This window comes from Argiope bruennichi, chromosome 7, assembly GCF_947563725.1.
Source record: "Argiope bruennichi chromosome 7, qqArgBrue1.1, whole genome shotgun sequence".
NCBI classification, from domain to species: domain Eukaryota; kingdom Metazoa; phylum Arthropoda; class Arachnida; order Araneae; family Araneidae; genus Argiope; species Argiope bruennichi.
Window position 1 is genome coordinate 70158741 of NC_079157.1, and position 57059 is coordinate 70215799.

Sequence of the window (57059 nt, forward strand, 5' to 3'; positions counted from 1 at the left end):
TTTCACACTGATGTTTCATTGAGCTGACGAGAGTTTTAAGCTCTTCCTTCGTTACTGAATGATGCCAGGAAACAATTATAGCCTCAATGAATCCTCTTTTATTTGATGAAAGCTTCATATATATAAGAGTTTTCAAATGGTGCCATAAGTTGTCAATCATTCTGAGGTCAGGACTATTTCCTGACCTTGATAACAATTTAGTGCTCTTTGTACTAAACCACGGTTTCGATATATTTTCTGTGTGGCAAGGAGCTTAATCATGCTGAAAAATAAATGATGCATTGTTGGGAAAGAGATCACTGATGGAAAGTGTATGTATTAGCTCTACTAATGTGTCAATGCATTTTCTTGCATTTAATGTCTCAGCTATAACATGAAAGAGACCAATACCTTCTGCTGACATGCATGACCAAATCATAATACTAACCGAGTCTTCATAGTTGCCTGAATGCAGTCGGGATGTAGCTCTTCGCTTATTCAATGTCTTACATAATTTCACCATCACTACCAAATAACAATATCTTTGTTTCATCACTCCGCATAACTTGTGAGCACTGATCATCTACCTAATTAATGTGTTCCTTTGTCCTCTGTAACCTTTTTACACACTGTTGTAAATTGATATAAGGATTTTTTTGTTGAATTCTACCTCTTAGTCCAGCATCTCATAATCTTCTCCTGATTGTTCTTGAACTGACATAAATGCCAGCATCATTCCATTGACTTCTGGTGGCCACTGATGACATTCTTCTATCTTGGAGACATAGTCTTTTTATTCTTCTGTCATAAACAGATTTGGCGCACCTTTTTCAGCCATTTCCTGCTTTGATTTTATTGAATATGTTTCCTGATATCGTAAACAAAACTTTCAGATTCCAGATGTAGTTACTGAACCACCCACCTGTCTTGAAATTTCAGCATAGGAAAACCATATTTTTATAACACAGTAATCTTAGTTCTCTTTCTAGATGTCTAATCTATTCTTTTATTAGATATTGCTTCTTGACTAAATATTAGAAATATTTTCAAAAATTACAACTATATATTAAAATGTTTAATAAAATTTCTAACTTGCAATTTGATTACATAAAAAACAACCTTCCTTCTACAGAAAACAATTCAATAATGACTTGTTCCAACTTTAAACATGATGCCATCTTCTGCAAGCAGTTATGAACATTTGATTGCTTCCCAGAACAAAAAGAGTGATTCATTAGGAAAGTTAGGAATTACAGACCACTTCATCACCGTGATTGTTATTCAGATTAGAGTAAGAATAACTTTTTGTATTGTAAATATTCGAATTTTTCTTTTTGTATTGAAATCAGTACTTCTCTTTAAAATGATATGTAAGAGTTTGCATTTTATGAAATGTAACATTTTCTATAAGAATACAAGTTAGAAAACATAACGATTTTCAAAAGTGCCCACAATTTTGGCCACCAATGTAAACCTATCTGGAGATTATTGATACAGTCATGATATCTAATAACGAAAACGAAAAAAATATTCGGAAGAAAAAAACATAACCAAATCTATGGCACTCGATATTTTTTATGCCAAACAAGTTAAATTTTATTTCAATACATGTAAAATTAATGCAATTGAATTCGATGCTGTAAATTTCTGTCTAAGATTTCGAGAACATCCAGTCGTATTCTTTACTGTCTCATATTTACTAACAAATGTAAAAATTATACCCGGAACTAAACTAAAACTTATCGATGCAACAACAATTATATTTCAAATAAAACTCTTATCTTACGACACACTTTGATTTAACTCGACATATTTCATTTTTATAAAGCTGAAATTTGCTATTTTTCGGTTAATTTCTGATCTGCTAAAGCTATGTCATTTTATACATTTTCATGATCTCAGTGATAATATACCTTTTTAATATTTTCATTACTTAATTAGAAATAAATTGATTAATTTAATTCAATCTATATTTCGTTCCATTGATGCCACCTGGTGGTTAATTTTAAAATTAATGGATATGAAGAGTTCGTACTATTTGTAATAACTATCGTATATTAAATACTAAGGACTAGAAAATAGTTAAAATAAGAGATTCTTTCTAATAGGTTAATAAATAGGTTTTAAAAAAAAACTCTTTTCATTAAATAGTTTAAAACCAAACTTACAAATATTCATTACAGAACATTGCCACAACAGAAATTTCAACTAACAATTTCTTTTTCCCCTCTTTTTTTTTCCCAATGCAATCCTATAGAACAGGTGAAGATAAAAGCTCAAATATTAAACGAATGTTCCAGGAAATACCTGGTATCTGGAGTGGAAAATCGTGAAACTGTACTTTTATCAAGATAAAAAATAGATATATATCATCTATTTCTAATAAAACGGTAGATCCAGAAAATATGGCACTAATATTTTCCATATTTATCAGCACAGAACACCTATCCTAAAATCTGACTCAGGTAAAATTCACTATACTACGTTTTGGTAATAATGTGCATATACCATTTCCCCCCCCCCTCCCCCGATAGATGTTTGTAGAGAACATCGAGATGAAAGTCTGACAACATAAAATTCGAATGAAATTTTGTATGAGAAAATTCGAACAACTACATTTTACTTCCTCGTCAGTGGTGGATGCCGGTAATGAAGCCACAAAATTGATTTTTAGACCACTTCTTTCCTAGCCATTATCATAAAATCACAGTCGATTTAGCACTGTGGTGTACATCGAATCGATTTTTGAAGTCCCCGGATTCTCAAATTCGAAAAAAATGCCTCTGTTCGTTTATTCTATATTGTTGTTAAAAAAAAAATTCAAAAAAGAATACAATCAATCCGCTCATTAGTGTATCAAAAAAATAAAATATTAATGTTTGGAATAAAGTTTGTATACTAACATAGATCACAAATGAAGCAAGCTAGTATTAAAAAAGAATAATTAAGAAGTAATCTTAACAATAATAAAGAAGTAAATTTGTATTAGAAAAGAACGGGGTAATACCGCGCAGTGGGCAATTCTGCACACTCCTACTTTAAAATGCTAAAAGCGTGGGAGACGAGTTTGGACTTCCAACTTCCAGTTTCACGTCAGAGTTAAAAAATTCTCGTCATTGAAATTATTTGAATCTATCTTTATTATTTCGGATTTCTGGCTTTTAAGGCAAGCCTTCGTTTGAAAGCAATAATAAAAATTTCCGTTCTGCAAAAATTGTCAGATTTAAAGTGTTACATTAGAACTAGAACTGATTTTTGAATAAATTTAACAATTTTAATGGAAATGAGACAAGTTGAATGAATAAATTCTATGTCTGGTAATTTCGCGGATCATGGCAACTGGTAGATGGTAATATTGGAAGTAGCTTTGAAACAATTTAACAGGATGCAGATCATCAGGAAAATATGGGGATATTTTAAAATCCCTGAATCCCCCTTATAGAAGACAAATATCTACAACTAATCTTTCAAAAAATTACTTTGAATAAAAATTATTTTCTTAATTTCCAAAAGAAAGAGCTCATTGAACACGCTTTGAAACTATCAAACTAACTGGAACATGTTTTATGGAATCAACCCATATGACATCCGAAAGTTGGCGTACAATTTAATTGAACACAACAACCTCAAAGCTGATTTCAATAAATCGGTAAAAATAGCTGATAAAGAATGGCTGGCGTAATTTCTAAAATGTCTCTTCTCCAAACAAACCCAAAAGAAAACCCAAAAAAACATATAAAAAAACTCGAAAATTATTTTAAAAATTTATAAGCAGTTTTTGTAAAGTATAATGACAATGTTGACGAAACCTGAATAACAAAGTGCAAAAGCCTCCTAAAATATAAGAGTAAAAAAGTTCTGCGCCTTAGTATTCTGCAAAAGAGTAAATAACGTCACAGTGGTTTGTACTTTCAATACTACAGGAACCTAAACTTTGAAAATTACAAAGATGATATAGAATTTAATTATTCAATATGTTCAAATGGAACACAAAGATTATTGCGAGTATGAAAGCTATGTGAACTAGTTATCTTCAATTTGTTTAATAATGTTCGTCATTTTTACAATTTGCATTTTTTTTAATTGTATTAATATTTACAACATATATGTTTATAAAGTTTTTAAGAAAAAGATTTCAAACTGCAGAAGAAAAAGAAAAAAAAAAAAGGCCTAGAAATGATTACTTTATTTCATTTAAAATCAAATCAAATAACCACCATCCAGTTTGGAAGATTTTCTTTCCGATTCCTGAGAATGAAACATCTGAAAGTTCCCAGAAATTCAATCCAGTTATATCAGAATATAAGAAAGAAAATTTTAAAAAATGGTTACCTAGGCTAGCCCCTTAAAAATTAACAAGCCCATCTTCTTCAGAAGAATTTTGTAGCAATGCCATTGCAATAAAATGCAAAAGTTAATAAATTAAATGAAATTTTTAAAAAATGGTTATTTAACAAATTACAAAAAAAGAAACATTTTAACTTAAAATATTTTGTTCATAAAATTCTAAACGAAGTACTTACCACAAATTCCATAGCTCCACCATTTAAGAAGCTGATCTGAAGATATAAAATGATAAACTAATGTATACGTATATATATATATGTTTTACCTCAATGAGAATTTGTTACGTTAAGTCAAGGAAATTGATAGATGATGCCAGAAGTACCATTTCCAGTCCTTTCCATGCGCCAGCATGCAAATCATAATGAAATTGTTGATGTACATGTAAGCGTGGTGGATTCCATACTAACTTATTAGTTGTAATCGCCGTTTTTCTCTTCTGGCCTGTGTTGATAAGTTTAAACCTCAAAATAGTTTTTTTCCCTCCCCTATTAACTTTTTCTTGGGGATGAAATGTTATTACATGTATACGCAAAAAGATGTTTTATTATTTTTTTTTAAACTTTATTGACGCTTCTCGTTGAAATGATTAGTTCAGTCACATTTTTTTAAACTACATAATTTAATCGAACTACATCTTAAATACTTATACTTGTGAATGTATTTCTTCCCCCTTAAAATTTGCCCTTTTTGAATTTAATACACAATATTATTTTATTTTTTGTCACTCTCAATACTGCGAGCAGTTGCTTCCATTTCAGATATTTAAATAGATGGAAAAAGAAAAGAAAAAGAAAAAAAAAACTGCAGCGTCTCTCCCCATGCTGAACTTGAACCCCAAAGCGCTGCCTTTTTTTTTTTTTTTTTTTTTTGAGAAATGCTACCTTCTAGCATGATTATGCAATATAAATTAAAAACTTCCGTGTTAAGAGCCATAAACAAAATCACACCATTGCACGGTTTTTGTAGGCGTGTATATCAACCCTTTAAAATTACATGAACAAAAATTTTAACGCTCATTTCCATCCATTTCAAGAATCTGAAACTCTGCAATTGGCGGGAAAAGTCATGTCTGTGAAAAGCAGCAAGTCAACTCATCAAACGCAGGGAAGACAAAACAAATACCTTTAAGCGGACGCTCGTGCCTATCGTCATAACCAATCGAAAGCCTGCTGCATAAATTACGATGTCACGCACAGAATAAAAACAAGAAGTGGAGGAATGTATATTTTAATGCCTGTTTCTGTATGAATGTATATTTCTGAAGTGTTTTTTTTAGATGGTCAAATACAGTTGAATGATGTTTTAATATCTTTGAACAATTGTATCATGCTACGTGGGTTTCACTCAATTAGTGCCTCAACTCAATCGAGAAGTATCGTTAAGATTAAAAGCACCTGCACTTAATATGGTAATTTCTTTGGTATAGATGTTGGTTGTAATCTTCATTTAGATTCCATCCATTTCACCCTTGTTATATTATCTCCAATTCTGTAAATATAGCTTAAATTGTATCTAATGAATCAACAATATAGATGCGAACGATTTTATGATAAACAAACTTCACCTAGTAAAAAAAAATAAAATTGTTTTTTTTTTTTTTTTGACAACCTGAAAGTTTTATTTACAAGTGAAAGTACGCAATTTAGTAATCACCTCCGAGTTCAAATATAGCGTCAAATAGGATTTCATATTGCAAAATACCTGAAATAATATTTTACATATAAAAGTATTTAACAGTTTAAAACTGAATCAAAAAAACCCCAAACAGTCATTTTTACACAATATATTTTTGAACTCTCATTACACTAATAATGTTTATGTAAATGAGATATCAGTTGAATCAGAATTTAATGTTCTTTAATTCAAATATGGCGCAACTTCCACTTAAATTAGTACAAACTTTTAATAATTTCTTTATTTATATGTGTAAAGAGTTAATGCAGTTTTCACAAATCAACCACAAATAAAATTACCTGGTATATTCCATTTAAAACAAACTTACCAATTTTACAAACATATCTACAATTTAAAAATGTATTCTATATTATTGTGCATGAATATGATATACAAGATATTCAAGTAATATCTTAATATATATAAATTACGTGTCACGTTGTTTGTCCGCGATGGACTCCTAAACTACTTAACCCATTTTAATCAAATTTGCACACCGTGTGCAGTTTGATCTAACTTAAAAGATAGGATAGCCCTTTTTTTGAATTTTTAATTAGAATTTTAATTATTAATTAAGACTAACTTTCCCGCCAAAAAAATCTTTTCATTTTCCCCACCGCCAAATAAGTACGGCTTCATTTTTTTCCCAACAGTCATGAGGCTAGGCTTAAGATTTTTCGGCTAATTATTTGAAACGATTCTATTTATTTTCTTAATGTTTGATGCATTTAAAATTAAACATTGTTAATGAATCGATCTTTCAGATTCATTCTGAAGTTTGTTTACATTTCAACGGAAGCGGACTCGATTTAAATTATTTTTAGGTTAGTTGCATGCTTTTGTAATTAAATTGTATTTATGTTAGTTTAAGTTCATCGTTTTTTAAGTAATTTTTTAACTTGTGTTCGACCGATTATTTTAAACGATTCTGTTTATTTTCTTAGTGTTTTCTTTCTTTCTTATACATTTAAAATTAAACATTGTTAATTAATATACCTGCTCAAGATGAATCTGAAAAAATTTTGTTGACAAATTCTTGAGATATTACATAAATTAAGAAAGATATTCTTTAGTGCCCATAAGGTTTAAATGCTCAGTGACTCTGTTTTCAGTAATCATATTTAAAAAAAATGCTTTCCACTTTAATTTATAGTATAAATTCTACGGGAACTAACAGAAAATTAGAGAGATACATATTACGTTATGACTGAAGGCGTTTATAATATTATGAGTGAATTATATTACTATCAAAATGTGAAGTTTTAAAATATTTTGATGAAGAAGCTATTAAAGTATCAATTGCATAAAATATTTAATTATTAAAATTTTAACGAACATTAAGATTGGCGAACCGGCTGGTCGCCAAAGGCGGCTAGTAAATTATATATTTAAGTTAAATTCTGCAATGAAAGTAGCAATTATGTAAAATTTATTTTAACATGCATTCTAAGATATAAAATAGTTAATTTTTTTTAATGCTTCATTTCCTTCTGAATAAATAAAGAATGCATAGTATAAAAGAAAAAGTATATTTAAGATTAAGTACCTTAAAAAAAACTATTTTATACACCAACTTTATTTTAAATTTTGGTTCTTTCATAAGAGTTAGCCACCTTTGACAGCCAGTTTCTTTGCCTAGTAATCAACTTTTTAGGCTATTAAATGATTAAAATTGGATGTTTTAAAAAAATTTCACCATTATTAGATATGATTAAAAACCTGAATCCAAAAACGTGAAATGAAAAAGTTTACTTCAAAGTACACATATGCAAAATAAAAGTGCAATTGAAAAATCCTACTAAGTATTAATGACTAATAAAAGCACAAATTGAATGTCTTTGTAAGTTTAAATTCCATCAGAACATTTGAAAATAGATTTTATATCAAATTGAATTAAAAATATTGATTTTGTGGGTCCAGAAAATACAAAGACCGTTTTTGTAAGATAAAAACATCAGTTTCTATGAGCAAGTTGCAATGATAATACATCTACTGACATTTTAGCCTATCTACTGACATTTTAGCCAATTTCTTTTATATCTTATCAATGAATTTTTAGCAACACAGCAATCTCTTTCCAGAACATTTCTAAGAATATTTTGCAGATCACCATTAATTAGCCAAGCTAAACAATGTGTTAAATGCAGCTGTAAAAATGATGAAATCCAAAGTTCATATGGTAGTATATCTATATTTGGTTGGTTGCATTGTTTTACAATGTAAGAATTATTTTTGGTCATGCAGTGCTATTTGTTATTAAATCGGAATGATTTCTGGTATGTATGCTAGCATTTTAAAGTGCTAACATTTGTTTTAAATACAGATTTTCTTATATACACGAAATATTAAACTGATATATTCACCTCTCCATTTTCTGCTGCTAAAAGAGTTCATTATAAAAAAGCAGTGACATTTCTGTGAGCATAACCTTTATTTTCAAATAACTCAGAATATCTAAAGAACCCAAATCCATGCGAAATTCTTCACTTTTAGAAACAAAGGCATTTCTCTATATCAAGGTTTTCTACTTGTTAAAAAGATACCTCAAATATGCAGGTGTACAAGATTATAGTACACTATACACATTTGCTATTTAAATTTTATTGGCATTCTTAAAAATCTTGATTACACACTACAATTATCAACAAATGTGTAAAAAATTCTTGCACTTGTTCAAGAATATACTAATGAAGAGGAAACTAAAGTAAAATACACCATGTGAAACAAAATTTGTAAAAAAATAATTTATTGCAAATGAATGAATGAAATATTTTGTTTGTCTAAGGCAAAAAAAATACAGTTGAGCAATAAACTGTAAAAAAAAAAAATTTACAACAAATGTGATTTCAATTTTATGATAGTGTTTTCAGTGTAATAAGACATTCCACAATACTGATGAGCTCCTGAAAAAATCAAAAGATTATTTCTCAGTTTTGATAGAATATATTCTGTTATATAAAAAAATATTTAGATAAACAAATAATAGTTAAAATTTTACGAAAGCATGCAATTACATTTGTTGATTAGAATGAAATCACAACTGCCCATCACACAACAAGATTTAAAATACAAAATTAAGGTTATGTTTACGACAAAATGTTAACTCTTCATTTTAACTAACAATTAATCTTTGCTAATTTGCTAAGTTGGAAAAAAGGAATTTTAGTATATCATAGATGGAAGATTTAATAATTTTCTATAAAATTTTAAATAGAATGTATAGCCTGAACCCAAAACTTCATGCCAATTTTTTGTTTACAAAAAATTGGCATGAAGTTTTGGTTATTCATACAGATTATTCATACTTAACAATTTTCATAATTAATCTTAATGTTACCCAATCAAATGGGTCTATGAAAGAAATTAAAACAGATTGATCAAGACTAGGTAGATCATTTTCACATCTTTTAGTTTAAAACCTATAAATTAATATCAGCATATTCTAACCTTGTATAAAAAAAATTAAACAACTATTTGATAATTTCAGATTTCATGGTCTATTAACTTCAAAAATTTAAATTATATTTAACAAATTACATAACAATTTCAAGAAAGTAACAGAAGTAGCTGCTTCAACAAGCAGAATAGGATTCAATCTATTAAATTTGATTAAGATATTTTTTTAAGGATGTCATCAGTTTAATGCATGCTTCTTTGGAATGCATTTTTCACCAAACCCTATCAAAATCCCTAAAAATTAATATATTCATAATTATATTACTAATATAATCTTGATTCCAAATATAAATCTTCAAAATTGACTTCAGCAATGATGTACTTATTCCAAACCTCCAGACTGAATTACACAGTCTTGTTGCCAAGTTGCTGAAATTTTATCAATACCCTTGGATTGGAAGTGAAACTATCTAAATTCGACGAATTCTTTGAAAAAATTATGATTATAACATCTTATAATTTAATCCGACAAAATTTAAGGAAGTTCACGAGCCTCAAAAAATTCAGAAATAATCATCCTTGTTCTACCAGTCCTCACTTTCCCTTAAATGAAATTAAGAATAAATACCCAAGATTATTCAAGAATAAATACCCAAGATTATTCAAAATTCTGGTGAGAATTGGCAATTTATTTGTGAAAAAAGGATATTCTAGATTTTTAGGTCCCCGAGCTCTTAAAAATATTAATAAAAAAATATGCAGAATTTGTTATTTTACACCTTGTTCTTCTTACCTTGTACAACAAAATTGTTTTAAAAAAAGACAGTAAAGAAACTGTATCCTTTTTCCCATATTATCTGCCAGCAAGCTTGATGTTGTCTAAGTTTCTTTAACTGCTTACTGTCAATATGCATATCTGTAAATATAAATGAAACAAATTTTAACAAATAACTAAAATAATTTTTACTTACTTCTAACTTGCATATTACATATGTAAGTAATATGCATTACTTACATATGTAAAATTCTTTGGACATAATATATTTGGTATTCCCCACCCCACTACAATTTAACCATTATTTCCGTCTTTGAGCTCTTTTTATACACACTGTTTCTTACCAACTTAAAACTTAATATTCAAATACCAATTATATTATGATAAAGTTGTTATATTTTTGTCTAATGTTGGAACTCCAGATACTTAAGGAAGTTTTCTTAGTATCTTAGTTTAGTATCTCTAATATCTTAATAGTATGATATTCGTGAAGCAGCAAGGTGAATTAAACTAATCTCAATTCCATTCATGTGGCACCTATAATTATTTTTATTATGATCCAACAAAAGAAACTTAAGAACTATTTTGTAACTGCACTTGTAAGTCAACTAGAAATTTGTAACTCGATATCAACTTGGATAAAACCTTCAAGTGTTTTTAAATAAATGCCAAGAAAAATTGTGCAGCAACTTTTTTTGGAATGTAAACCATATCTCTGAGCATAAATGATACCGAACTGTTTATTAAATAAAGAAATTTAACAAAAAAATTTGAACATACTATTAAAACAACCATTAAAATGATAAACTGTAGTCCCACCCCTCAATGAAAATGACACTTTAAATTTTTATGATTATATCAAAAAAATTAAATTTTGACCAGACAAATTTAGATTTTGTTTCAGTTTTCAAGATGCAATTAAATTTGCAGGTAGTGGATACGATTTGTACAATCTAGAATCCAATATGCACGATTAATGCATTCTGAAGTTTTTCTCATGTGTATGCCTAATTTTAGATGAACATAATGCAGTAAGAGAAAAACCAATGTCAGTGCATGAAAAGTTTACTTTTCAAATAGTTTGAAAACTGTCAAAATTAAAAATCAGAACATAAAAAATAAAAATACTTAGTTATGAAGTACGAGTGAAGATGCCACGATGTCTGCTATTGCTTATTCATGCCTGCAATTGGACTTAATGGACAGTACAAAAACTAAGAACAACTTTAATACTAAACATAAGCATGCAGTTAAAATAATTTTTAAAAAGGCACAGAAAATAAAACTTTACACACAATAAACAGCTTTTTTAATCCACATGTATAATTTAACATATAATTATAGCATCCCCATATGTATCTTAGTAAAGAATTATCCACTTAAATCCTATTTGTTAATCAATATAAGTTTCTAGTTTATCTACTCTATTTATTAAATAAACTTGAGTCCTATAAGAATCAGACTAAAATGAACTTAAAAACTCAAGTACTTTATTTTTGCTCAAGACAATAGATCTATCCAATTTGATGTCATTTGTAAAAATAAATAACATTTTACAAAGGCTACAAAAGTATGCAAAATTCAGTATTCAAAATTTTTTTGTCTTTCAAAATTTGTTTCAAATATATACTATTCTGAAAATGGCATCAAACCTTTTAATATTACAATCCATCCTAAAAACAAAAAAAAATCCTTTGCCTTGAAAATTTTAAGAATATTTTCCTTAATTTTTAAAGCATTTCATATTAAGCAGAAATTTTTTTTTAGTGATAATTGAATTATTCAGTCAATAATAATTACAGAATTTCTGCTCTTAAAGCGGCAATATAGGTATTAACATGAACATTTAAGAGGATGAAATTAGTACAACTGAAATAAATTCACTAAAGGATTAAAAAAATGGAAAAACAATTTTTTTTTTTTTTTTTTTTTTTTACCTTTTGCAAAAAAAAATCTATTAAAGTAAAATGGGAGAGGGGAAAAGATTTCTGGTTAACCCAGGCTGCAGTGATACTATTCATTCTTGCACTAACCAGAATTGTAAATTACAATTAAATACTGTTCACAGTTAAATACTTTCAATATATTTCCACTTCAAGTAACATTATCAATAAGATTACAGTATACAATACTGAAGTGCAGGATTAATAATTAATCCCAAAAGGACATAATATTGGAGATTTAAATGCATATATTATACACAGACACATATATAATTGGTGATTTATAACTCATTTTTAAATAAAAACTTTGCAAGTATACAAATTATGTTTCATCTGAATACTAAATTAACAGTGGATTATAAAATATGTAAGGACAACTGCCAAAGCATTACCAAGGAGAAAAAATCTGATGTTATGATATTTTCATTGCAACATAGGTATCATATAAGTAATTAAAAAGAAGATGTCTTGAATGAAAGTTAAAAATGAACATGGTATCTAATTTGATTTAATCTATTTAAGACTCTAAATGTTTTTCTGTATTAGATTAAATTACATTACAGGAATTTCATAACTATACATATCATTTCTGAATTTATAGAAAACCAAAAGTATATAAAATTACTAAACTTCAAAATTTAACCTCAATATTAATCTATCTTATTTCGAGATACTAATGGAATTTTAAAGGTTCAGTAATAAATTTATTTAGAATTACAACCAATTAGTATATATTTTAGGAACATATGGAGATAATTTTGAAATTCAAAGTATGGCAAGCAACAGACACTAAAGTACTTCCTAAAGCAAGTTTTAATTAAAAAAGCATCAACTTATGTTAGTGTAATTTTTACCCAGATAGATTATTTACAACTCTTTAATTCATAAACTTAAAAGAAACATACATACAACTTTTTTTCTTCCCAAACATGATCTTTCATTGAAGGAAATATTCCACAGAACATTTTACAGCATAGATTATAAAAGCTTAGCAAGCTTTCAAAAGATAAATTTCAAATTGCATTTGCCACAGCTAAAAATTAAGACTTGCATATAAAATAGGTAAAGAATTGCTCAAGTCATATACAGTTAATACTTTTAGTCTCGCATCTATTAAAATCCTCCAATTTTTTTATTCTAAATTAACTTTGATGTGTATTGAAGTTGTAATACATTTTCAGTTTACTCTAAAATTTAACGAGTTTGGCAAGTGTGAACAATTATCTGTTGAATGTTTAAAGGTCCGAAAGAAAAAATATTGACAACTATATCTCAACTGAAACAGATGGATTATATACATGTATTTTTTTTAAGGCATTAACCTACCACTGACACTCTCGGTTGATAAGTATTTAAAAATTATTAGCACTTTGTTAAACTTAATTTAAACAACCACCTAAAAATTTTTATTTTTAAAATGAGTAAATTATTTAAAGGCCTGCAATAACTTACAATTTTAAAATACAAGTTGTGCACATCAACTTTAGTTTAAATGTAATAGAGCAATTTTAAATATCTAGAAAATACCTTATTCCTATTATATACATTACAGTCGAGAATCGAAATTTCCAACACTGATGAAACTTACTATCTCAAGACTTCGAAACTAATTAAATACATATGTAATCATAATGAACTTAATATATTAATAGACCTATTCAATTTTAAAAATAATCAAAAATAAAAGATTTTTATAGCATTTCAATTTTTAAAAAAATAACACAATTTTATCCCTTAAATTAAACAGAACAATACATGGTAAACTTTAAAACTGTAAAATCGATACTCGACTGTTTTGGAATGAATGAAAATACTGAAAGCTTCACATACCTCAAGGATTTCTATCTCACAAATCGCCTTAATGTGATTAACGCATGTGTTCATACCTGACATTTTCAGAAGGTAATTAGAAAGTAGGCTCCAAAAAGAGGAGGAAATAAAATAACTCGATAACCGACATTTATTTTATTGATATCTATAATGATAAAGAAATTACAGAATGATGGTTCAACACATTACTCAACACGATACGTGAGCGTTCAAACTTTCACGTGAATTTTAACGGAACGAGACAGTCACCAATGATATAATTGTTACAATATGAAGAAATCGTTTCGACATCCATTTTAGTTTAAACATATATAAAAAAAAAATGAAGTCTTCATTGCATCCATGTCCAACGGGTCTGTGCTTCATCATACTCGCGAAATCCAACCGCCAGAACCACGCGACCGGACTGCTTCCGTTAAAAGACCGGAGCGCGACGTGTGGTAGGTGTTAGACGTCCCGACGCAAAAGTGCTTTAAAGAAAAATGGAAACTTTTGTTTAGGTTCAGCATAAAACTAAAAACACTATACATTATCTATACATCTCGAACATACATTGAAAATAAGCTTTAAATCGGCTCTTTGTTTTAAGAAGCGAATTCACAGCATTATATAAAATCGAGCCAAAAGCCCCTTTTAAATACATCCCAATTAATAGAAATGAAACAATGTCTTTAGAAAATTAATTCCATATTAAAAATTTAATTCTAAAATTAGAAAATACAATAATTTTACTTACGGATCTTGGGTGAAGTCGTATCTGAAAAAGGAGAAAAAGATGAGTTTTGTTTTACATATTACATTTTTCAGTCAGTATTTTTTAAATATTTAAAAATATTAGGAATAAAAACCCACACCATTAAAATATCTAAAACTTAAATGCAAATGCTATATCTTCAATTTATACGAGTAAAAATTTACTGACAGTTACCATTAAATCAGATGACACAAATCTAATATAAGTATTGTTACAAAATATATAATATTTTATATATTATAAGTGATAAAATATACAAATAAAATTAATAATACATAACCTTAAAAATATGATTATAAAAACCAGAAAAAATTTAAGCACTTAAATTACCTGCTGGGTACTTGCGATACACTTGGTGGAGATCGCCTGGTATAACCATATGAATCATAAGGACGTCGATAATACATGTAATTATCTTGTTGGGGAGCAGACATGGGAGGTGGTCGACGTTCATAAGGATCAGGATAAGGTCTCATGCGGTCAACAAAGCTGCGCTGCTCTCCAAAGGATCGGTCAGCTCCAAAAGGTCGATCCATTCCTCCAAACCGAGGAAACGAATCACCATAGCCTCTGGTTGGATAACCCACAGGTGGTCCAGCATTTCTGACAGCAGGATTTCTTGGACATTCTTTTGACCAATGGCCTTGACGACCACAGCGGTAACACTGACCCTTGCCACCCATCCCTGGCCTTTGTCGAACTTTACTATGAGAAATCTACAGAAAATATTTGCTTTACAATCAACTCGTATAAAAACAATTAATTTATAAAAATAATAGCTTTAATTACATAAAAATTCAAATAAACTAAAATGGATGAGCAGATCTAAAAAATTTCAATTTTTCACAGCAAATTAATTTTAACTTTTTAAATTGGCTCAAACTTTTTAATGTTTTGAAAAACAAAAAACATTACATAAGTTTACATCCAAAGTAATGTAACAAAAATATTAAGTAAATAATTTTATACCTCTACAGATATTTTTGATCCCATAAAATCTATGTTATTCAAAGCTTCAATGGCCATTTTTGCTGCCTCTTCAGAAGCCATATGCTATAAAAATACAAAAATTTCAATAAAAAATATTGAAATTTTATTAATAAACTTCAATAATAAAAATAACGAATGAAAATATCTTACCACAAATGCATAGTTTTTCACAATATCGCATTCTCTAACTTCACCATACTTTTCAAACATCTCCTGTAATTCTGCACTATCAGCATTTTCAGGTAGGTTGCCAACATAAATCTTTGTAGTACGCTAAAATATATATATTTATAAATATGAGAAAAGCCTAAAGTGGAAAGAAATTGAATTCTAAAATTATTTTTAAATTTTAACTTACCATAGTGAGACAAATTATTTTTTTCTCCCCTGCAAAATAATTGCAAATTTGTATTAATAAAATATATACATGGCAACATTCAAAATTCTTCTGATACATTACAAAAATAATACCAAGATTAATATGTATGAATTTTTAATTGTAATTCCAATCTTTATATCAAATAAACAACATGTATTTGCTTAAATATTTACCACAATCAAGAATTTACAAGACACTTCATGAATTTAAAATTAAAACAAATATTAAGATACCTACTCAAATTATATTCTCTGAACATACTTGAAAAAAACACTATCTTGATTCTATTATAAATTATGAATGGTTGATCCATATATTTTTATATCATAGTTCCAGATATAACCATACTAATATAAATTGCATATTGAAGAAAGATCGAAATTTATCTTGTTTATCTTTCAAAATTTCAGTTTTATCTTCCAAATAGAATAATTTTTTTATATATATTTTGATATCAGTATGAGCTTGCATTCACATGAACTCAATATTTTCAAATGAAATATACCTCCAACTATTGAAGTATTATTTATATGATACATAGATATGATAAAAATATTGACAGTATATAGCAGTAATAAAAAATATGTTTTGCTACTATAAAATTTAGGATACTGTGGAACCAAAATTTAAGATAGACAAATCAAATGAATTAACATTTAATTCCATAGCATTAAACCAAGAAGAATGTTCTAGGTTTTCAATTCTAAATACCTTCAACAATAAATCATAAGATACTACAACAAGCAATCACTATTCAAGAGAATCAGGAGCGTGTAAAAAATGTGTAAATTTGTAACTTAAAAATTTCTTATATTAAATAAACAAGTTTTGATAGGCTTGGCTGGAGTTTTATCTTGGCAAGGAAACTTAATTCTTCTATTTACCGAAATTTATGTCATGAAATTCTCTTCAATTCTAGATAGCCAAAAAAAAGTTCTCATAATTGTTACTTTTCTAAAATGTCACTCATTTAAAAATTTACAAAAGACGCTAAAAATGGAATAAAAATAACCTAATGACATTAAAAACCTCACTTTTCTAAAAAAATTAAATACAAAAATCAGGTAAAACTAAAAAAAATTGATGAATTTAAATATGTTTATTAGACTCATTGCAACCATATTTTTATAAGCAGAAATTACACATATACAAAAATAAAATAATTTAGAATATTACTGATATACATACATTGATTAATTAACCTTAAAACTATTTAATTCTAAAAACAAAGAGCACTTTCCTTTTTAAAATAAATTTCATACTACAGTGAATCATTTTATATAATAAATCAACAATGAATTCTCAATACTTTGGAAGAAAACATTAGGTTAAGAATTGCTGTGCTTTTTACTAATCCCCCCCATTAGATATAGAAATTTTAGTACAAGCAGCATTTTGATATGGACAATGGTATATTATGTGACAACAGTTCTAGTATGCATGCAAGGAATTATGCTATTTAACTATTCAATACATTACATCAATGATATGTAAAGTACAATAAATAAAATATCTTTCAAATTTCCTTAGAAAGAAATTTCTGAATAGAGATCTGTTTAAAGAGAACCAATATTCCATAATCTGCATAACACCTAAATGATTAATATACAAGCTTATTTTACATTCTATTTCAAATATTTTGTCAATGAAAGAATGAAACAAAATTTCAGAAATAGAATGAATCCGCATTTCATAAAGTTAAAAAAAAAGAGAGAAAAAACATTGGAAAGACCCGGATTACAATTCACATTTCACACGCTGCGTTAGTGTGCCGGGTAAAAATGCTTAAAATTACTCAAAGCAGTTTTAAAGAAGAATTTTCATGACATAAATTAAATATAGATGATTTATTTTTATACAGTAGTTCAAAGAGACTTATTTTTGATCATTCAGAAAATATTGCTGGAGAATACTTTCGATATTAATTATTACATTTGGGTTCCCCCTATCAGCCTCTCACGAATGTTCAAGAAACTCATTCTTTATATTAAATAAATTATCATTAGTTAATCAAATCATGCACCGAATCTCGAATTTTAGTTGCTGCAATAATTAGCGAATTGACTCGAATAACAGTAGAAAATTTACCAGGTAAAAGAAATTCATTGCTCAATGTATAGGGTTACGAATAAAAATGGCGATAAGACAGAATGTAAGCTTTCGTAAGTCAACGAATATTAAAGAGTAAAGCACATGTTATTAAAGACATAGCTACAAAATATATATAAAATTTTCAACAAAAAAAAACAAACATAAAAACACTCACTTTCAATATATTTTGTTATTTATGGAAGAAAATACAGCAAGCGGCACAACCCAGCTTTAAGAATACAAAAATGAAGTGGTATGATGATGATAAAGAATGACGTTGTGACGGTTGCCATTTACAATATAAGTTGTAAATAATATTTATTGCCGGTTTTTAACGATCATAAAAATTGCTGATTATAGTCATAAAAACTTAAATATATATCAGTTTTTATTCAATTTGAGTATATGAAAAAGCATAGAATTCATTTGTTTTCATTCACTTTATATAATAAAAGAAAGAATAAGAAAATTTTCTCTCAGTATGTGTTAATTTAAAAAAAAAAGATAACTAAAAAATTAACAATGAAACAGGTTTTTTTTATAATTGAGATAACATAAATAAATAAAATAGTTTCCATTTGCAAACTCAAAGATTTAAGAGGTCCATTTAATATCAAGAAGAATCGAGATCTAAAAACTGGTTTTATTAAAATTGTCTGCGGGGGAGAGATGGATACGCCCAAACATATGCGTCATGCCGGGGTATTCAGTTTTATTTTAATTTTCAATAAGTCTCCCTCATTGATTTTAGAACGAATCATAGATTGGTACGCAAGCGTTTTTTTTTTGAAGTAAGATTTAATATTATTGCATATGAAGCAACAGTTTTTATTGACATTAAAAATGGAATTATTAGTCTCATATAGCATGTATTTATAATTTATTAGAGTTCTTACAATTACAAATAAGGATATAATATGTGAAGGATCATGAGTTTCGAAACTTGGAAAAGCTAGAAATGTAACATTTTGATATTTTCATTACATTTTTATTCGTGTCAAAGCAGTTTGACTGTAACTGTTTGAGTAATTCTGTTCTCGATTTTTGTCTCGTCTGTTCTGTCTGAACAACAATCCGAAAATTTTGAAGATATAATTTTTGTTTTCGGTTTTTGAAGTTATCACAGAAATTCGTTTATATAATTGATTATTAATCTGATCAGATGTATAATCTGTTATACTCTTAGAAAGGTATGTTAACGTTTTTAATGGTCGTGCCGCATTTAATTAAGCAATTTTGTACGCTCATTTTTTTACTGTTAATTAGTTTATTTACACGAACATTTGCTATTTGACTCTTTTCATTTATTTTGTAAAAGTATCTAAGACGTCGTTTTATTCAGATGGCATTTTTTTTACTTAAGTAATGTCCATTTTCATATGAAATTTCGCGTATCAACCATGTAGTGAAATCCAATTTTTTTTTAATTCTCAAAATTTTATAAAGGTTATTAGCCTCTCCTTTATATATTTAATAAAATATTTTTGTTTTCATCGCACTATTCATTTCCTACTGCTATTTTTTATGAAAAAAAGTCAAGATTTTGCAGAGATTTTAACCACACCTATTTCATGTATTTTAAATTCGTCTGTAGTGTTCTTGTTTAACATACATTTGTGTCTGTTTTTTTTTTATTATTATTATTTAAAAGCTATCAGATGTTCTAATAATGTTTTGGTAGAAAACCTGAGAGCAGAATCTGAAAACAAAGAAATTCCCATTTAAAGATTGATTTGTTTATATGTATCAAAAGCCAGACTCTGTGTAATATAGAATTCAAGGCAAAACTTTGTATTAAGGAATGAATAAGCATATTTTAAAGACAAATGTTCTTCCTATTTTCTTTCTAACGAAAAAAAAGAACATCTAAAAACTGATAGAAAAATCAAATTAAAATGTTAGTATGATAAAAGGTTAGTCTTCAAGAAACATGGGTCAAACTAAAAATAATGGTTTGGTAATTTTTTTGGAGGGAGGCGAGGATTAAAACTTCATTATGTTATCAATCCTCAATCATTAATTTAGGAGTATATAAAATAATTTTTTTTTCGAAGTCCTTCTGTTATATAGAAGAAAACTAAGAAATAAATTTAATATTCTGCAAATGAGATATTGCAATCATAGTTAACAGTTGAACAATTTTAAAATCGAGTTTTTAATCTAAGTTACATGAGAGCTAGATGTAAAAGTTGCAGTTAAATTTACTGGTAATTGATGGATTTACCTGTTACATTCTGAGGAATATTTAAAATTGCACATACCATTAGTGTTAAGCTTAATAATATACTATCAGAATGTGCACTGTTGTCTTCTTTTTTTAAACCCTGTGGGAAAAGGAAATGGTATATTAAATGATTAAACCTTATAGTAACTGTTCCATCTGTGAAATATTCTACAGATTCTAATAAAATAATATAAAAATTAAAGAATATGTGTTATTTGGTGATAGGGGATTTTATATTGCTTATACCAGTCATTAAAGGAGAAATTGACACGTTTCATTTATCTTTAATTTCTTATTATTTTGATTTTTATAACAGATTTGATATAAGATATAATGTTCTCTATATCTAGATTAAGTAAAAAGCAGCTGCATAGTGATATTATCTTATTTCAGCAACATCAGCATACACACACACACAAAAAAAAAAAAAAAAAAAGTAATAGTGTCTCTATCTAATATATAGTGTCTACAAATGTGTACCATTCTCAGCAAAATTGTCTCAATCATTGATAAATAATCCCGAAGCAGATAAAGAGATTATTATATATTTTGTGAAAGATTATTAAATTATGGTTATTTTGTGCAAGAAGCATAATTTTTTACTTACATTTCAAAGAATAAAGGGTTTTGTGCTATTTGCTTTAAATATAAAACAGCCATTTTCTCCCTGCATTTCCTAAATTTTCTCTGAGCTTATAGTGTTCTTAAGCTTTTAAATACTGAAGAGTTTATTTCTGTTAGATCTTCATTGTTATATTTGAGTATTGTTGATGAATGTAATCAGTTCAAATTAGTTATATAATTTTTGTTATAGCTTATAGATCTTAGTTTTTATTTATTGCATAATTCTTTTTAATTACATGGTGTTCTTTATGATTACTATTCCAAATACTTCCATTTATTATTGCTAAATTTGATATCTTGTGATAACTTTGTCTATCTTTTATAAAATTAATATATATATATATATAAAATTAAATGTTTGCTTGTTCTCGATTTATAAAGTTATTTCCTTTTTAGGTAGTCAACTGGTTGAAACATTTGTTTCCTGTTATAGTATTTTAATTTATATATCAAACAGACTTAGAAATATCAATGTTCAAAAATCGAGTATATTTCTGACAGTAGGAAAACAAATATTTAACTCATGAGTAAGAAAGGTGATGACTCATGGGTGCTTGTTGGCAAGGATGGGCGTACCCATGATCTTTCTCATGGGATGATATTTATTGGAAGAGAAGAATGTGATATTGTTTTACAGGTAATAAACTAATATTATTTATAAAGATACAGATTTAACTTCAGATATTGTTTAAACTTTTTTTATTAATTTTATTTATTTAGATTCTATTTATAATTATAAATTATTTCAAATTGGTGTAAATAATAAAATAAATATTTTTAAGTTACCATTAAAAAAATGTTAGAAAGATGTGACAGATATCAATTGTTTTTCCTGGAAATCAATTGTTCAGGAAGTTAGTTGCATTGATTTCCATCTGTATTTCCTTTTTCCTTTCTCTTGTGAGAAGAGAAACATTTATTGAACTAGGGCTTATTATTGCTTAGATTGAAAAAGAAATGAGTTGGGAAAAAATTAAATATAAAGTACTTTTTTTTCTTTGTTAAATGTTCTTGTTCAATGACATTAAATTATTAAATCTGATGTATTAAAATTCATTTAATATTCATTTGATATGTTAAAAATGAAATGTTATATTTTAAAATATAACTTGCTTTAGTTATTCTTTTATCTTACTACTTTTAAATAAGTTTTATTTATTTTGTAGGTTGTATATTTCAGTTTATGGGATTTTCTTGCTATATTCACAATTACTCATTTAGAGATTTTATGCTAGTATTTTCTTATTATTATAATAACTGATTAATGAAATTAATTAATTAAAAAATTAATAATAAAATTAAATTTCATTATTAAAATTTTGTTTTTAGTATACTTCTGCTTTTTGTTAAAATTTATAGAAACATTTTTTTTATATTGTTGCAAAGCAATGATTTCAGCTATCTCAGATTATATTTTAAAATAAATTATACTTCTTTAAGGAATATTATCTATCTAATTATTTTGCATTTTGTTTCATTAATTTAGTTTAATCTGAAAAATCATTTAGAAGGTCTAAAATCCATATCTCCATGCTTATTTCTTTATTATATTACTTTAAAAAAAATGTTTGTTTGTTTTCTTTATCTTTCTCTTCTTCCTCTATTTAATTTTAGATAAGATATATCTTTAAAAAAAAATTGTTCATAAATTTAAATGCTGTGAAACTATTTTTGAGCACAAAAATTTATATTCATTTTAAGTTCTTTACTTTCTATTTTTAGTATGTATGTAACAACATACTGTATTCCTGATGAATGTTTTTAATATTTAATTTTGTAAAAGAAAAATGTTTTATAGGCTGCTAGTGCTGACAAGAGACATGCTGTTTTATGTTACAACAATGGTGAACAGAAATTTCACATCAAAGATTTAAACAGTCTGACTGGGGTAAGAATACATACATAATGTTTCCTTGAATTTTTTTTATATATTATGTAGCCACTGCTATGCTTCATTTTGTATTATGTTGGTTTTAAATAATAAAGTAATGTAAATGAAATAATACATGCTAAAGTGTAATCTTTTTATTTGTAACCTGAATGTAATGTAGTTTAAATACAGTTTTAACATTTTTTTTTTAGATTAAAAATAGAAAATTTTCAAATAATTTATTTCTTGTTGTAAATTTCAGCTTTTTGTTCTTTCAGAATTAAGCTCTTGAGCTTAATTTTGAAAGAACAAAATGAGTTGAATATATATGCAATTTTTGTTATGTTTTTTTATTTAATTTCAGACTTATGTGAATGGAATTAGAATTCCTGAGCAGACATATGTAAAATTGAAACGTCTGGATTGCATTAGATTTGGATATGATATCCTTTCATGATTACTTTTATACTTTCAGTATATCGTTACTAAATATATTTGCTAATATTGAATAATAATTATAGGCATTAAATACATAATGAAAAATACAAAAATAGACCCATTGTCCAATTACAGCATAAATTATTTTCAGTGATAATCTGTCTCATTTACACAAAATGAAAATGAAAGATAGTCTAATTTTTTTGCTACTTAGTGCTTACTTTAACCTCTAAAATGTCCTAGATGCAATATCTAAAGTATTTAGATCAGCTAAAGAAGTTTGCCATTCCCTTTGTTTCAAATAAGTCTGTTAATTGATATGGAACCAAACATATATTAATTTAGCTTGATGTACTGATTCAGAATCTTGCTTCAATATCTATTTTTTTTTTTTTTTTTTTAGTGTAGATGTTAATAAATCCATCAGCATATATCAATAAATTTTTAGATAATATATCATATGTTTAGTATTCTACATTATTTTTATTTCTTTATTGATCAGTTTCAAAGATCAATTTTCATTATTTTTCACTACTGCCAAAATTATAAAAGAAGTCTTTTCTTCAATCCATTTAACAATTCAAGAATTTTCAAATATATCCTAAAAATTTATTGGATATGAATCTTTTTTAGCATTATAAAGTTGCATAATGCAGAATTGTCATTCAAGAGAAAATATTATTTACATTTCGTTATCATATACATTTTTGTTATCATATTGATTCATCAATTATTTGTATATTTGTGATGTCTTATTTATGTTGAAGTCAAACCTTGAAATTTTCTCTTATGATGTAACTGAAAACTGAAGCCTGCTTTTGTGATGCTTTGCATGGTTCTTCAATTTGTAATCTTTTCTGCTGACGTTTTATTTGCAGGACATATTTCTTTTCTTCATATCTTCTCATGATTTTTTTCTGCACTCTTTTATTTAAATTAAACAGGAAATAACCAGTTCTTGGCCAGTTTTTATAGCTATTAGTATTTAAAAATCAGTTTGTAAGGTTTTAATAAATATGCTATTAAAACCAAAGCATTATAATTGCTTAAAAATCCCACTTGCAAAATATCTTCAATCAAAGATTTTTTAATTATTATTTTGGATTTTGTCTTGGAAAATAATTCTAATTGTTTGCAATGTTAGTGCAAATATTATTTGCACTAACAGAAAATTGTAAATTGTAGCAACAGAGAAATAAATCACTTTAATTAAATCTTTGAAATTAATTCGTATCTTTTGGAAGCACTTTTGTATTTAGTAGTTATTTTGTCGTTGTCATTTATTTCTTTTTTCTTTCTATAATATATGTGATATTCCTGTCAATATTTGTAGAGAAAAACTATAATAATATTTCTTTAATTTGTTTTTCAATTAAATCATGAGTATTGTTATAACTTATTAGATTTATCTCTCTGTATTATTTTAAACCTTATAATATTATTGTTATACACCTTATACAATTACACCTATACAAATACAACTTACAAGTACACCTTATAACAAATAAGTTATATTTGTTATAAGGTGTATTTTATGTGCACATGCATTTTTTCCAAAATTAAAAGATGGAGAAAATCAGAAGAAATTTGACTTTGATAAATTTCATTTGTAAATATGTTTTCTTATGAAATGCACAATTAAATAGTAGTTTTTGTACTTTTAAAAATAAAAATACCTGTAAGTACAGCAGATGCAGCTTAATTTGATAATTTTGGGACAAGAATTTTTATAATATTAACCAATTGACAATAATCACTGAATTAGATAAAATCATATATGTATTTTTTTTTTTTTTTTTTTCATATCAAGAGAAAAGAAATACCTACTTCAAGTCTAACCAGAATTTATTTCAAAAATACCAATCAAATGATTTATTAATTGTTACTTATTGACAATTATTCCTTGATGATTAATTTTAGGTAAATTTTCATGCCAATTAATTAATATACCTCAACTTTCCTATAACTCTAAAATCAGTTCTTTTTCTTCTTCTTCTTTTTTTCTCCCCCCCCCCATCCAGTTTACTCTAATAATTCCACTTTAGATAAAAACAAATTTCAAACTAGATTTGACAGTGTAGCTATCAGTTTAAATTAATACAGATCACTTTAATCCTAACAAAAGAATATGAACTCCATCCAATGAAAAAGAGCTCTCAGATCTTTCTTTTTAACTGTTGCAAGCAATACCATGAGCAGTGCTAGTTGAAAATGAAGGATTGTTGAATTATTTACTTCAAAATTTGTAACATTAAACAATATAGCGATCACATTAAATGAATATTTTTATCTAAATTTGAATACAGGATTAATTGGTTTTTGGTAATACAAAGGAAGTAACATTTATTACAGCCACATTAGCGGTGTTCTTTGCATTCTGTTTTTCATTTATATGTTAGTATCTTAAATATGTAATTTGTAATCAATTAAATAATATAATTGTTGGTATAATCATTATAATGATGTTTGGTTCTAATAGTTAAAAAATTAATAATAGTTGAAACATCAAAATTTGAGAGTATTGAAGATAAAATAACACTGTTGTGTTAACTCAAACAATAATTAACTTCTATAAAGATATAATATACTTTTAAATATATAATATGTAAACTAAATGAATAGTTTTAATATTTTGTTTGTATGAATTGGGAGACAAATTAGCTAATTGAGGAGTGTTTTTAAAACATTGGTATGGACTGAAATGAATGAGATATATTTATAATATATAAATCATAAATTATTTTACATTGGTTTGATAGTTTTTAATAAATTTTCTTTATAATATATATTACTTAAATTTCCAGTGTTTTAAGTGTTAATGCAAAACAAAAATATTTCATGCAAAAATTTTGTAAAATTTAAAATTAATGTACCATTTTATATAAAGTATAAAAAAAACTCACCAATTGTCCACCATATTGAATGACTATCAAAAATGGTAATAAACAACTTTTAGGGTTCCAATAAAAAAATTATCTCGATTATATTTAGTGAGAAACTACCCCCAAATAATTCAGCATTGGTGACTACATTAATCTGTAGTCAAATATGTTTTTTAGACGTTATGAATATTGATTATAAACATCCCTTCCATTATAAATTTTGGTTCAAAAATTCAATGGCTTTCTTTAACAACATGATAAGACCTGATGTTTTTTATTTGGAAAAGAGCACCAGTGCAACTTCTCCCAGTAAAGAAGAAGCTCCGAAATCTCCTGAAAAAGAAGGTGAAAAGGTAAATAATATTTTTGTTTTATTTTGAAAAGTTCACAGATCGCAGCTTCTTTTGCTTCCTTCACTTCCCCCTTTTTGTGGTAATAAAAAAATATGAAAAGTTATCATATTAAATTTCCCATATACATTATGTTATCATGTTAAAGTAATTGATGGAATGTAGCCAAATCATTGTAATGGAATCTATACTCATGACATAAAAGTTGTATATGAGGCAGAGAGACTTGATGTGTAGGATGTTTATATAATATAATCAATTCATTAAAGCCTAGTTTTATAGTTCCTGCGAAAGTATTTAAAAAGTGTCAATTGAAGTTCAGCTTTAATAAAATTTGATTATAAATATTTTATGTTGATACTAGTTGAGATAATGGATATTATCAGTATTTTATGTTTTATATTATCTGATATAATTTGGTTCATGCATTTTATTCTGTTTAGTGAGTTTGAATACTCATATTGTCTTAATGCATAGCTAGATTAATGATATTCTCAAGGGGATTATCATTTTTACCCATTACAATGAAACATAATGTTTGATGCATAGCTAGATTAATGGTACAGTGCTATATATATGTATTATTTATTGGTTTATTATATATATCAATATAAACTGTTCAAAATATTCAATTAGAGAAGCTTTATTAGCATATGGTTCTAATAGAAGAGAATAAAGTCTCAAAAGATGCTAATAAAGTTTTTAGGCAAAAGTGTTCTACCTTTGTTGAATTTTAATCCCTAAAGTATTAAGTATTTTAATTTTATTATGAATATCTATATTGGACCATTTCATTTGTTCAAAAAAATTTGTATCTGGAAACAGGATTGATATATATATATATATATATATATATGAATTTAAATATTTCTATTAAATAGCAGTCCTCTCCCCCCACCCCCACTGTACTTTTAAAAAATTCTTATTTCAAATAAATGTTTCATAAAACCATATTTTAGACATTTTTATTTTAAAATTGCATAAAATAACTTTAAAGAATGTTAATCTTCCCCCTCCCCCCCCCACACACATGCCTCACCCATTATTTATATAATTCAAATAAAGTGGTGTTTTTAAATGCTGAAAACTTATTTATTTATTTTTTTATTTTTTTTCAGATTGTTTCAGAAGAAACTTTAAAAGGCGAGAAAGCACCTTCAAAACCAGAAGAATCTTCTATTAAGAAACCTTCTCTTAGTTCTGAATTGCCAAGTTTGACTAGAGAAGACAACCCTCCAGACACATTGCCTTTGAATCTCCCTAATACAAAGCAACAAGACAAAGATTGGGATTGGATTGGACAAGATGGTGCTCTCTCTGATAGCCCTGGTATAGATTATTTGCATCTGTAATATGTTTTCTACCTATTTTCTGTAGATCTATGAGGGTAAATTTTGGAAGTTCACAAATATATTGCATTTTTTGTTGAATTTTAGTCTGAAATTTCATTTGAAGATTTTGAATAAATTTTAATTTTATTATTATTTTTAATTGACATTTTATAATTAACGCTTTGAACTTAAATGGCGAATCCTCCTCGTCAGAAAGGTAAAAAGTAGCCCTTTCTCTTTCTTTTTTTATAAAAACTTTAATTTATAAAAGTTTTTTTGAAGAAAAAAAAAAGAAAGGAAATTGTCTGTTTGAGCAATTAAAAAGTTAAGGTATTGTTAATTTTGTTCATTGTAAGAAGTAAATCTGGTTAATTCATATTAGAGTTTCAAAATGCAGATAAGAAGATTCATACATCTATTATTTATTTTTCTACATGTCCAAATTTAAAAGATTTTTTTTTTTTTTAATTTAAAAAGAAAGGATTTGGTTAGTAAAAATAACTGATGGGTTCTAAAAGCATACTAATTTTTAATACTGCATCTCCTCCCCAAATGCATGTGTGATGTACAAACTTTGCTCACTAATAAAGTTTAATATTAATTCGTACCTCTTCAAGAAAAGTTTCTTTTCAAATGAACAAATTTTGTTGCTAAAATTTCAGAGTAATTATTTTATTTTATTCCTAATGACTGAGTTGTTTGAATTTATTGTAGTTTGTTATCGTAGTAATACTTTTCTGAAATATACTTTTGATAAATATATTTTTTATAGTAGATGATATTTAATTTTTTTTTTATTGTTAAGATATTGAAAAATTCTTCTTAGGGTTAAATAGACAGTTATTAACACCTTTTTAAAGCATTGCATTTTAATATGCTTTTATTTATTGAGAAAATGGTAATTAATCATTTGAATTTCAACATAGCTTTTAGATGATTACTTTAAAATGGATAAATATATGAGCAACGGTTTGTTAAAATTAAAAAAAAAAAAAAAAAAAAAAAAAAAAAAAAGACTGAAAAGTAGAATGAATATTAATCACAGAAATCAATTATCCACACTTATATTTGTCAAAGTGACCAAAATGTTGATAATTGTCTTGTTTAATTTTTATGTTAATTTATATGTATATGTGAAAATTATCTCTGCACTTTCTTTATGTAATCTTAATACTCTGCATGCTTCAGATTATAGCCAAAGGAGTGAAACATCCTCATGTTCTGCCCCTCCAAATTGTGGAACTACAACTGGCGATGAACGTGATACTGGATCTGCTCATTCATCCCCTGCAGCTACTGCATTCACTATTGCTTTTGAAACTGAAGCAAATACTCCTAGGAAAAAGCTTGGAATTAGAGATAGTATTAGTAAATTTGCTCCTACTAAACTGGATTCTGAAAATAGAGTTTCATTTCAAAAAAGTAGCAAAACAGAACCAAGTCCAAAAAAAGTAAGAATTTTGTTCCTTCTCTAAATCAATTCATTTTAATAATGAATTATTTTTACACTTGCTTAGCATGCTATTGTAATCAAAGCTTCTTAAATAAATTTTGTTCAATTGCCTGCCTTGATTATTGAAAATATATATTTCAGATTTATTGATTTTTTTTAAAAAAAGGTTTTTAGATTCTGATTAAATATGGGGGTGGGGTGAGCTGAAATCCTATTGCTTTTCAATCGTTAATTAATAAATGAAACCATCCACCATATTTTGTGATAATACAGATCCTCATTTTCAGGACATGCTTCGTAGTAACAAGTAATTCCATTTTTGTATCGTAAATTTCAAATTTTATATGAGTGTTTAAATCAACTATTACTTTAAAAAAAATCAGTCCATCTTTTTTAAATGGGATGAAAAATAAATTTCCTTTTTATCACTTGTTAATAAAGAAAGTCGTTTGGTATGAAATTGTGTTGTATAAACTTAATTTCAATTTATGATTAAGAAACATGCAAACTCAAGAAGAAACCTTTATTATGCATATCAATTTGAAAACAAATCTTTTTGTCATTCAGCTATATTAGTTATTTATGGTTGTAAAAATTAAAGTAATATAAATTTTAAGGATTGTAGAAATATCTTGAATTCTAACTACCTTGAAAAATATACCGTGAATATATTTTTCTTCAATTACTTTTATGTATCTAATTATTCAGATATTTGGGGAAACTTTTGAAAGACTATGGAACAAACTAAACTAGTACTGTAGTACTATATAAATATTATAGTCATTAAATATGGATGAATTTAATAATGTTCAAGAACTGTTGTTTTATTTTATTTTATTTATTTATTTATTTATTTTAATTATAGCTACCATTAACTGATGCAAAACCACCCATTCCAAAAGCTAGAACTCAATTTGGTACTGCTGATTTGAAAGGTATGGTGTTTCCATTAAATCATATTGTTTTGTCTTCAACTATATTGTCTATTTATTTATTTTAATGCTGGCTTTTTATTTGTTCCTTTAAAGATATCAATGAAGAAATTGGTAAGATCACAGATTCAACATCATTTTTAATTAAGAAAATGTTAAATGGTGAAGTATCTCCTGAGGCTCCTGATGAACTAAACAATAAAGAGAAGCATCCATCTGGTCCAAATGATGTGGATGAGCGTAGTGAGGCAGGCACTTATACTGTTGAAACGGAACAGGCTGACTGTGATGTGGAAGAAGCTCGGAAGAAGATAGATGAAGTCTTTGGGGTTATTCAGCTATCAAATTCTGTTCAGTCGTCTTCGTATTCTTCAAGCACAACTTCATCCTCTAACAAGCAGGTAGTTATTTATTGAAGCATGAGTAAATTTGTACTGAATATGAATGAAAAGATTTTCCATAAAATTAATGAAAGTATTCGCACAAACAGCAAAAAGTATTAATATGGTATTACTGTTATATTCTTATAAATATTTGTTCTAAATTGTAAAACTAATCTTTTGTCTGATGTAAAAAAAATTAAGAAGTTCTAATAATTTTTCAGATAATCATATTATAAATTTCAATGTATTTGTTACCATTTTCTGATTATTTTTTTATTATTTCAAGCTGTAGCTAAAATTGGGTTTTATGTCAAAATTTCCTAAAAACTTTGAATTAGCAAATTAGGGTCAGTATTGCCTTCCTTCGAAAGGGAATTTCTTTTCCAGTGCATTATTAAAAATAGATTTCTGCTCTTTAGATGGCTTGCTTTAGAAAAAAGAGTCGTATGAGCATCAACATTTTTTTACAATTTTCAAAATTATTCGCATACTTTTTATTTATAACTATTTTACTATCATATCTACTTTTTTTAACTTCATTATCATCATTTATAAGAAATGTATGAGAGTTTTAAATTCTCTACGTCTATATTTTTGGGTTTTATATATTTAGGTATACTATATTGATATATATTTAGGTTTTAACATTAAATTTCCAAATTACCTTTCTTTTTTAACCCTTTAAGCAGTTTGCCCGTACAGTGTACGTGCTACCCGAAATTGGCCTCATCTGTTTTGCCCGTACGGCGTACGGGCATCGATATTTTCTCCTTTCCTTTTCTGGTTTGCCCGCATTTTTCATTATTGAAAGAGACTATTTAGTATTATTATTTTTCAACAGATGGTTTGGCTTGCCCATGTAAATGAAATGCTTTTCATCAGGGTTTTTCTATGTAGCGGGAAAGCGAAAACTTTTCTTTGAAATTTTTGTTCTACTGTATGCCGTGCTTGTGAATCTTATGGAAATTATGGATGGAATAGACGACGAAAATACTTTCTTGTTGGATGATGAACTACATTCTGATACAGATATTTCTTCTAATGAATTGGATTATTCCTCAGATGACTCGTGCAGTGAGCTCAGATGCATGCAGAATGTACTTGAAAAAAGCAAACATTTAGGGGGTTTTGTGTCCAAAATTGTAAAATAAAAAATGCTGTAAAAGCATTAAAAGTGAAAAAAAAATAAAAAAAATTCTTAATATTCTTATTCTATTAAGTATGGTACTTAATTATATGCAATAAAAAATATGCCTTTTTTGGAAGCATTTCTGGTAAAATAATTGACCGCTTAAAGGGTTAATGTTGCAATTTTATTAATTCATCTGATTCAAATTTGTTCATTTTTGTTATAGTGTTTTTAAAATTATTTTTATAACTGTCATTTAATTTGTATGGTTTTGAAATCAGTTTGTCTCAGAGTGGAGCTGTCCTCCCATTAAGATATTTTTAAGAGGATTTTTTTAGATTATTTGTTGATCTTTTTTTAAAAAAAATTTCTAAATGAGGTATTTATTTTATTCAACATGACTAAACATAAACAGTATTTTTGGAGGAGAAAGCAAATAACAAGTGGATTATAGGAAAATGTTACTAATTGTACAAAAATAAAATGATTTATTTTTTAAATCTTGACAATAATTTGGAAACGTAAAATAAAAACCTTAAAAAAGCTGTGAAGTATATATGTATGTCCAGTTAAATTGTGCTGAATATGATTACAGTGTCTTTAAAACTAATTGGTATATTTATTGATATTTAAATTTTTTAAAATAATATTTTGCTTTTATATTCAACTGCATAAAAAGTGATGAAAATTTGATTATAAATATTTTCTTTCTTGTTATATATATTTTCTCTTTAAGATAGTAAGTTTACAGCTTCATTGCAGATGAGACATGCTAGTTTATCTTTTACAACTGTAAAATATATTTTGAGGTCCATTCATTATTAAAAGCACAGCACTCTGAATCAACTTTACATTTTTAGTAGCCATTTTGGGGTTGAAATATTTTACAAATAACCCAAACAAGCATTAACTACGCTATACTTTTAATAATTTCACCACTATTCACAATGATGCTGTATGCCCGCAATCTTTCCATACACAATCAATAATATTAGAACTCGGACCAAACGAAAAAGCCGCTGGCTGGAGCTTAAAATGTGCATATTTGAGGTCTAATTCTCCTATATTGGATTCCCATATGTCTGATCCCCGAGAAAGAGATAACACTTGTTGGCACCAATCTACAGCTATAACTAACAAAGAACTTCCTCTTTTAACACTTTACCGGTTGAAAGATGTCTGTGCTTGTTATTTCCGTCGATTTATGTTTTGTAGAACAAAAGTAGAGAAAGTAAAAAGATCAGCAGTCCTTTGAAAAAAAAGAAATAAAAAAATCTAATATTTAATCAAAGTAGAAAAGGAGATTAATATATAAATATATATTTCTTTTAATTTGCCTCGGACCAGCAAAATTAAAGTTATATCCATGGGCCAGATTTGACCCATCCCTGGATTAGATGTAAGAATATTTGACTTTGGAAGAACAGTTCATTATTTGTAATAATATAAAATCATCAGAGTTACCATTGATTGATTTCATTTGTAAGTGCTAATTTAGTTTAACTTAAGTATGTTTATTAAAATTATGATTTTTATAACCCTCTCCCCTTCTACCACTTCCATTTTTAAATACTCTTTGTATGCAGGCTAAATTTTGAATCTGTCACATTTATGACTAAACAAGTCGCATTTTTCTTTTAGATTCCTCGGTTGAATGGACGTCTCAAACAGCCCATTTTAAAAACGCCAATAAATCCTAAACGAGGTACGTATATTGAAGTAATAAATGGAGAAACCAAATGAAGAAAATTTTAAGTTTCTATTTTTCTAATTTTTAAAAATTATTTCATGGTAGTCCAGATTACTACTTTCAGGTGTTTTATTTTAAATATGTTTTAAATTTTAAAAGTGAAACAAAATAATAATTTTGTAAGGGGTTTTTTTTTCCCTTTTAATAGTTCTATAATATTATAGTAATAATTTTCTACAACTTATTAAGTAAATTTAATACAATAAGGTAAATGCTGAAGCAATAATCTTTGTTTTAAAGAAATCTCACAATTTAATTTTTATGCATACTTTTTTTATGCTCTATAAATTTTTTGTCATTACTGTTTAATATTATTGTCTCTCATTTTGACTAGAATTGTAACTAATCATAATGGAAATTTTTATATTTACAGAATCTGGCATGAATTGGAGCTCAACTGGTAAAACTTATGGTCGTGCAAGAGGTCAGGGTCCTACACCTGCAGCCTCAACTGAGAGCCTTAATCATAGTGATACTCTGCCAAGATCTCTACAACGCACTCGTAAAATTTCAGATCCTCCATCTACTCCAGATAGGACTCGACGAAATAAATTGGCCACTTCCCCTAAATCGCCTGGAAAAGTGAAAACACCTTCCACCTTGAAATCTCCTGGCTCATTATCTAATAATTTATCTGCTGCTCCATCTAGTAGGGAATCCTTAAATAGAGGTAATATTTCTTTATCTTTTATTTGTTTAATGATTAATTTCCATTTTTATTCAATGAGTTTGCATATCAACATGTATATTGTCTGTTTTTCTTGTTATAGATAAAAATTCAATATTTAAATATATTATTATTGGACAAAAGGGATGATGAATAATTGATGTAGTAAATGAAAATAGAACTTATTATTTTTGCAGAAAGGGGGAAACTTTATTTTTCATTCATAATTCATTTTTAAAAAATTTCTTCCGCATCTGAATTGTGTACACAAAATGATGCTACTTTTTTATATCGCTGTAGTGGACGCTCAAAAACAAACTATGAAATGCCTATTGAGTCATATCAATGAAAAGCCTGTAAAAAAAATAATAAAAAGTTAGTGATGTATTTTAGATATGCCTGAAAAGTCCATTGACTATTAAGGAAATATTTTCTAAAATATTCTAGTGAGGTATGTTTACAATAAAGTAATGACTTTCCTTTCATATTTGTGACCTTGTAATCATTTAAATTTGTGATAGACAATATACTTCTTAAACTATGTTTGGAAAACTCGGATGCTTTTGATTTCTTATTTTTATAAATATTTTGAAATGAATATAAATGCCAGTTGGATTATAATTTTGATATTTTCTTTATATGGACTATTCAATTCATATTTTTTCTTAACATGTTTTGTGTCTTTTTTTCTATTTCCTCTTTTTAGTCTTTTGCATTCCTTTTAGCCACAAATCCCTGAAATTAAAATATAAAATTAGAATTGAAAACTAACTATACTAAGTATTTTTATGGAAATATAAATCCATATATGTGATGTAAAAAAAATTATTTTAAAGGAAAAACGCTTCTAATGACTTAAATCATGCAAGAAATTAGATTACTTTTATTTTTGTTCTTCTCCTTAAGATTAATTCTAAAAAACGTTTTTAGGGGAGGGGTATTAATTTCTTTTTATTTTTATTATAGAATATTATTGTTCATCCTTAAGAATGGGGAAAATTTCTTTCTAGTAACTGATGCTTGTGATTAGATAAATTTAGATTAAAGGATAAAATTTTATTTTTATTATCCTTGTATCATTTTCTTAAGTAAAGTAAGGAAAAAAAAACATAATATTAATTCATTTTTTTCCTTAAAATATTTTATTTGTTTCTTTGCAGATGAAATGACGCGAAGACACTCAACTGATAGTCGATCCGAAGGCTCCAAATCTCCTCACACAAGCATCCAGTGGCAAAAAGTTCCGTGGAATCTATCCGGTTCAGATCTTGACCTGGATCGCAGCAAATCAGAAAATAATAGCATACTCTCGGACACTAGCACAGAACCCAGTTCGCACAGTTCCCATTCAGGTCAGGGCCGACCAGATCAAGGTCCCCAGATGCGCCTAAATAGGGCATTTGCACTGCGCCGGGCACGACTGGAAGCAGAGAGTGGTAAAAAAGGCAAAGAAAACCGTGCATCCACATCAGGTAGCCAGCCAAAACCTATGAAGAAATCTGGAAAACTGTCTTCTAGCACTTCAACTCTTCGTGATGATAGTAGCAGTGGAGGTGGGGGTGGTAGCAGTAGCAGTAAAATGAGCTTCAGACTGTCTTCAAATCTCAATAAACCATTTGCAGGTCGACAGTTAGCTCCACAGTGCTCTGATCCTTTAAAAAGGAAGGTTTGTCAGAAATTTTCAATCCTTTATTACTCTGAAAAATTATTCCATTTAGAATAAATTAAAATTTTGCCAAGTTAAATACTAACTATCTGTTACTTAGAATGGTTTGACAATGAAATTATTGAATTTTAATAGATTTTAAGCCATATATTGTAATATGTAATAACATGTTATTTCTTTATGATATATGTGTTAAAATACTCTGACATTGACTGTTACATTTATATTCATTGTTACCCAACTTAAGGCATAATAAATTAAATCATCTAGAATATTCATGATATTACTATCGTGTTTTTTAAAGTAATATTTTCACTCTAATTGTGCACAATCATACAGTTAAGAATCATTTCCAAACTACATGTTTTGAGATAAATCTGTCTTTGCAACATATTACTCTGATCTTATGTTTCATTTATTTAAAGTAATTGTTGCATTATAAATGCTCTCTATAATGTACTCTTACAATTTAGATCTATAGTTCCTACAACCTGTATACCACAGCACAAAGAACTTAAATTGAACCTTCCTTTGTATGGGGTTTCTCTTTTTTTTTAATAGAATTGCAAGATATGCTTAATAGAATTTTAGAAAATTAATTGGCATATGTTAATTATTCTAATATGAAATTTAGAAATTCAATAATAGCAATCATATAATTACTGTCATTCTTTTAATATTAACTTCAAATATTTTAGGCCTTTAATATAGCTACCATCTTGTAATTTGTTTCCAAGAAATGATATGAAAGTTGTAGAGTTGTCTATCACTTTAAAAATCTAAGGTTCAGCAGAAATTTTTTTAAATTATTTATTTTGTGGAATCACTCGTGATCACAGGTGTTTAAATATGAATGGGATAGCACCCATCCCCAATGATAAAAGAAAGGGAGGGGGGTATTTAGTCACTGTTTCTACCAAACTATTTCAAATATTCTTAAAGCAATTTTCATATCTCAGGGAACAAGTTGTAAGTAATTGCAATTTTTCTCACACATTATGTACTATAAAAGTGCTAATATGAATATTCTAAAGGCTTTGATTATATGATTCCATCATTAAAATTCCAATATATATACATTGGAACAGATTATTATTTAGTAGAATCTTATTCTTGAACTTTGGTTTGCTAAACAAGGTGTAGTTGAAATAATATTTACATACTGATTCAATGAGAGTGCAGTATTTGAAAATGAAGAAATTTATGCAAAACTACTTTTTTATGAAATCAAACTATCAACACTTTTAGTACCATTATTAGTGCTGTCATTTAATATTAAGTTTTCTTAAAATTGTTTTAGAATTATATTGAATAACATAAATTAATAATTTGTATCTTTCAATTGGGTTAGATGCTGGTGTATTAATAGGCCACAGACCCATCAAAAGTAATACTGTAGGTATAGAATGATATTGGGTGTTCTATAAATATTTATAAATATCTTTAAGAAAGAAATATTCATTTAAGTTTATGCATGATAATTGAATAGGATTTGTCTAAGACTGATTGATATTTTGATTTGACGATTGCTTTTCTGCCTCGTTCTTGCTTTTTATTATGATCTTTTTCAGCTGCTGCAGTTTCCATTCAGTATTCTTTTTCCATTCCAGAATTTTGTTAAATCCTTCATCCTATACTTCTGCTTTATCTTTATTTGATCATGTGATGTGATTTTGTGCATTTTGATTACAACTTTTATCTCATTGAAGCTGCTGTTATTTGGTATCAATATTGATACAATGGAAAAGAATAAAAATAAATATTGCTTAATGCTTTGAAAAATCATGTTTCTTTGTAAAAGAACTTTCCTCCTGATTGGAGAGAATACACAGTTTTTAAACCATTACCATTACTTTACCCAATATTTTATCCTATTGAACCATGAGCTGCAGAGGCATTTAATGTTTTGAATAGCAAAATATTTATCAACAAATTATGATTTTGCGGCAAAAAAAAAAAAAAATGTTTTTTCTTGACATCTGGATCAACACATAAATTATGAGGATTAACTCTAAAATATATTCTAAAGACTGCACAATGCCATCTGTTGGAAAGGGGTGAAAGCTGTTGACTTCTTTCTCTTTCTGTTAATACCCTTATTTAATCAGTTGTATGCAAGATATATGTATATTAGTGGTATCTTAAAATACCCAACAGGTTTGTTGATCTTCTGTAAATGTTACTTGCTGAGATATTTTTCTTTAGAATAATTAATATAAAAGAATTGGAATACATTCTACTTAAAAATGTGCTTCTAATTATTATTGAATTGTTCTTCCATGTTCCGCTATTTTTCATTAGAAATTTCTGTTTGAACCTGTAAGGCCATTGTGATTTTTCTTTATTTTGAGTTTGAAGTTTTTGTTATGTTAACATTCAAAAGAATGCATTCATACATATAGATTAAATGTATGTTAAATATATAATTTAAGTGATAACAATGAAATTCCACTTTTTTTATATAATTAAATTTATTAAAACACAATTTTTTAAACTCAAAATTACTACTTTCATTTTCTGCAGAAAGCAAAGAATCTACATTTGCACCTTGCTCCTATATTTTAAAAACTGTTTTAAAATGGAAATATTCAAACATCACAAATGAAATAATTTATAGTATATTACAGCATAAGAGCATTATAGCTGACTATTGATTCAAATATCAACAATAATTATATTATAGTTTAATTTTGGAGCACAAATTACATGCAGTTTGAAGTAATTAATTCGAAAATCCAAAAAATAAGGGTCAATTCTTGTTACATAATTCCTTCCAAATAATGGAACTTTTTTTTATTGGTGCCATTTCTAAATCTTTGTGCATTTTTATTTTATCTTGTATCCTTCTTATTTTTTCTTGTGCCTTTTTCTTATTAATTTCCAGTTTGTAAAAGAAGAGCCGAATTTTAGCATTGTTTTATTTACTTTTTTTCTATTGGAATAATTTTTCAATTCCTTGATCTGAACTTCTCCTTTTTTTTTACATTGATTTCTTTTACTTTTATCCAGTTTCCCTTTTTGAATTTTAAGCTTATGTTTCCACTTATAGTTTTTCCCCCTCTTTCCTTTTTTAGCAAACAGTAAAAATATTTTTATTCCATTAATCATTTTAAAAAATCCAAATAATTATTTTTTGTTATTACTAATTAGTATTATATTTTAAAATAAAAGTGATGGTAACCCTTCATATTAACTGTATATATTTCTGAACTTTCTTTCTGAAATTTTTCCTTATGTGCTCTTTTATAACATTTTAACATGCTTATTCTTACTGCCATCTTTGTAGTGTTTAACATTCTATGTACTCTTTGCTTATCTTTCCCTTTAACTTCTTTGGGTGCCCTGTTTTACAGAATGAGTTGAAAGCAGGCCATAGACGCATAGACAGTGATCCTGGCAAAGGAATTCCTATCTGGAAAAATGAATCGCGTCCAGTCACTTCTGATCATGATGATAAAGGGGCAGCTAAATCTGTCCCAATGGATTTGTCTCTGGATGAAACCCGACTACAAACTTTTCATCGATCCGTATCTTGTAGTATTGTGAATGAAACGGATGTGCCAAAATCAAAGGGGTACCATCGCGGTATATCCTCTCATCGAGATTTTCCTGCCTCACTTATCAAAAATTTAGATTCGTTAATGTCTGGTTCTCAGGTATTTCAGGCTTGATCATGTTTCATTGATTTTTATGGAAGTGGTTTTTTTTATTATTATTTTTTTTTTTTTTTTAATTTTGTATTGTCCAATCTTTAGTTTCTTGATTGTCCTCTCACTTTTTCATCTTTTAGTTCTTTTCTTTCTGAACGGTTTGTAGTTAGCATTCATTCTAAGTTGTAGGATTTTTATTTATAAATACTTCTGTAATGGTCTCTTAGTTGTTGCTCTAATTTAATAGTTTTAAATGTGTTGTATTATGATTTATATCATTTTTAATTCATTTTTTCAGAATTTAATGTAGTCTTCAATTTTTCAGTGTTTGATAACTTCTTACTTAAAAATTTAGTTTCCTTCTTTTCATTTTAGTTATTCTGAATATATTTTTGTCTCTGAAATTGCTTAATATATTTGCAAACGAAGCTAATATCACCTTTGTTACCCTATATATTTTCTTGGTGTTTTTTTTATTACTTCTTTTAGATCTCCTAAAACCTATTAATTTACAGAATGTTTAAATTCATAGATGTAGATTATCTGTTATTTAAATGCACAGTAACCTTGTATGCTGTACTTTTTTGGACTTTTATATTATTAATATAGGCAATCGTTTTTAAATTTAACCCTCTCATTAATAATCCAGCCCAGCAAGTTTTATTTGGTCTAGTTTCTGTTATAAACAGAAGCTGAGCAATCAATATAGAACTTGCACTGCTTAGTTAGTAGCAAGAAAGTTAAACATATGTAAATCAAAAGCTGTACTTCCCAGTGCATAATGGAATATTGTATTTGTTTTTGTAAAATCTACACCATTTAAGTATGCAAGTCAAAATTTTTATATGCTTGTTTTATGGTATTAAATAAATTCATATTAAAGATACTAAAGCAATATTTAATAAGATTTTAAGATATTAAAAAATGTTGTCTAAATTCTAAAGTAAAAACTTCGTTTTTGTTGCTTGTAAGACTGTATAAAATTTTTAACAAAAGTTTTGCGCATACGATAATTATCTCAACACTCCCTATAGTCATTTGATGTATTTAATAAGTTTCTTCATAATTCTGCAAAATTGAGATTTTTTTTAATGGTATTAATTTATCTGATGATTTCATCTACACAGTCATCCCAAGCTAAATCCAATGCATTTTTTCAAATAGTGTATATATAGCATTTATGAATTGTCTTTCTATTTATTGAGTATTCTGTGATTAAATGGATAACTTTAACTAATATTTTATAAAAATTTGCTAAAAGACCAAATTATGATTGCATGCAATTGCATAAGTAAATATTAAATTAATGGAGAATTGCAACTTTTTACTTCTTATCTGTTAGGACAGCAGCAATCATTAATTATCAAGAAAGTCGACATATAACGCAATCTGAATCGAAATGCAAACAATGCATTATAAAATATCAGTTTTAGAGAACAAGGTTATTATTACACTTGCATATCTTTAGTGTATTAATCTGCTTAAGAGAAATAATTTTCAATTTTTATTTTATGAAAATTTTTTAGAAGTAAAAGTGAATTAGTATTAAATCACAATTCAATTATTTGTCATACTAAACTGAAATTGTTATGCCAGACCTTCATTCCAATTATCTATCCCACGAGCAAATTCATTATCATCAACTAATATATTTACTAATAGCTATACATCTCAGCTCAGTTTAACTTTTATACATAATTTTTTTATAGTCAATGTAAATGTGAACTTAGTTTCATCATCAACAGCACATTAAACCAGATCTTTCCCATGGTTTTGAGATGAAGAAAGCTTATTTATGAGAATCTCTAATGAATTACATCAGTAAGCTCATTTTAATTTGTTATCCAAAGAGTTGGTGGGAAAAAAAATTGAAATTCATTAGTTGGCTAATACTCTCATTTCTAAGATCATCTGAATTCAAATACCTCAGAATACTGGTAAGTCTGAATCTCTTTCATTGATAACAAAATATCCCCTCCTTCTTCTCTCTACCCAAAACTGCAATGACAACTCAATTTCTCAAGAGATTGATAGATAAAAGGGGACCATGTTTAGCTGAGGGCTATTAAGCAGATCATATTTGAACATCCATTGAATATATATATATATTTTAAACTTTCCTAATCTCAAACCTACCTTGAACTACTGTTTGTAATGAAGAAAACATGCACCTAGGCATTTAATCAATCACACTTAAAAAAGGGAGGAATACATTGTAGTATTCTAGGCATCTAGGTGCATGCCATAGTTTCATTGAAAAGACATTTGGGGCATTTCAATATTGATAGAACTGAAAGCCATTGAACTTTCCCATAAGATTCATATTTAAGTTGCTCTATAATATTTTTAATATCCTGGTATCCATTCAATAAGAACCTCAATCGTTTCCATATATTTAAACATCAGTTTGATACAAATTTCATTTTTCGGGAAATTATGCCACATAATGTCAGTAATTTCACTCAACAAGGTTAAACTATCCATTGAATTGTCTGAATGAAAAGATGATCCATAAATCGTACTGATAAATTTCTATAAATACCTTAACTTTGAATTTTTTCATATGGACACATTCAAATGTTTATTTTTTATTTTAAAAAATTAACTCATATTACATCTTCATCACTGTATAAAAATATGTCTTGTGAAAGAGGTAATATTTTGGGATTGAATATCATAAGTTAACTTATATAAAAAATTTCTTTTCATATGGTATGTTCTACAAGCTAATTCAAGTGCAATTTGTTAAAAGTATTTGAATGTAATAAAATGCATTATCAGAATTATTTTAAGATTATTGTAATCACTATTAAAATTACGTTACGTTGAGCTCAAGATTTTCCTGATCTCTGCACCTTAAAACAGTAATCGCAATAAAATGGAGGTTGTTCTTCGTAATTTTCTTTTATTCTATATTTGCTAAATTTTGCTTAGTTATTAATCACTGAGGTTTCTATAATGTAACATTTTTCTAACAAATGCCTTTCTAGCTTCCTTTAAGTAAATGGGTTATGGTACGTAAAATCTAATCTACAATAGAAGCTAATTTTATGGTTTAAAAGTTGTTAACTTGCCTTTTATTTTGAATTTACTTTCAACTTTAAATTTGATATTTAGTATATTTTTTAAAGTGTAACCCAACTTTATTTATATTTATCTAACCACTCATTATTTGTTTCTAGATTGTGTCTAGTCAAAATATGGATGATTATCAATGTAGAAGCTCAAACAAAGAAATAACTGTAAGAAACAAAATTCTCTTATATCTTTGTACTTATAATTTAGCTAATTCTGTGGAATGTTAGACATGCAGAGGAAAGATGAGTTAGCTTTTGCTATGTCTTTCTTTTCTAAATAGCAACCCATTCCTCTGAATAAACTTTGATTTTTATCTTTTTTCATTTCTCATATTAGATATTAAATTTCTCATTAAAATCCTGAATTTCTGAAATCGTTTCAGTACCCTCTAATAAAATTATTATGCATGAGAAATTTCATCAAATTAATTTGGAAGTATAAAACATATTAAGCATTTATACATATACTTTGATATGTTTAACATTAAACAATTTAAATTATCTTAATATTTTCAACCATTTGTCTGCCTTATCTAATTTTGAATACATTGCCAGAAGTAAGTTGTATCTTTCCAGTTTGGGTTGCTCAAATTTGAAATTATATCAAATTTGTTTTCAACTTTTGAATTGCTATTATTCCTGATCGTTTTGAAAAAAAGAAATCAAATCTGCTTATATTTGCTCTGTGTTTTGCTTATAATTAATTGTGTGTCAGTGCTTTATGTCATAATGGTGCTTATGATCGTTTTTATCTCAAAATAACTTTCTCTCTTTCTACAAAATTTGTGAAATTAACTTTAATAGCAATCTGAATTTAACTTTAATAATACTAACCCTAGTGAAATAAATTTTCTTTAAAAAAAATCAGAATTATCAGTAATATATGTCAAATGTAGCTAATCTATGAAAAATATGTATACATCTAAAAAGATTGATATTATGCAAATGTATGCATAACTGATTTTTTTTCTCCTTATTGAAATGAAAGCGTCTTGAATTATTTATTATTATTTGCATTTTTCACATGAATTTCTTTAATAATACTTTTGTTTATTAGGATCTAGATATGGCTTGTTTCTTTAGATCTGGAAACATTTCTATAAAAATTGTTTCATTTTTATAGGTTGATTAATTGTTATATATTTTATAAAAATAAATTTTAAATTCAAAATTTAAATGCAGACTATTAATAAATGGATAATTTTAAAAACTGCACCTGATATTTGTGTAAATTTATGCATGTAGAATTTTTTTAATTAAGTGGATATAATTGTTACCCAGACTTTCTATGATTGCAGGATATTTCCAGCATTATCATTGAGAAGTTATATTATAATTACATTGTGTAATTATTCATTTTTAGTTTTATTCATATTTAGACTTGTTGATTACAGGCATTAGATTCTCTAGTCATTTCTGCCATTCATCAGCTGGCTTCAAAATTATGGTCCAATTCTAAGCAATTACTGGAAAGAGAAAGGTTTGTTTTATATATTTTTTAAAATGTTGTTCTGATATTGTAACCTTAATTATCTTGCATTCAGTTTTAACTGACCTTATTCTGAATTAATTATGTATTTAATTGTTTCACTTTCATCAAATAGAAATTTATTCCATTGCTAAATGTAGTGGTAAGGTAGTATCCAAAATGTGCACACAATGAATGTAATATCTTTTAGTTATTTGGATAACTGTGACAGTGAAAACCATTGCAAAATTTTCATTGATTTTTGTTCATTAATTAATAAGGGCTTATGAGCAGTGTAAAGAGATGGTTAATGAAATAGTCCTGCTTGTAAATAGTGAATAGTTTATAAGAACGGCTAAGTAAGATAAATCATATTAAAATCATACATAAACTTATGCACGATTAATGTTAAATATGTTAATATGTTAGTTATGCATAATATAATGTTAAATAGTCACTGCAACTAAATTTTGCAGTGACTTTGAATTCGAAAGTAAGCCTCAAATGTATACCACGCAACTCTTTTCATAATATATAGCTAGAAAGCATCATTCCTAGAGGATCAACTTATTATCTCGCAAGTTTTTTTAGAAGCCTTATTCTTTTGGCTCTATAAGCTGTTCTTCTAGTTGGTTTTTGTTTTATATTACTATTTACTCCTTTGATTAAATAAGTCTTAATAACTAGTATATATCTATCTCCCCTTTTCTTTCAGCTATAGTGTTCCATGAAAAATACTATTTACTATGGGGTATTTTACATCATGGATGTTCCCTTGCATATTCTTTATTACCTAGTATTTCAGTGTACCCTTTTAAGACCCTCTTTTTTTGATAACTAAGACTGCTGTATTAATTTTTTTCTTTTTTTATCATTATAAATTTCAATATGTTTAATTTACATCATATTAATATTTATAAAATTTGTCCTATATATAGAGAGTGAGAGAGAAGTATATGCATTATATTTATTTCAGATACATGGTAGATCACCATTAGAAACTTTCAGGAAATAATTTGTTATTTTTGAGTATCTTTGTCTTAAGTTAAAACAACTGAGTAGGAATAAAATAAGTAGGCCTGGTAAACAAAGGGGGATTTATGCATTTTGCAGCTCTTGGCAGGTTATATTATAAACTACCACTTTGAAAAATTTAGTAAATTTTATTTCAAATTTTGGCACATTATGACAATTATGACTCCATGGCATTTATATTTGTACACAGATTTATTTATGCATATTCATATTATACTCTTGTAATATGCAGGTTATAAATTTTATAACTAAGAGAAAGTGATAAAATAAACAGGGACTTAATTAATTTCAAAAATATTTAATATTGATTTAATAATTTATAACCCGAAGAATTTTTACTTTTTACAAATTATTTATTTTGGGACCATGCTGATAAGATTTTTAACTGACCTACATATACCCCCCTCCTCTTCAACCTCGCAATCCAGACATTTGTCTGCCTTATCAGAAATCTATTGTAGTGTTGAGTGGTGTGTTCATGTGGAGGGAGGTTGTTGGCATTTGCACCTAAAGCTACAAAAGTGACCAAAAAGTATATTTTGATGGATGAAATTAAAATAGGACAAAATATTTCAAGATAAAATGTAAATACTTTGAATGTTTATTTACATCATCACCATAATTCTGATGTCACCTTTCATGATCATCTATTCTTGTAAAAAAATTTAAGAAATACAAACCATTACTACCTAATTTCATAGTCAATCTTCTGCTCTCAGAAATTATCTTGTGTGAACTTTTGTTTTTTTAATTTAAGTTTTTAATTTTAATCACAAATATCTACCAATTGTGCAGATAGCACCATTAAATTTTTCCTGTGTTTTTATTATTTTCTAACTTGACTTCTTAAAAAATCTCCTTTATTTTTGGGGTGGTTTTTTTTTTTTTTTTTTTTTTTTTTTTAATTCTTTATTTGAGCACTGAGGGCACTATAATCTGTCAGTAAATTAAGCATAGTCATTTTAGTATAGGTACATGTTACTTCCCTGTTTATACAAGATACCGTTTTGAATTTAAATGGCTCTAAAGACTACAGATCACCTTGTATACAGAAGGCATGCATACAAGCATTTATATCTATGCATGCTTTATCAAAAAATTTCATTTTACTTTTAGAGAAAAATTGTTTAAGTACTCAGATCCCCCCCCCCCCTCTCTCTCCTACATATACCATTAAAAGGGTGCTTTTATAAAAATCTTCAAACATTTAAAAAATTTATTTATTTTATGAAAAAAATGGCCTTAGAATATTTATCTTATGCCCACTCTACATAAGTTGAATTTGTGTTATTGTTTTAAAAATAACTTTGAAAGTCTACTTTAAAATACCCTGAAAGTCTTATTTTATGCTAACTTGTAATTAAATATTTTAAATTTAAAACTGGAAAACTAAGCCTGTTTTTGAAATTATTCTCATACTCAGGAAAAAATGCCCAAAAGGAAGTGATACCTGGTTGATGATAGATGAAGTTCTGCCACAAGGTCCCGTAACAGGAACACCTGAGGATGGAGATTTTACAAAAGATTTGTCTAGTATTTTGAAAAACTTGAAACGAGTTGAACAAGGTTTAGATGGTTTGTATTATTTTAATTATTTATTAAATTAACAGGAAATTTTATTTGGATATATTTATATGTATCATTAAAGTTTACTAGGAAATTTATTTATAAAATAAGATGGTCAGAAGATATTATCTATTAATTAATTTGTATACATAATTTTTTTTTAATATTTTCTTATTTAGTAATTTTATTATTACAAGGAAATGCTAAATTGTCAAGAGGGAGGGTTTTTTTCCCCCTGTGATTGTAGTTCTCTAAAAGTTAACATAATTATCAATCAAATGTTCATTACTAGAAAAATATTGCCTCTTATTATAATTTCTAATAAAATTTTTTAAAACAAGGTTTCAAAAAATTCCCTTTTATCAGTATGAATTTTAGATGTCAACTTCATGTCTTTCAATAAAATAGGATATGAAATTATGTAAATGGTAATTATAACTTCCCTTTACATTAGCTCTGTAAGACACTGAAATTTTGGCATTTGCATGTATGTAAAAAGATTAAAGGCGAAAACTCTCATAGTATGTAGTGTGTGTGTGATTTAGAGCTGCAAAAATTCCAGATTGCCTTTTGAATTCATTTTTCTTCTTAAAAGTTACTTGAAACTATATATGCTATTTACAGTAAAATAAGTGTTATGGGAATGAATGATTAAGTTCGTTAAGTAATGAATTATACTCCTGTTCTTTATATTACTCCATACATTGCTGATGCCTCTTGCATAAGTGAAGTGAAGTGAAGTTTACTTCAAATTTAAAAAGACAAACATCTTGTTTCTCTAGAGGATCAAAAATTTGTAACATAATACAAGAGCTGCCTTGCCTATTAAAACAATTCCCAAATTATCTATCGTCGGATTATTAATTTCATCATCAACAGACAACTTGTGCTATTTATATATTGGCCATAATGCATTGATGTATAAATAAATATGCTTTTATTTATACATCTTGTAAGAAGTTGTAATGCACATGGACTTCATCTTTTAATTGAAATATTTTTTAAAGCAAAAATGTTAATATATTGTGTCAGAAAAATTAACTTTTTTTCTAATTCAATTAATTACTACGAATATAAAACACAATAAAGCAAAAAATGCATTAAAATAATTTTTAAATTTTGAAAAATTTGTCATTTTTGAAATTAAGAAGAACTGTGCATCTTACATTGCTGATATGCTCTTTGTAATTTGTTTATTCATTTTTCAGTGTTATCATCCATTTTGGAAAATGGACGCGATCCGGAACCAGGTATTAACTTGCAAGAAAAAACACCTCTGCCACAAAACTTCTTTGTTGTGAATATGTAATAATAATGTGCTTTGATCTGCTTAAATAATTTTACGTCTTCAAAAAATTGTAAATAACAAAGAACAAAACACATTGAATTAGCAGAGGCATAACAAATTTAGTATTACTTTAAATGCTTTTTAAGAAACCTGCCATTTTATTGCACTTGAATTCGACTAAGTATAGATGAGATTTAAAGTATATTATACAATTATTTTTATATATTTTCATCATTTTTATTTAGATTTGACTTGAGGTTTCTTTTATGAGAGTAATAAAAGTAGAAAGTTATCTCTTAAAACAATCAATCTTATTAATGTTCATCATATAATTTTTATGATATTTTTAATTTATTTTCATGTCTTAATGATTTATATTAATTTTAAAAATGCATATTGTTTTTCTATTGATGCACTAAAGATATATTCAAATATATTGAAAACTTCATTTTGAATATATTTTTGTTTATTGGTGAATTGATCGCACTGATATGAATTAATAATTTTTAATTATCTTTAAATGAGATTTACAAAAGAAAGAAAAAGTTAATTTCTTCATTACATTTACCATGAATACTTACACTCACAGTATAAGATACGTAGGGAAATGTTGTTACATGTAATTTGTATTACTTATTTATTGAATGTAAAATTTCATTTAAGTATTTGGAATAGCCTTCTTATTCTCTATAAAATGAGATGAAAACAGTAGCTACTAACCATTTCATTTGTTTTTATATTCATAAATGAGACACATAATTTCAACAACTAACTTTCCTATTATTTACAAACTTGCTGATTTGTTAAATGAATAAATGAAACTGAAAGGCACTAGTAGCTCCTGGCATAAATCACTGTTCTGTAATCATTTTTAAAATAAACTTTGCTTTTCAATCTCATCTGTACTTGGTTACGTATGCTACCTATGTGAATAGAGCTACAGAATTTTAAGTGAGCCATTACACCCTGCTATAAAGGACATTTAACAATTGTATATTTTTTCTACCTCTGTTAAAATACTGTGATATTTTTTGTTCTTTTGGACTGTTCGCTTTTAAAAAATTGCAGTTTTTCTCCCTAGCAAAAACTTTTCCGATTACTGCTTTTAAGTGTTTAAGGGGAAATATTTATAAAATTGTATTTGTTTAATCTGTTCAAAATGTGTATGGTGAAAAATTTGTTGTTAAAAAAAATCTGTTACTTGTATATTGTGCATTTGTTAATTGATGGAAAATATATATCCGTTAAACTCATTTCTGTCGTTTAAAATGTTCACTTGCATTTCCATCATGAATTGTTAATTTTACAAAAAAAATCAATCAATCAATCAATATTTTTGTCTAATACTTAATTTTTTATTAAAAAGGGAAGTTAAATTTATATTTATTTTTTAAATTGTGCATCAGTTGTGTAGCTAAGATTTTTTCAATACTTATGAGTAATAATGAAATATTGTCTTTTCATGCGTATTGATTTTAAGTTGCTTTGAATTGATTAAAATATATTTTTATTAAATGCCATTATTCTAACATGTGGCAGTACAGGTATATGTGTATTGCTTTACTTATGTCCACTAAAATCAAGATTTATAAAAAATAATCCAAATTGTACAATAGACTTGCATTTTTATGAATCTTTTACTAGCAAGCAGTTTCAACAAAGTTATTTATAATAGCATCAAGAGTTTTTTTTATTATTGTTTTTTATTCAGTAAATCGAATAAAAAAACTTTAAAATCTGGACATTAGAAATGAATCCCATTAAGAAAGTATTACTTTTCATTCCCTTTTACAAATTGTACCATTACATTCCAAGTTCTGTAATTACAGCATTATACAGTTTATTTCTGAATCTAACATTAGTATTTGTATCTTTGTTATGATTCATGCAAGATGAAATATTTCAAAACATTTAATTGAATAGCTTAAAAAAATTATTACTATTATTAACAGTTTGTTACAAATAATGACACTAAATAAATAAAGAATACTGGAATTTAAAGAACTTTTTAAAATAGATTCCCACTTACAACATTTAATTCTGAATTGAATTTGTAAAAATGCCAGCCCATTGTATGTAATTATAGAAAATATCTATTTTTTAAATATCTAGGCATTTTAAATTGAACACATTCGAGTAGCATTTACGTTCAGATTGTTTGAGTATGAAATGGAGCTTTTTAAAGTTGTTAAACTTGGTTTCTCTAAATGCGCACCTGGAAATTTCAGGTGCTTAATTTAATAAAAAGTGCACAATTTCTGCTTGCTTCTTAAGAAATATGGTGCTATTGTGTGTGTGGTTTTATGATTTAATGGGCAATGGTATTATAATCAAATAAAAAATATATGATTTATATTTAAAATGCAATAATTTTCAATTATGTGTAAAACTTAAAACATTTACATGATTTGATATGTATATTGTTAGATATTGCAAGCAATATAATGATGCACTATGTTAGGTGTAGTAAAAAAAAAAAAAAAAAAAAGCGTATACTGAAAACCTATAATTTTTAAATTCTTTTCATTCATAGATTATTAGTTGCAGATGAAAAATTGACTTGTATTGACTAATTTTCAACTAGTTTTTCTTACAACTATGATGTAAATTTTTTAATGTTTTTACTAATGTTATTATTTTTCTTTCTTAACAGGTATAGATTTGTAGTTTAAAATTACTGTTTGTGATTTGTTAAACATTAAAATATTAACTTTTTTTTCTATATTCAAAAGCAGTTAAAAAAATATCTTGCTTTTTTGCTGTTGTTGTTATTGATCATCAAAATGTATCTACAGTGAAAACTCAGTAACTAGAATATAAATTATCCCTAAAAAGCCTGTGCATACAAATTTAAATTTTTTGTTGAATTTGTCTCAACTTGTAATATTATCTAGTAGAGATCTGATAATAGTATAAAGGCAACTGTGTTAAATGTGTGTTTGAAATTAGTAAATATTTTCCATATGAACATTTAGCTTTATGCTATTTGTTTTATAGTTAGAATTATTTCTCCTTTACACAGTAATATAAATAATGAGTTGTAAATTGTGTTAATATTTTATGTGGGAGAAATAAAATAGTGTGATTCTTAATGGGTTTGATGACAGCATCTTTGATACTTTTACAAAGACCATTCCCTATGTGAAATTGTAACATTCTTCTATGAAAATATCTTTAAATTTAATAGACATATTCATTCAAAGAATATTCAAACTCTTTGAATAATTTTTATTTCTACTATTTTGTTTATTAAATATTTTGTTGTCCCACCTAATAATTAATATTTTAAATTTAACTTAAAATTAGAAGTATTTATATTTCAGTATTATGAATGGAATTTTGTTTCATAATTGTTCTGTTATTTTATTATCGGAGTTTATCATTTTTCATTTTGTTTTCTATTATTCAGTACTCAAATTTGAAGATAGAAGGGAGTAAAATAAATAATTTTAATCAATTATATAAATGATATTGTGGAGATATATTTTTCATTTTGAACTTTTTCTATAAATAAAAAAAATTATGTTATAACTATCATAACTATTTACATTTTTGTAAATGAATGCAAAATTGCATATTGAAAATTATAGCAATTCTATTTCAACTTTACAAATTCATAAAGAAAAATGTAAAGATTTTGATTAATATTTTAGATTTTGTGAAATGATAAAATACTACTTTTTTCACACCTTTTTTTCTTCTGTTAATCCTAGAGCTTCAGTTGAGTAAGTTTCTTATAAAATTTATTTCTCACGTTTTTTAAACACTCATTCATGTTGTCATAATTTTTGAAATCATTCATATTTTTTGTCAACATTCATGTGCAGTAAAATCTGCAAACTTGACTTAATATGGACTGAAAGGGAGTTAATGAAGTTTTTGTACTCATGGTGCACATGCAATAATTTACTACAAATTTAACAAGATTTATATGTGTAGAAAATCTGTTAATAAAGCATAACTGCAGAAGTAAGCTATAAAATCTTTCTTAGTTTTTTTAAGAGATAGTTAGCCACATGTGGAGAATTATTTGTCAACTCTGATGTCTTTCACATTCATGCCATCTTATGCTGTTTTTTATATGTATATTTATGATAAAATTAGGCATTTATTTAAAAATGAATTTGTGGGGAATTATTAGAAAAATTTCAGTCCTTCACTGTGCAACTTATCCTTGCAGGAAACAAATTATGCAAATGAAGTGTTAATTATTAATAAATAAATATATGTTAAGAAGTAAATTTTGTTAAATATCTTTAATAAATTATGTTATTTTTTTATTAGCATTAAAGAATCAGTTTTAATCTTTTCTGTCAATATTAGTGCATATCTACTTATATTTTTGTACTAAATTAATTAGAATCATATTTATTTTGAAATTGAATATTTTTGATTCAGCAAAATGCATATTTAATTTTGTGTATGAGTGTGAATTTTTTGAAATAATTAAATATGCATTTTGCATTATAGAAAAAATTATCCATCCAGTATTTTGTATGTATGAATTAAAACTCAAGTAGGAACTTTCAATCTACTATATGCTTTTTTCAATGAATTCAAAATCGCCACATAGTAGATATGTATGAATTATTGTATTCATAGCATGTCTGGTAGTAGCTAATTGATATGTGTATATTTTTTGTTTTCCATGAATGCAGAAGATGTATTTTTTTCTCTGTAACTTTATTTTATATGATGAAAGTTATAGATGACAAATTTGCATGGTGAAACATGCAAGAAATTTATATTGCATATTTCCAATTAATTACTGAATTGTAAGTATTCTGTAATGTATTGCAGTTCATTGAATTAACAATCCAAACTATACAGACTTATGTATATTTTGCAATAAGGAACCTATAATCGTTAAAATTATAGTGAGTTCCCCATTATGCAACTGTATTCATTTGAAGTTGTGTTATGGAACTATGGTATATTTAAAGATATGAATTTTTAAAACTTAAATTAAATTTATTCAGATACAATATAAAGTAATGTATTATAGTAAATGTATTTCAAGATGCATCCAAATTTACCAACATTTCAACCATATGTTATTTATTTTTAATATGCCAAATGCATATTCTTGTGTTTTATTTCTTTTCTGTTTGTGTTTATCATTTGCTAGTGATTTCTAGGTTTTTAAATGTAACCTTAAAAATCTGTCAGAATTTCACATGAATATTAGTATTTAAAACTTATTTATGTGAAATCATTTTTAGTTTTAATTTTAGGAGATTAAACTAGTAGACTGCTGTCAAATCTAATTTTGAAAATTGAAGTGACTTAAATCACTTATCAACTTTCTTGCATATTTTTTTTTAATTTCATGCATGCACTTTTGAATATTGATATAAAAATTCCTTAATGAAATAGAAAAATGAATCCGATGAAAGTTTCTGTACTGCCAGATTTGATATTTTAGTGTACCTTCATTTATCATTGTTATGAAATATGTTGTTTAACTTCCAGCTACTTCAGAAAAGTTAGTTTGATTAGAAGGTGTGTGAAGTTTGCTGACTGAATGAAAAAAGTCAATTTGATCATGAAAGAAATTTTGTGGTAACTTTTCTTCAATTTTTGTTAACAACAGTTCCAGTTTTTATAAAAAAATTGTTTTTCAGCATTACAATTTTTATGCATTATAACTAGGTCTGTTTTTGCTTTTGATGTGCAGAAATGGAAACTTGGTTAGTATAGTCTTCTAAAGAAAAAACTTGAAAAAATTCCATATAATGAAATAGATATCAGATTTAATCTGATGATAGATAATATAGATGCAAATTCAATTGAAATGATTGTCTTGAAAAGATTTTACTTTAAATCTTTAAAGATCAATTAAGAAAGCTTTCTAAGATGTAATTTTAAAAAATCTATAGTTTGTTGAAATGAATAACTTTTTAAATATTCATCTAAAATGTCGATTAATAATTGTATTTTTAAAGAGATGCATGGATTATATATTTTGAAATCAGGGTTTATATTTCAAAAAGCTGAGATATGATTTAATTTCCTTAGTAGATCACAAAAAAAAATGTATGTAAATCAAGCTATAGTCTAATGATTATTACAAAATTTATACAAGCATATTGGTATTAGCATAAACATGAAAAGTCATAGTTTCTCACTATTTATTTCTTCATTTGAAAATTATTAGTCATATAATTGCTATTTATCAATAAAAACTTGTAGATATAAAGGTTTGAATTTTTCAAAAAATAGAAGTTAATGAATCGTTTTCAGAATAATTGTCTGTATTATAGCAATAAGTTAGCAATTTTTTAAAGCAATAAAAATTGGGGGGGGGGGAATATTACAACTAAAACATCCATGCCTATTTGGATCTTTTTTTTTTTTTCAATAGGCAGTATTAAAGAAGCTTTTATTTTGGGACTGAAAATATAAAAATTGTTTGTAAGAATTTTGTATTGTCTGATTTTAATCTTTATAGAGTTGTGATTTTTTTTTTTTAATTATGCTTAATAGAAGTACTTTGTTGTAGTTGCTGCGTTTTTATTTCTGGTTGCATTTCTTGCATGCGTGTTTCTGTACCATCTGTATTACATTTCATTTAAGGAAAAAATATATTTGATTGAGTTCCTTCAAAACCGATTCTTCTTAAGATCTGCAGGGTTTTATTTCACACGCTTCTTTCTTGTACATTACAATGGTTACAAATATAATACTGTAAAAAAGCTGACTTAAAATAAAGTTGTATAATGTGTGATGTAATATGAATGGAACGTGAAATGTTTGTATATATCAGAAGTAATAAATTAACATTTTTTAGAATTCTTTGTTTGCTGTTTTATTATCGATGTCAATTTTTTAATAAAATCCATATTAATAATTTGAAAATTATTAGAGTGCCATGATGTAGTTTTGAATCACGAAAATTTAAAACAGTATAATTTGTCATATTTAAATATATAATTTATATTGAATAATAATTATCTTTTATAATAAGTAAAAATCTTGAAAAAAACATTGAAACAGTTTTAATTTTTTCGGCAAATGAGTTTATATTCCCTGTAAAAGTTTCTCTATGTTTGATTTTTCATTTAGTTAAATATTGTATCATTTATAATGTATTTATACCATTCTTGAAAGTTTATATGGAAAATGTTATTTTTTAAAATTATTTTGAAACAGAATAAGTAAATGCACAATTCTTTCCACTCTTCCTGGTCTTGTTACAATCATCATATTTAATATCTATCTATATTTATAAAACACTAACATTAATTACGCTGAAATCACTTATTAGTACTAGTTGCCTCAGAGGACGGCTCGTTCACTCGGAATATTGGTTATATTTGATTTCAAACAAATTGTCCATTCTTCTTTATTAATAGGAGAAATGAAGATGGAATCAAACAACAGAAAAGAAATGGAATATTATATTGAAGAGTCTTCTCAATATAATTAATTCCCCAGTATTTATAAATACTGGGTGAGGAAGGGATACGTTAAAAATGAGAAGCTACTACGTCCTCAAGTTTGTTTCCTGTAAACGGAAGGAATGTTTAGTTGGAGTTGAAAAATTTTATGAATTTATCTAATTGTAATGGACTGTAAGAAACAACTGCAGTTCTATAATTGCTTTTTGCTTCCCTCTTTTCATAAAAGCTTTTTTTAAAGAAAAGCATGGTTATTGATAGATAACCATGAAATGATTATTTATAAATAATTTATAGCAATTAAAATAAATATTTTTAATAATTTTTTTATATATAAATTAGGCACTTTGAATGAATTTTTCAAACCCATGGAAGAGGGATTCAGGGTAAACTTCTCTCAAAGAGAAGGGGATTTTCCTGTTTTCATTTCCATGAGATTGATGTAATCTCAAGACAATGTTTTTTTTTTTAAATCCCCTCTGACTTTTTTTTTTTTTTTTTTTTTTTTTTTTTTTTTGGAGGGGTGGGTTAATTGCAGACTAAGCACAGTACTTCTTCAATAGCGTGTTACGGAGCTTCCTCCACTAAGTCCATAAAGTTAACGGGTTCACTTGTAGCGGGTGTACGGAGACGCACAGTCAACAGGCCTCGGTAACAAACGACGACTTTATTAACACGAAGTCACGGATACACAGCAGCACTTCTAGCAAACATCACAACAAATGATAAGCAGCTAGAAACACTCAGAGAGAGAGAAAGCTCGTTCAACTATTAACCAGAGTTGAACTCAAAACACTGCCTCCAGCTCGGTCGCACTGCCTTTTATAGTTCCCAAGAGACGGCAGAGAAGGTTCTCGAACAGTCAAGCATATCTCGGTTCCTATTGGCTATGTCGCCAAAGTTCTAGAAGATTTCAGTATTATGTATTTTGTCACCAAATTCGTCGCCATCCGCAGAGGCGGCGGTAGCAGGGGAGCAATTGCCCCCCCCCCCCGTCGGCGAAAGATTGAGAGTTCCGTCGGAAAAAGTGTTCACCACTTCAAGATGGTTGTAGAGAGTTGCGCATTATCGAATGTGATTATTCAAAAATCATCTTAAAGTTAATATATTGTATACAGTCGAAAGTCAAGTAAAAGTTAGTGTTTTGATTATATTTGGCAAAATAATAGGTCAATAATATGCCGCATTTTGCGGACAATTTTTGATAGATCGAATAAGAACTGAATGCAATGAATGTCAAAGACGTTAATTTCGCAGATTCTCAAACATCTGATTCAAATATCGTTCATTAAGCTTATAATTTGTACTACTTTTGGCAGTATAACCGACAAGGTAATAAGTGAATAAAATTGTGGTAAGATTATAGTCTCATTTTGCTGTCAATTTTTGGTCGGCCGACTATGAACTTAATGCGGTGAGTGTCAAAGATGTTAAGTGTGCAGATTTTTAGACATTTGATCGAAATGTCAATCATTTAGCTTACAATTTGCACTAGATTGGGCAATATACTCAACAAGTGAATAAGATATCTCATTTGGTTGACAATTTTTTGGGTGACCTACTATGAACTGAATGTGATGAATGTCGAAAACTATATAAAAGATTTTCAGACATTTGACTCAAATGTCGTTCACAAAGCTTTTCATTTGCACTACTTTTGGCAATATTACCGACAAGACGACATGTGAATAAGACACAAGACATGTCGCATTTTGTCA

The 57059-nt window shown here is 26.9% G+C and overlaps 2 protein-coding genes across 6 annotated transcripts; one reads left to right on the forward strand and one right to left on the reverse strand.

Annotated features, from left to right (window-relative positions):
* Window positions 1–8747: 8747 nt before the first annotated feature.
* Window positions 8748–18447, reverse strand: LOC129975645 (RNA-binding protein lark-like). Of its 4 annotated transcripts, none has more exons than XM_056088743.1 (8): window positions 18334–18441; window positions 16047–16075; window positions 15839–15961; window positions 15668–15751; window positions 15029–15414; window positions 14681–14701; window positions 10190–10312; window positions 8748–8903 (listed from the first exon to the last, which is right to left on the reverse strand). In XM_056088743.1, exons 2-7 carry the CDS (start codon window positions 16047–16049, stop codon window positions 10300–10302), a joined length of 630 nt encoding a protein of 209 aa, XP_055944718.1. In that variant the 5' UTR covers window positions 16050–16075; window positions 18334–18441; the 3' UTR covers window positions 8748–8903; window positions 10190–10299. The 4 variants fall into 4 exon arrangements, with proteins under 4 accessions (XP_055944718.1, XP_055944717.1, XP_055944716.1 ...); XM_056088742.1 differs by lacking the exon at window positions 8748–8903 and adding an exon at window positions 13024–13147; XM_056088741.1 differs by lacking the exons at window positions 8748–8903; window positions 10190–10312 and adding an exon at window positions 13020–13147.
* A 747-nt stretch (window positions 18448–19194) lies between these two features.
* On the forward strand, window positions 19195–54733 carry LOC129975655 (centrosomal protein of 170 kDa protein B-like). 2 transcript variants are annotated; one of them, XM_056088756.1, is made up of 17 exons: window positions 19195–19348; window positions 21403–21643; window positions 22805–22894; window positions 23241–23319; window positions 26458–26549; window positions 27665–27875; window positions 29066–29328; window positions 30196–30265; window positions 30359–30663; window positions 33416–33479; window positions 33898–34194; window positions 35352–35857; window positions 39211–39513; window positions 42690–42749; window positions 43979–44064; window positions 46511–46662; window positions 47862–54733. In XM_056088756.1, the coding sequence occupies exons 2-17, from the start codon at window positions 21530–21532 to the stop codon at window positions 47960–47962; spliced, it is 2793 nt and encodes a 930-aa protein (XP_055944731.1). In that variant the 5' UTR covers window positions 19195–19348; window positions 21403–21529; the 3' UTR covers window positions 47963–54733. The 2 variants fall into 2 exon arrangements, with proteins under 2 accessions (XP_055944731.1, XP_055944732.1); XM_056088757.1 differs by lacking the exon at window positions 39211–39513.
* The last annotated feature ends 2326 nt before the right edge of the window (window positions 54734–57059 follow it).

Bases quoted from the DNA above. Each gene is read 5' to 3' on its own strand.
- LOC129975655 (XM_056088756.1), top strand. From the start codon at position 21,530: ATGAGTAAGAAAGGTGATGACTCATGGGTGCTTGTTGGCAAGGATGGG. The intron at 22,895-23,240 runs GTAAGAATACAT...ATTTAATTTCAG, and splicing joins ATTTAAACAGTCTGACTGGG to ACTTATGTGAATGGAATTAG. The intron at 44,065-46,510 runs GTTTGTTTTATA...TCTCATACTCAG, and splicing joins CAATTACTGGAAAGAGAAAG to GAAAAAATGCCCAAAAGGAA.
- LOC129975645 (XM_056088740.1), bottom strand. The intron at 15,752-15,838 runs GTAAGATATTTT...GTATTTTTATAG, and splicing joins TGAAAAACTATGCATTTGTG to CATATGGCTTCTGAAGAGGC. The intron at 14,702-15,028 runs GTAATTTAAGTG...CTCCTTTTTCAG, and splicing joins GTATCGCAAGTACCCAGCAG to ATACGACTTCACCCAAGATC.